The sequence below is a fragment of the Pan troglodytes genome, chromosome 5 (genome assembly GCF_028858775.2).
Source record: "Pan troglodytes isolate AG18354 chromosome 5, NHGRI_mPanTro3-v2.0_pri, whole genome shotgun sequence".
NCBI lineage: Eukaryota > Metazoa > Chordata > Mammalia > Primates > Hominidae > Pan > Pan troglodytes.
The window spans coordinates 152,774,333-152,846,421 of record NC_072403.2 but is presented as its reverse complement, the minus strand read 5'-3'; the positions used below and the strand labels follow the sequence as shown (position 1 = coordinate 152,846,421).

General features: G+C 34.8%; 1 pseudogene; it reads left to right on the top strand.

The window, feature by feature from the left end:
• Positions 1-50,986: 50,986 nt before the first annotated feature.
• On the top strand, positions 50,987-68,017 carry LOC100611713 (small ribosomal subunit protein uS13-like; annotated as a pseudogene).
• The last annotated feature ends 4,072 nt before the right edge of the window (positions 68,018-72,089 follow it).

Below are 72,089 nucleotides of genomic sequence, written 5' to 3'. Positions count from 1 at the left end.
CTCAGCGAACTATCACAAGGACAAAAAACCAAACACCGCATATTCTCACTCATAGGTGGGAATTGAACAATGAGAACACTTGGACACAGGAAGAGGAACATCACACACCAGGGCTTCTCATGGGGTGGGGGGACCAGGGAGGGATAGCATTAGGAGATATACCTAATGTAAATGACGAGTTAATGGGTGCAGCACACCAACATGGCACATGTATACATATGTAACAAACCTGCACATTGTGCACATGTACTCTAGAACTTAAAGTATAAAAAAAAAAGAAAGAAAGAAATATAATCATGATAGTGGTTATTTTAGAACTGGGTCGGAGGACATTTAATAAGATTCATGAAAATAAATATGCTTTTAACAAGGAAAGTCATTGGTCTGTTTCCAAAAATAGGGCAGGATATTTTACTTTCTCATTTTTTTAATTCTAAAAACATTTACTATGTTATTTGTCAGATAGGATACAGCAGAATAAAATGACACAATGTTTTTATTAATATTATTTGCTTTTTAAATTAGTTTCGGGAAACATGCTGCCATAAAAGTACTTTAAGCATTCCCAATTATTGACTGTTTTTTTACAGCTTATTTTTCTCATAAAGGAGCTCTGATTGCCTGAAAAAAAGTTGTTTTCCTTATACTATTTAGATAAATACGTTTCATAGGCATTAAAAAATGACAACTATGCTAGTTTGATTGGCATTTTCAAAATCAGCAGTTTCATGCATGTGCTCATATTCTTTGAAATATTTTATTGTGAAATTAAATGCCATTCAAGGCCAGAGACAGCTGCTGAAGGTAGTTTCAATATAGTGTAATCTAAACCTATTGTTTTTCCACAGCTCATTAAAATCTTATAAAGTTGGAAAGCAAATACAATAAAATATTTGTGTGGGTGTTGCCATGGTCAGTAATCTCCTTCCTCTGAGAGCCTTGTCTTTTTGATCTTCTGATTTTGGAAACAATTCCTTCTTTATTTGACAGCTTTGCCTTTGATTGACTGCTACTGTTACCATTTGTCAATCTTTCCACATGTTAAGCTTGCTGAGTGTAACTGAGCTGTTTGTATGGAGAACAACAGCTCAGTGATTATTGACTTGAAAACAACTCAAACAGAAGCTTAATTTGCTCAATATATTTTAAGTACTAACATGGCAGCCCTTAGCTGATTATAACTGTTTCACTGTATATTTTCTCTACTATCTCTAAAGTTAACTGACATTCTCATATACCCCTTCCTCCCTTAGCTGTCTCTTTATCTCTCTGAATTTGATAAAATCCATTCTGGATTCTTACTATAAATTCGTTCTGAATGGTATAGTGATGTTGAAGGGATATCAGACTCAACATGCTACTTACTTGCTTTGTGTTCATAATTAGGGCATTGATCTAATTAAGTCAAATTTCCCAGCTATACATTGATAACAATCATAGCAATAAAATAATATATATAAAATCACAGTCTATGTGTTGGGTAATGCAAGGTATTGCAAATTAGTTTGCATGTTCAATGTTCATTTCATTGGGATCTTTAACACATATTTTGATTGAAACAGTGGTTTCTGAAGTGTCAGTAAAATTTTACAAACTCATAATTTCACATATAATCATAATTCCCATATTTATAGAATAATAGGACTCAAATCTCCACAGTCACAATTTATAAGGAGGGAAGTTAGATGAAAAAAAATGTTAAGCTGCTTGTCTTCACATTTTAAAAGGCTTTTCTTTCTTTATAAACAAAATCCAAAAGCGTTCACCCAACTGGAATCTTATCTTTTGATATTTAATTCCAGAGGTCTGGCCTGTTGAAATTAAAGCTGATTTCATTTCCTGTTTTATCTTTTTTCCATATGCCCTACCACTCATCACAAACTACCATCAATATTTATAATAGAATATGAGAGAACCTCTCCTGTCCCCTTATTTCCTTGTTTATGCAACATCTCATTATAAAAGGCTGTAGAGGCTCTGAATAGTTTTGTTATGTTTTTGCCCCATTGCATTGCTTTCTTCCAATGTCACTGCCACAGCAGGCAGTGTCCCTGCCACAGCACTTGTCCTACATAAACAGTAGGACTCGCAGCTCTTTTTATTATAACAAATCATAAGCTATGTTTTATCATTCCATTTTGCTACACATACAATGGTTATATAAAACTATGTAAGCATTCATAGCAGGAAGAAAGGTCAACCAAATTTTCAGAATAGAAATAATGATTTAAAAATAGCTGTTCTTTCCTCCCTTTCTTGCCAGTAGATCTTTCCATTGGCATCTATCTAAGGGTGATTATAACATTTACAAATAGTGCACCACAAGCACATAAGGTGCCTTGAAATGGTAAAGAGGGCAAATCCTTGTTAAGGGATTTCAAGATTTCTTCAACGTCTCTCTTCCACCTCCCTCCTTCAAATTCAAATAGTAATATATTTCTTCCCTGATATACAATCTATCTGACTTGACAAACTTGCTTGTTTTGTTTTCCTGGTTCCTCTTTCTTTAATCTCTGTACCTTTGTCCATGCTATTCCACCTCTCCCTCCAAATTACTTGCATTTATCCTAGGCAATTATCAAACTTTCCTGAGTAAGTAGAGCCTTTCCTGATTAAGAACAGATTTTACTCACATAGTGACTCTGATACATCCTAAAGAATGGCCATTAATATGTATTTAGGTCTTAAGAGATTTCCACAACTATAATAAGGGTTCTGGAAGAGTCCAAGGAGCTGAATCTGAGAAAAGTCTAATGGTAACAAAAACAGCCCATTGGCCTTTGATGTAGGGTTATTAAAATTACGTCAGTGGATTCATACCCTGGAGATAGTTGTTAAAATGTAACTGCTATCTACCCAGTAAATTTAAACTTTGCAAGTCTTTATCTTTCTTTAAACATTTTGCATAATTTAGACTGAAACTGTTGAACACAGCATAATTGTTTCTCTTTGTGAGCAGGAGAGAAATAGAAATAGCTATATCTTGGGAATAGCTGTATGTGTATGTACATACATATATGTATATCTGTATATATACATATCTATTTGTATATACACACAGGTATATTTACATGTAAATACACATGTGTATTTACATGTAAATACACATGTGTATTTACATATACCTGTGTGTATATACAAATATATGTGTGTGCATGTGTGTGTATACATATATACACATATATGTACATACATACACACACAGCCATACCCAAGATATACCTATATCTGTCCTTCTGTTTCTAATTATGTTCATATGATTAATCACCTTACCCAGGTGTGCAAGATAGTGGCATAAATCTGGAAAGTGAAGTACTCATCAGGAAGACACAGGGTATTAAGGTGATGGAAAAGGTGAAGGGGTTCATAAGTAGCGATAATAAAATTATCATCACTCATTTTATCCAGGTCTGGAACAATTGTGTGTGCAAATTATTTTACATATGAATTTACTACTGAAGACATAATTCTGGCATAATCTGGAATAAAGGTATCACAGATGAACAGTGTATTAAAAGAATCTTAACATACTTGAGAGAAAAGCCTCCATTTCACATTGTAAATTTATTTGCTGTATAGAGAATTAATGCCTTCATTAACATTAGCAAGACTAAGTTTCTGAAAGAAGGTGGTCATTTATCCTTATGTTTGTTTCTTTTTTTAGGAAAGGATAAGCTCTAAGTTTGAATATTGATTTCCAAAAAGCTCAGCTTCTTCAATGTATAACCAGAGAGCACAACAGTCCTATTTCTAAACATAGTATCCAAATACTCCAGCACCAAAGATAATCTTTTTAAAAATAGCACGCATGATTCATGTTTTATACCAGTATTTAACTTAAAATTTTCCATTGTTAATACTGAGCTGGAAACTGGATATATTAAGCTTTTTGAAGAAATGTGGAGTTGGTGGTGGTGGTAAATTTGTTTATTGGCCAATGTTCAAGTCCCGACTTGTATTTACTTTAAATGGACAACAATCTTTATGTTAGTTAGATAAGCAAATGTTAAATCTTATCAAGAAGAGAGCTCATTATTTAGAGTATGTTAGAAGAACTCATCCCCACAAAGTAATGTTAGCAATGCTATAAATTAAATTTGCTATACAAAGTACTATATAAGCCAAATTTAAAAGAGGCAGGAGCAGCTGCTCTTTCCCCAGAGAGGCAACACAATTTGTCTTGTAAACTAGAGCTGGTATTTCTTCATCACATGTATTAAGTGATTCTCTCTTTCATTTTGCTTCCATCATTGACTCTTCTTCCCTCAAGGAACCCTCACCCACTCTGCTCATAACCTTCCGAGTTCACAAATCTATCCATGCATCCCTTAACTTAAAATACAGTCACATGCCACTTAACAGCAAGGATACATATAAGAAATGTATCATTAGGCAACTTCATCACTTTGCAAACATCATACAGTATACTTACACAAACCTACTAGGAGGTACGTACAGCCTACTACATACCTAGAATAGATGGTATTGCTTATTTTTATAACATGCGACAAACCTGTACAGCATGTTGCTGTACTGAACACTGCAGGCAATGGAACACAATAGTACATATTTGTGTATCATTTACATATAACTCATATCTAAACATAGGAAAGATAAAGTAAAAATACAGTATTGTAATCTTCTGGGACCACTGTGGTATATGTGGTTAGTCTTTGACTGCAATGTCCTTCTGCAGTGCATGACTGTATGCCAATTTTCAGAGGTAAAATCTGTCGTCTCCTCCTCTCATCTTCTCCATATTTTATGTTCTAACTCCTCACCTCAAATGTCTTTTAAAAATGACTTTTTTTGCCTAACTTAACTCTTATTTACCAATTTGTATCACTATATCAATTATTGCTGTCCATCCCCTATAATACTGAATATGTTTATTTATTTTTTTGTTATTATTCTATTCTTTTGTCACCTTATTTTTTTCCTATTTAGTTATTTTTCTTGACATTGATTGACAAAAAGTACTAAGGTGAAAACCTGGAAAAAAATAGGAAAACCTGGAAGGCTAGTCACTAAAAAGCTAAAAACAAATAAAATTCTAGTAAAAATTACTGATATTTAATGAATTTTATTCCTGATCAATGGAGAGACAAGTGAAATTTACAGCAGAAATCTCTTTCTCTGGCCCTAACAGGCAATTTAGATTATTTCATACAAGGCGAGTGAATCCTACTTGTCTCTATTTCTCAGCCCAATGTTCCCATTGCTAAGCATTATTTTTTTGAATGCTTTAATGGCCTTCAATACCACCACTGTGCTAAGATCCTAAATATATATAGTTTTAAAGACTTTTGACTGTTGAATGCAGCAATAGGGGAAACATAAAATACATGTTGGTTACTATGATATGAAAAAACAATAAAAGTTGAAATAAAATGCCTGAGCTATGAGTGAAGCTTCTGTCTCGTTTAGGCATATACCAAGCAACCTGCAGAACTGGATAGGGTCTATTTTCATAAAGGGAAAGACAGTTCCATTTTCTATAAGCAAATGTAACCCAGAAACAAAAATCAAATGCTTTCACAGGCTCAGAGAAATAATAAGAAAACGAATCAATGCTGGGGTTGAAGCCCTTTAGTTTCTAATTATTAGATACCCACTGATTTCTGTTTAGCCAAAGGTGCACAGGATTCAATGTGGGGCTTAACTATCTGTGAAATTAGACAGTAATCTATGGGGAGCTGTAATGCTGAAGGCAAAAGGTCTAAATTATCTGAAAATTATTTAAGTGTGTGTATGTGGATTGGTGATGATGCCATACAAATACATGATTTAAAAGAGACAATCTGGTTGAACTGTATTTAGTTTCCTACAATATTTCTGCCCAATGAAAATATCTAATACGTCTATAAAAATAACTAATTAGGAATTATTCATAAATGTGTTCTAAGATAGTCTAAAGGCAGAACAGAGTAACTAAATAATTATGTGGAGAGAATATCTAATATAGTTCCATGGCATGATTTATCAAACTACTTCTTGCGAAAAGCAGGGGAAGCCACAGAGTAGAAGAGAATGAGGAAGAGGTTGCAAGTTCACATTCTGTTGCCTTTAAATAAAACAAATACTCAAATAAGGTATAAAAGGGATCTCTTCCTCTATCAGTAATAAAATAAGAAAATTGGCAAAAATATTACGGAGTTTAAAGCTTGTATTAGAATTGTATTAAAAATAATGAGCTTTAAGGAGGTTAGTGGACAATTTAAAACAAATATTTGTAGTGAAATCTCAAGGTATGTTCCCAGGTATGTGGAGAATAGAAAAACTCATCAGGTTATTTGTGGACATGATGACCTATAAGGAATAGCGAGCCTAGCAAGAAACAAAGCTGGGTCTGCTGATGGAGAAGCTGCCTATTCATTACTAAGGTTTCCTCCTTTTTTTTTTCAGAGAAAATTTATTTCATAATTAAAAACAGATGTAAACTAATTTCAAAAGTACAACAAGGCAATCTATTGATTTAGGCAGCAGCTTATAATATAAAAGACAACAGAGCAATCTATTGATTTAGGCAACAACTTATAGCAGAAAGAGAAATACCCTTAAATCATGAAGCTTTAATTTTGTTAATTCCAAGCTAATTGAGGAACTTTTAGTTGAAAATCCATTTTTAGCTTCAAGATCTTCTTCAAAAAATTGAGGTAATAACACAAACTGTTCAATAAAATTATAAGAAGTCATTGTTGTGAACTGAGCTACTATGCTAGGCATCAGTAGACCAAATCAAAATCAAGTTTCTTAAGCTAAGTGCCATGCAATCAAACTATAACTTTACCATGGCACATGTATACCTACGTAACAAACATGCATGTTCTGCACATGTATCCCAGGACTTAAAGTATTAAAAAAAGAAAGAAAGAAAGAAAGCAGGAAAATCCCCAAAAAGACCTTTTTTTTTTCCCCTAAAATCAGGAGATTCCCAACAACCAATCAGAAAGGGCCTACTCAACCTGAACCAACATGAAAAGGAAGTCCCCTCTGCTTTATCCCTTGCGAGGAAAGTCACTGAAGCAAGCTAATGTTAACTAATCCATTTTTTTGGTATTATTCTGTTTCCTTGTTCCTCCTCAACCTACCTTCAAAAACCAACTTTTCTGACATGCCCAACAGACCACATTTTATTTAGGTGGGAAGATGCCTAATTCATGAATTATTAATAATGACAATCAGATGTTTATACTACATTTGTTGACATTTTTTGTTTTTAACTCTACTCAAAGTGTAATTGTAAAAATTACTTGCAAAGGCATCAGGCACAGTTAAGTGGCAGATTAACTTACCTATTTGTTCTTAAAATAAACATTTATTAAGTGTCTCCCTGAGGGAGAAATTATGCCAAGTCCAAGAAAAGCAAAGCCTAATAAAACATAGATGCTCCCTTCAAAGAGTTCATAGAAGAGGAAAGACATATGGGAAAAAAGGGTATGGAATGTCACAGAGACCATGATGAGAGTTATGGCACCCCAAGAGAAGAGTCAATTCTTACATGTAAGGATGAGGACATTACCTGGTATCCAATAATTCTGATTAATTTATTTATTAGTTCTAGTAGTTTTATGAAGATTCCTTATGAGTTTCTAGGTATCACATATGATATATCAGCTGTGAAAAAGACAGTTTGTTTTTGTCTTTTCAGTCTCTTAATTTCTTCCCCTTGCCCTATAGCGTGGGCTAGAACTTCCAGTACCCTGTTGAATAAACGTTGAGTGACTATACTTGCCTTCCTCCCAATCTTTGAAGGAAACCATACCATACTTTACCATTAAGTAAGATGTTAGCATTAGTTTTTTGTTTTGTTTTGTTTTGTTTTTTATAGATGCCCTTTATCGAATTCAGGGAGTACTCTTTTATTTGTACTTTTCATTAGGAAATGTTGAACTTTGCCAAGTGAATTTTCTGCACCTATTAAAAAGATTGTATGTTTTTGTTCTCCATCATTCCAGTCATGCAATGAATTATACTACCTGATCCTCTTACTTTATTTTATCTTCTTTTTATATATTGATGAATTCAATTTGCTGATATGTTATTAAAAGTTTCTGCATTTGTATCCATAATAATTATTGTTCTGTACCTTTATTGTAACGCTTCTATTTTGTTTTGTATCAGAATGATGCAGACCACATAAAATAAATTTTGAAGTTTATTCTATCATCTGCTTTCTGGAAGTGTTTGCATATGATTGATATTAGTTTTCCTAATGTTTGATAGAATTTACCAGGAAAACCACCAGGGTTTAGAATTTTTTGTGGGACATTTTATAATGACTTATAGTAAAGTCATTTCTTTAACAGATATACAGTTATATAGTTTTCTTAAAAAATTTCTTCTTGTGTCAGTTCCAGTAAGTTGTGTTTTTTGGGGAGTTCATACAACATCACAATTGTTGATTTTGTTGACATGATTTGTTGACATGTTAAAAAAATCTTGTGTTTATTAATACCTATAATATATTTTGTAGTAAATCTTTTATTTATGATATTGTTAATTTGTATTCTGTCTCTCTTTTTTCCAAATCAGTGTATCAAGGCACTTTTCTATTTTATTAATCTTTTCATTAAAATAACTTTTAGGTTTGTTCACTTAGACTATTGTTTTTCTGACCTATGTCATTGACTTCTGCTCTTAGATTCATTATTTGTACTTTTATGCTTATGTGAGTTTAATTTGCTTTTTTTCCTCTAGCTTCTTAAGGTGAAAACTTGATAGCTGATAGTAAACATTTCTTTCTCTCTACTAAAAGTCTTTAAGATTATAAATTTTTCTCTAAATATTTCATCAGTATTGCCCCAGTTTTTAAATGTTGTGATTTTATTATCATTCAGTTTAAAATATGCTTTACTTATGCTTGTGATCTCTTTGAGATATATTCATTATTTAAAATTTAGTTTTTAATACATTTTAAAGGCCAAGTTTTATGCTGCAAGAATTATATCTTAATAGATGTTATAAAATGAGGTGTTAAATTTCCAAACAGTGTGGCTTTTTTATTAATCTTACTTTTATCAATTAAATTTAATTGCATCATTGTCGAAGAAGGGACAATTAAATAAGTTACAATTATTTAAATTTTAGTTTAACTTAGTTTTGTTTTTAATGATTTGTTTGTTTTGGGATTCAGAGAAGATGACAGGAATAGGAAGGAATGTAGTGTGGACAAGTAGTTTGGAGTTTAATAAAACTAAATTGCACCTATATATTTGACTTCACCTTTAATTTGCTGTGTGATCTTGAGTGCAAGGGCCTGTTACAATAAGGTAGGAACTGACTGATGCAGAGATGTCAACTCGCAGGGTGAAATAATTTGTTTAAATTTTATTTAGTGACAGAAGATATAGAAACCTCCGTCAACCGAGACAGCTACAAGAAGAAACACTGTGGCATACTCCCAATCATGGGAGCCTACCAAATTCCCAAAGCCCTCAAGGAGGTACACAGCTCCAAATAATGCCTTCTTAGAATAAGTTTCCACCAGATCTGAGAAATAATATTTGCCAAGCTTAGAGAGTTTTCATACTCTCCTGGTTCTTTTTCATTATGCTGGATTTTTCTGCAACTGGCTATGTGCCTGCCTGCTCACCAAGTGAAATCACTGGTACAAAACAATCTCAACACATTCCTGAGTGTTTATTGCTCAAGTAGGGGAATTCAAGGTCAGCCTCCCATGAGTTCTGGTTTCCTGTTCCTTGGCAGAACCAGGTCTCAAGACTTGCCGTGTCTATTCCTTGACAACCTATTGGAATCTGTCTGAAACCAGTCAAACAAAAGACAGAGCTAGTCACGGCAGTGTGCCAGCATCTATTTTAGACATCAATTCAGAATGCTACACTATCAGTTTGCTCGGACAATGAATCAAGATCCGTTGAGGTTAATGCAAGTCAAAGATACTTCTCCATTATGACAAGCTTGGTGCATATCTGTGCAAGCTCTAGACAGGGCATGAGCTCATGATAACTTGTAGCATGCTCAGTGAATGAAGAATGTGTGACTTTTAGGCATCGAAGAATTCCTAATTTATAAACTCTAGAAAAATCATATTTTTTTTCTGATTAGATTTTCTAAGGGACTCATTGCTTATTTCTTTTTATTTCTCCTTTCCCACAAGTCTTGTCACTAACTCTACATAGTCACAAATTTAGCACTACAAGTACAGATTCTGTATAATTCTGGACCAGAACTTTCCCTTTATGCCAAGCCAAGGTACTATGTTTGGCTTTAATCCATCACTCTGACCTACTTTGTTCTCAGCTTTAAAGAAAGAAAAATTAAATTAGCCCTTGCCATTAGAATAAAAAAGTTGTTTCAGCTTCCCTCCACTAAGGTACTATTTAACCACTGAACTTATAATACATTAAATGGAACCAGAGTGGCTCTAAGGAATTAAGGCTGTTTCCTGACTTACTTCAAGGCTCATTAAGAGAAGAGTTTCCAAAAAGTGTGTTTCCAGTTTATTTCTAGTTTAAACTTCTCTTATACTACTTGTTTGAATTAATAGGGCTTCACAAATATCTTTTCAGGCATTGGTGAGATACTTAAGAACAATAGCATTTTATATAAATATATTAAACTGAGGTGGTAGTTTGGTCATCACATGGTTTAGCTGCTTCCCTACCCAAGTCTCATCTTGAATTGTAGCTCCCATAATCCCCGTGTGTCATGGGAGGGACCCAGTGGGAGGTAATTTAATCATGGAGGCGGTTACCCTCATGCTGTTGTCATGACAATGAGTGAGTTCTCATGAGATCTGATGGTTTTATAAAGGGCTTTCCCCCCTTTTGCTTGGCACGTCTTGCAGCTGCCATGTGAGGAAGGACCTGTTTGCTTCCCCCTCTGTCATGATTCTAAGTTTCCTGAGGCCTCCCCGCCATGCTGAATTGTGAGTCAATGAGACCTCTTTCCTTTATAAATTATCCAGTCTCGGGTATATCTTTAGTAGCAGCATGAGAATGGACTAATGCAGGCCACTTGTGAAAATATTGAATTTAGAGGACAAAAATAAGAAAAAGAGAATGTAGAGATGCAAAGGAAGAAGGAAAAGTTGGTAATAAGATTAATTATAAATTTCTGGGTATGTTTATATTTATTGAATTTCTTTTACATGTTAGGCTTCATTCTGGGTGTTTGAAGATACATCACTAAATAAAACCAATTAAAATCTTGGCATTCATGTAATTAAGAGTATAATTCAGGATATAGAATATTAAAAAATAAATAAATAAATGATTTTATACTTTAGGAAGAAAATTTGGAGGGGATAGGAGCATAGCAATATGTGTGTAGATGTTGTGATTACATATAAAGTGGTCAAGGGAAATGACACTGAAAAGTTATCATTCGAGTGAAGATGATGAAAATCTGGGAGTGAGCTATATAATGAGAAAACAAGAAATACTTCACTTTAATAGCAGGCAAAATAGGTGGTGACCATTTATATAATATCAGTATTGTGTTTTCAATTAAAAAGCAGCTTATTAAATGAGGAGTATATCTCTAGCTTTCAGCTATGTACTTTTTCAAGTCCTGCAAAAAAAAAGAGGCTTAAGATTCTCTCGCTGCTCAAAGGACAAATACTCTTCCATCCACAAATTGAAAACAAGACAATTAGGAAGAGTGACTACATATAACACATTTCTAATTACTTACTACAATAGAGTTGAATTTATTTAGAAATACTGCAGAACTTGCTGGCAAAAGAAGACAGGGATTTCAAGAAAGAGTGAAGGAAGAATATGAGAAGCAAAGATAAAGATATAAGGATGAAGAATAAAAAATAATAATGTAGGGATGCAGAAGGAAATAGTTGAAATAAATAAATTGGCTTGATTACAAAAGAAAGTTATTCACTGGAAGTTAGGTGGCTAAAGCAATGCAGGATTAGGAGGGCCCTGATTTCTGAAACAAAATTTCAGTGTCTGAAATTGTTGGAATAAATAATAATTGACATTGCAAGTAGGGTTTGCTTGCCAAGACACTTCCTCTTTTGCCAATTATGATGTCTGGATGTTCTACTATTCGTCATTGTTTGGGTTTAGACATTGTTCCAGAAGTTTCCTATAAACATGCACATATGCAATATGTTAGCAAATGCTAGTTTACTTGATTTAAGAAAATGCTTCTCCCTCTCATATCTTTGTTTAATGTCCTCTCAAATGGAATTGCGGATTCTCTTGTAATTCTTATAATATTACTAGTAGCAGCAGCAGTTGTAATATTCAAACACTCACCTTTCCGGCAAATTTTCTTCCATCCAGAAACATGTTCAAGTATGGCTAATATCAACAATTTCTCTCTCTTGATTTTTTATTCCCCTATAGCACTCTCCCAATTTCTTTACTCTATCAAATCTAAGCCTCTTGAAAGATCTCTGCCTCTACTTTTTTTACTTCCTAATCCCAGTAATCTGGCTTATGCTCCCTCTGCTCCACTAAAAATCATCCTGATGATCACATAAATAACCTCAGAATTGTCAGGTTCCATAAACGTACTTTAGCCCTTTACTTCTTCACCTCACTGATCCATAGGGTTCTGTTTTCCTGTCATCTCTCAGAAAATTCTCTTGTATCTGACTATCATGATTCTCTTTCTATTTCAGAGATCACTGCCTCAGGCTTCACTGTTCTTTCTACGCTAACCTCAGTCTGGACAATGTCTTCCATGACCAGAGCTTCACCTATTATAAATGTGGAATAAATGCCAAAATTTTATCTTTCACACATCTGCATTTTTGTTCGTAATATCCTCATCTCATGAAATATTATTCCTCTATTTTTCTGGCATTGTCTGTAAATACCTTACTAAATTTTATGCTGAAAGACACAGTAGAGTGTTCTTTCTTTGTTGCACATGCATTTCTTGCTAAAACCGCTAAAATAACACTCATCACATGTTTTCACTTTCTTTTGGAGAACAATCCTGGAGCATATTTTCAATTTTTGTATCACAAGCACCTACCATTATTTGGAACACCAGAATGAGGGATAGTGCTCAAGAATATTCATTGCATAGATGAAATTGTGTCATAAGGAACAAACAAAATATTTATATAAATATTGTAAATGACTGTCTATATTTTGGGGAACTTTCCAACAAATACAAAATAAAATCAGATAGAGATAAATCAAGGAGGAATCATCTTGTAAAGTCAGAGCTAGTGATAAGATATCAGAGAAGGGATGTCATGAGGAAATTATGAATACAAAACTAGCAAAACAGTTTAACAGATAGTGGGAGAAATAGAACAAGTATGGTAATTAAATCTCAAGCAAGACAAATAAAACAGAAAAAAATATTAACCCTATGTATAGGAACACAGAGATTAGAAATCATAAGGATAAAGCCCCGCAATCATTTCTAGAACCAATGACTTTAATGAAAATAGAAATTTTTTGTTTTAGATAGGGACTATCATAAACTGACTTACAAAAATTCAAGAGGAAAGTTAAAGAAAACCTTTACTTTAAAAAGAGTTTATTATTTTAGCATGGTCAATGCCATGTCCACACTTAAATACAGGAATGATGAAATATAGGAGATACAAGTAAAAAAAATTTCAACATGGTCTAATTTTCAAAAGTCAAAACTTTCAGCCAGGTGCTGTGGCTTATGCCTGTAGTCCTAGCACTTTAGGAGGCTGAGGAGGGTGGATCACGAGGTCAGGAGTTCGAGACCAGCCTGTCCAAAATGGTGAAACCCCATCTCTACCAAAAATACAAAAATTAGCCAGTTGTGGTGGCAGGCACCTGTAATCCCAGCTACTCAGGAGGCTGAGGCAGGAGAATCACGTGAACCTGGGAGGCAGAGGTTGCAGTGAGCTGAGATCTCACCACTGCACTCCAGCCTGGGCAACAGAGCGAGACTCTATCTCAAAAACAAAAAGTCAAACTTTCAAATAAAACCAGGTGGGGAGGCTGGGTGCAACGAGTCACGCCTGTAATCCCAGCACTTTGGGAGGCCAAGGCAGGCAGATCACCTGAGGTTAGGAGTATGAGACCAGCCTGGCCAACATGGTGAAACTCTGTCTCTGCTAAAAATAGAAAAATTAGCCGGGTGTGGTGGTGCACACCTGTAATCTCAGCTACTCAGGTGGCTGAGGCAAGAGAATCTCTTGAACCCGGAAGGCAGAGGGTGTAGTGAGCTGAGATTGTGCCACTGCCCTCCAGCCTGGGCAACAGAGCAAGACTCCATCCCCCACCAAAAAAAAAAAAAAAACAGGTGAAGAGAAAAAAAAATACGAAGTGTAAGGTTTGTAAAAGAGGGCTCATAAACCATGAATGAGATCAGATAGATTTTATTGCAGTTTTCACCTTTTCCACTGGTTATATAGCTAGACAGACTAGTGACTTGGGCAGATTTCAAATCCAGCAATTGAAGACAAGATTTTCAGATCAATATTATTAAATCATTGAACTAAGTTGAGGTAAACTTTACATATATATACTTTAAGTTCTGGGATACATGTGCAGAATGTGCAGGTTTGTTACATAGGTATACCCGTGCCTTGGTGGTTTGCTGCACCCATCAACCTGTCACCTACATTAGGTATTTCTCCTAATGTTATCCCTCCTCCAGCCCCCACCCCCCCGACAGGCCCCAGTGTGTGATGTTCCCCTCCCTGTGACCCTGTGTTCTCATTGTTCAACTCCCACTTATGAGTGAGAACATGCAGTGCTCAGTTTTCTGTTCCTGTGTTAGTTGGCTGAGAATGATGTTTCCAGCTTCATCCATGTGTCTGCAAAGGACATGAACTCATCCTTTTTAATGGCTGCATAGTGTTCCATGGTGTATATGTACCATATTTTCTTTATCTAGTCTATCATTGATGGGCATTTGGGTTGGTTCCAAGTCTTTGCTATTGCAAATAGTGCTGCAATAAACATACCTGTGCATATGTCTTTATAGTAGAATGATTTATAATCCTTTAGGTATATACCCAGTAATGGGATTGCTGGGTCATATGGTTTTTCTGGTTCTGGATCCTTGAGGAATCGCCACACTGTCTTCCACAATGGTTGAACTCATTTACACTCCCACCAACAGTGTTAAAGTGTTCCCATTTCTCCACATCCTCTCCAGCATCTGTTGTTTCCTGACTTTTTAATGATCGCCATTCTACTTGGTGTGAGATGGTATCTCATTGTAGTTTTTATTTGCATTTCTGTAATGATCCAGTGATGATGAGCTGTTTTTTGTATGTTTGTTGGCTGCATAAATGTCTTCTTTTGAGAAATGACTGTTCATATACTTCGCCCACTTTTTGATGGGGTTGTTCATTTTTTTCTTGTAAATTTGTTTAAGTTCCTTGTAGATTCTGGATATTAGCCATTTGTCAGATGGATAGATTGCAGAAATTTTCTCTCATTCTGTAGGTTGCCTGTTCACTCTGATGATAGTTTCTTTTGCTGTGCAGAAACTCTTTAGTTTAATTAGATCTCATTTGTCAATTTTGCCTTTAGTTGCCATTGCTTTTAGTGTTTTAGTCATGAAGTCTTCGCCCATGCCTATGTCCTGAATGGTATTGCCTAGGTTTTCTTCTGGGGTTTTTATGGTTTTTGGTCTTATGTTTAAGTCTTTAATCCGTCTTGAGTTAATTTTTGTATAAGGTGTAAGGAAGGGATCCAGTTTCAGTTTTCAGCATACGGCTAGCCAGTTTTCCCAACACCATTTATTAAATGCGGAATCCTTTCCCCATTGCTTGTTTTTTGTCAGGTCTGTCAAAGATCAGATGGTTCTAGATGTGTGGCGTTATTTCTGAGCCCTCCATTCTGTTCCATTGGCCTATATATCTGTTTTGGTGACTTTAGCCTTGTACTATAGTTTGAAGTCAGGTAGCATGATGCCTCCAGCTTTCTCCTTTTTGCTTAGGATTATCTTGGCTCTATGGGCTTTGTTTTGATTCTATATGAAATTTAAAGTAGTTTTTTCTACTTCTGTGAAAAAAGTCAGTGGTAGCTTGATGGGGACACCATTGAATCTATAAGTTACATTGGGCAGGATTGCCATTTTCACAATATTGATTCTTCCTATCCACAAGGATGGAATGTTTTCCCATTTGTTTGTGTCTTCTCTTATTTCCTTGAGCAGTGATCTGTAGTTCTCCTTGAAGAGGTCCTTCACATCCTTTGTAAGTTGTATTCCTAGGTATTTTATTCTCTTTGCAGCAATTGTGAATGGCAGCTCACTCATGATTTGGCTCTCCGTTTGTCTATTATTGGTGTACAGGAATGCTTGTGATTTTCGCACATTGATTTTGTATCCTGAGACTTTGTTGAAGTTGCCTGTCAGCTTAAGGATATTTTGGGCTGAGACAATGGGGTTTTCTAAATATACAATTATGTCATCTGCAAACAGAGGCAATTTGATTTTCTCTCTTCCTATTTGAATACCCTTTATTTCTTTCTCTTGCTGTTTGCCCTGGCCAGAACTTCTAATACCATGTTGAATAGGAGTGATGAGAGAGGGCATCCTTGTCTTGTGCCAGTTTTCAAAGGGAATGCTTCCAGTTTCACAAGTATCAATAGCTGAATCGATCAAGCAGAAGAAAGGATATCAGAGATTGAAGATTAACTTAATGAAATAAAGTGTGAAGACAAGATTAGAGAAAAAAGAATGAAAAGGAATGAACAAAGCCTCCAAGAAATATGGGACTATGTGAAAAGACCAAACCTATGTCTGATTGGTGTACCTGAAACTGACAGGGAGAACAGAACCAAGTTGGAAAACACTCTTCAGGATGTTATCCAGAATAACTTCCCCAACCTAGCAATACAGGCCAACATTCAAATTTAGGGAATACAGAGAACACCACAAAGAGACTCTTCAAGAAGAGCAAAAGAGACTCTTCAAGAAGAGCAACCCCAAAATACATAATTGTCAGATTCTCCAAGGTTGAAATGAAGGAAAAAATATTAAGGGCAGCCAGAGAGAAAGGTTGGGTTACCCACAAAGGCAAGCCCATCAGACTAACAGCGGATCTCTCTGCAGAAACCCTACAAGCCAGAAGACAGTGGGGGCCAATATTCAACATTCTTAAAGAAAAGAATTTTCAACCCAGAATTTCATATCCAGCCAAACTAAGTTTCATAAACGAAGGAGAAATAAAATTCTTTACAGACAAGCAAATTCTGAGAGATTTTGTCACCACCAGGCCTTCCTTAAAAGAGCTCCTGAAGGAAGCAATAAATATGGAAAGGAAAAACTGGTACCAGCCACTGCAAAAACAGCAAATTGTAAAGACCATTGACACTATGAAGAAACTGCATCAACTAACGAGCAAAATAACCAGCTAGCAGCATAATGACAGGCTCAGATTCACACATAACAATATTAATCTTAAATGTAAATGGCCTAAAAGCCCCAATTAAAATACACAGACTGGCAAATTGGATAAAGAGTCAAGACCCATTGGTGTGCTGTCTTCAGGAGACCCATCTCTCATGCAAAGACACACGTAGGTTCAAAATAAAGGGGTGGAGGAATATTTACCAAGCAAATGGAAAGCAAAAAAAAAAAAAAAAAAAAGGCAGGAGTTGCAATCCTAGTCTCTCATTAAACAGACTTTAAACCAACAAAGATTAAAAAAAAAAACAACACAAAAGAAGAGCATTACATAGTGGTAAAGGGATCAATGCAACAAGAAGAGCTAACTATCCTAAATATGTATGCGCCCAATACAGGAGCACCCAGATTCATAGAGCAAGTTCTTACAGACCTTCAAAGACACTTAAACTCCCATACAATAATAGTGGGAGACTTTGACACTCCACTGTCAATATTAGGCAGATCAACAAGACACAAAATTAACAAAGATATTAAGGACTTGCACTCAGCTCTGGACCAAGCAGACCTAATAGACATCTATGGAACTCTCCACCCCAAACCAACAGAATATATTTTCTTCTCACACCACATCACACTTATTCTAAAATTGACCACATAATTGGAAGTAAAACACTCCTCAGCAAATGCAAAAGAATGGAAATCGTATCAAACAGTCTCTCAGACAACAGTGCAATCAAAGTATAACTCAGGATTAAGAAACTCTCAAAATCACACAACTGCATAGAAAGAATGGCAATCATTAAAAAGTCAGGAAACAACAGGTGCTGGAGAGGATGTGGAGAAATAGGAACACTTTTACACTGTTGGTGGGACTGTAAACTAGTTCAACCATTGTGGAAGTCAGTGTGGCGATTCCTCAGGGATCTAGAACTAGAAATACCATTTGACCCAGCCATCCCATTACTGGGTATATACCCAAATGACTATAAATCAGGCTGCTATAAAGACACATGCACACGTATGTTTATTGCGGCATTATTCACAATAGCAAAGACTTGGAACCAACCCAAATGTCCAACAATGATAGACTGGATTAAGAAAATGTGGCACATATACACCATGGAATACTATGCAGCCATAAAAATGATGAGTTCATATCCTTTGTAGGGACATGGATGAAATTGGAAACCATCATTCTCAGTAAACTATCACAAGAACAAAAAACCAAACACCGCATATTCTCACTCATAGGTGGGAATTGAACAATGAGATCACATGGACACAGGAAGGGGAATATCATACTCTGGGGACTGTGGTGGGGAGAGGGGAGGGGGGAGGGATAGCATTGGGAGATATACCTAATGCTAGATGACGAGTTAGTGGGTGCAGCGCACCAGCATGGCACATGTATACATATGTAACTAACCTGCACAATGTGCACATGTACCCTAAAACTTAAAGTATAATTAAAAAAAAAAAAAAAAAAGAAACTGAACAATCTGCTCCTGAATGACTACTGAGTAAGTAACAAAATTAGGGCAGAAATAAATAAGTTCTTTGAAAGCAATGAGAATAAAGACACAATGTACCAGAATCTCTGGGACACAGCTAAAGCAGTGTTTAAAGGGAAATTTATAGCACTAAATACCCACAGAAGAAAGTGGGAAAGATCTAAAATTGACACCCTAACATCACAATTAAAAGAACTAGAGAAGTAAGAGCAAACAAATTCAAAAACTAGCAGAAGACAAGAAATAACTAAAATCAGAGCAGAACTGAAGGAGATAGAGACACGAAAAACCCTTCAAAAAGTCAATGAATCCAGGAGCTGGTTTTTTGAAAAGATTAACAAAATAGACCGCTAGCTGGAGTAATAAAGAAGAAAAAAGAGAAGAATCAAATAGTCACAACAAAAAATGACAAAAGGGATATTACCACTGATCCCATAGAAATACAAACTACCATCAGAGAGTACTATGAACACCTCTAAGCAAATAAACTAGAAAATCTAGAAGAAATGAATAAATTCCTTACACATACACCCTCCCAAGACTAAACCAGGAAGAAGTCGAATCCCTGAGTAGACCAATATCAAGTACTGAAATGGATGCAGTAATTAATAGCCTACCTACAAAACAAGCCCAAAACCAGACGGATTCACAGCTGAATTCTACCAGAGGTACAAAGAGGAGCTGGTACCATTCCTTCTGAAACTATTCCAAACAATAGAAAAAAAGAGGTAAACTTTTTCTAAGTATACTTTATGTTTTGTGTTAAATTAACAGAGACATATCTCCTGATGCCAAGAGAAGTTTGTAAGGAGGAAGCACACATGTTCCAACTGCCTCAGGGCTCTTAGAAGGGTGATTTCACAGAAGGAGAGGAGAAACAGAGCATTTTATAAAAAAGAATTGATTGAATGCAGATGTGCTGCCATCCACAGTGCTTGCTTCTTGCCCTAATCTCCTGGCTCTTGAAGATCAGCATACAGTCTTTGGGCACTTTCCCTAGAATCTTTCTAACCACTCCATACCTTTCCTATTTCTTCTTTCCCTTTCAAGTGATGAAGTTACAAAAGCATTCCTTTCATCTTTGCTTAAACTTTCCCATTTTTCAGCTAATGTTCCCGATGTTTCCTTTGAATGTTAGGCATCTATTTATCCATTTTATTGATTCCATATAAAAGCAACACAGAAATAGCATACAAATACACACACATACATGCATATATATGCTTCTAAACAACCACACAAAGTTTTTAAACATCCATAAACAAATTACATCCAGACTAAACACCTCCAAAACATACATAATAAACAATACAATACACAGATTTCATGCTTATCTTTCAGAACTTCTTTTTTAGCTGTTTTATGGTATTTTCAATATATATTGTGGTTTTATGTTCATGTGTTAACCTCCGAAAAAAATTCGTCTGTCTACTTGAATCTATCTTTCTCAGAACTCCATTCCTTAACTTTTCCTGTTAAAAGTATTGTCCAAATATCGATTGGTATTTAGATTTTATTCTAATCATAAAACTAAGGAATGCCAATTTTTAATTTGGATTACACTAATGGTGGGTCCTGATTCAACCAAGCCATCTTATGGCTCTTGGGTGGTATTACTTAATTTGTCTTAGTTCTCATTAGTTTTTTTTTTTCCTGTTTTTAAAATTAATGCAGCATGCACTATCTTGAAAAGGAATTCATTTCTCAACAAGATGTACTTTGGTTCCTATTTGGACCATATTGAAGATATATATTACATATAATAAATATTTTGTTCTTTGCTTCATGATAGATATCAAAATAAATAAATTTCATTTTATTTTGCAAGCATTTATACAGTATTCATTGTGTGCCAGCCTCTGTCTGAGAGTGACATATATGTACCTATTCAATTAATCTTCCTAATGGCCCCCATGTAAAACACTTCTATTTTAAACATAAAGAACCTGAGACAAAACCTTTGAAGTAACTTGCCCAAGATATTACAACAAATAAATGCTAGAGCTGGTATTGTATCTCTAGGTCAATTTGGCTCCAGAGTACTTACTTGCTCATAAGCTTTCAGCCATGTTGTCTATCCTTAAAGTTGTCTGTCAAGAGTTAAATATTTATATTTTATAACTTTCATATTTTCATTTTTTATAAATTTTTAATTTTAAATGATTTTACAGAAACCTTGCAAAAGTAACACATAAAACTCTTGTATACCTTTAACCCATATTCTCCAATTATTAACATACACCATATTTTCTCTTAGAATTTTCTTTTTATGCCTTTTTGGCTCTCTTTCTCTCTCTTTCTCTGTCTCTCTTTCCCTCTCCCTCCATCCTTCCCTCCCTCTCCCTCCCTCTCCCCCTCCCCCTTTCTCTCTCTCTCTCTGTGTCTCTCCATCTGTCTCTCTGTCTCTCTCGCAAGGAGCTGCTCTCCTCTCTCCTTTCTTCTGTTTGGACGTGTGTATGTCTGTCTGTCTTTCTGTCTCTCACTGTCCCTCTGTCTCTCTCTCTCTCTGTCTCTCTCTGTGTCTCTCGATCTGTCTCTCTCTCCCTCTATCTCTGTCCATCTATCTCTCTCTCTGTCTCTCTCTCTCTCTCGCAGGAATCTGCTCTCCTCTCCCCTTTCTTCTGTTCTGACGTGTGTGTGTGTCTGTCTGTCTGTCTGTCTCTCTGTCCCTCTGTCTCTCTCTCTCTCTATCTCTCTCTATGTCTCTCGGTCTGTCTCTCTCTCCCTCTCTGTCCATCTCTCTCTCTCTCTCTCTGTCTCTCTCTCTCTCTCACAAGGAGCTGCTCTCCTCTCTCCTTTCTTCTGAAAAAAAAATTTTCTTTTTGTACAGGGACATTTTATATTTTTCTAAACCATTTGAGAGTAAGCTGCAGATATGATGCCTGTGTATATTTTCTAACAGGATAAATACATACTTATTTAGCTATTATATTTGTATAATAGCTTAATTATAAGTACTCCAATTGTATAATTGATGCAATTTCATGATGTAATTTACAGACCTCAATGCTAATTGTCTCAATAATGTCTTTCACTGAAAAAGTCCATAATATAATCCCAAATTACATGTTGCCTTTAGTTTTAATCTATTTAGTATTTTTAAAATCTGTAACTGTTCTTTAGTCATTTTTCATCCATCTATGATCTTGAAAATTTTAAAGACTACAGGACAGTTATTTTGTAGAATTTCCCCCTATTTATATCTATCTGATGCTTCCTTTATATTAAGTTGAGGTTATGCAAGTGATTTTGCTTTGTTCGATTACTAGAAATAACTCTTATTACTTGATTAAGTGAAGTCAGCAGATTTCTGCAGGGTAAGGTTCCCTTGTATTAATGAATATTTGAGGAGACATATTTTGAAATAACATAAATACCCTCTCCCTTATTAAATTCTTACCCACGAATTTACTCCCATTTATTATCCGTATCAGAATCAATTATTCTGACAATATTTTTCAAATGGTGATTTTTTAATTCCATCATTCCTTTTGCATTTAGTAATTGGCATTATACTGTATATAAAGAACTTTTCCTTCTGCCCTAAGCCCTTGTATACTTAGTAACTGACATCACTAAAGACACATAGATTTCGTTTTCATTCAATGGGTTATAATTCATTGTCTTGATCCTTTCGGGCTTCTCTAGACTGAGTAACTGATAAACAACAGAAATTTATTTCCTACAGTTCTGGAGGCTGGAAAGTCCAAGATCAATGTGCCAGCAAATTTGAGGTCTAGAGGGCACTCACTTTCTAGTTCATAGATGACACCTTCTTCCTGTGTCCTCACATGTTGCAAGAGGTGAGGAGTCTCTCTAGATCCTCTATTATAAGCACATTAATGCCATTCATGACCTAATCATTTTCCAAAGGCCCACCACTTAATACCATCCCCTTGGGGCTAGTATTTCAAGGTAAATTTGGGTGGTACACAAACACTCAAACCATAGCATCCATTAATTTCATTATCTATTTTAAGGCTTACATTGTCTAAGATCAACCCAGTGGAAGCACCTTCAGCCTGGTTCCTTTGTCTTTTGCTCCTGCCCCATCTTCCTTGAACATTTATTTTCTGATAAAAGAAGGTATTTACTTATTTGAAATACATATGTATTTTTTTATTTGAAATACAATTTGCTTAACTTGTTTATATTATATTTTAGGCCCTTTTGCCCCCAATTTTTAATTTTTATTTATTTTTGTCTATGTCAAATATTAAAGTGGCTCCAAAAGTAAAACTGTACAAAAAAGGTATACTCAGAAAATCATATTGCCCCCTAATTCTTTCCAGCGTATTCCTATTCCAAATCTCATGAGTTTATAACTTCTCTTTCCTATGCTTTTTCTTTCAAAAGTAGGTTGATTCTTTTATATATTTTCTCTTTTTTCTTATATAGAAATAACAGTTTGTCAATATTATTTACACTTAGCTTTTTTCACTAAAAAATTCTGAGAAATCATTTTATATTTAGTCAAAGAGCTCTTTTATAAAACCTATCCAGTACTTCATTGTGTATGTACCACAATTAACCAGTATCCTATATATTTGCATTTATATTGTTTGCAATATTTTGCAATTACAAAACAGTGCAATGAATAATCTTGTGCAGAAGTATTTTCATACTTCATATTTTCATACTTTACTCATCAGAGTAAATTTCTAGTGGTGGAATTGTTGAGTCAAAGATAAAACATAAACACAACTTTGCTAGATATTTCTGATTTCTACTTCACAAGACCTGTTTGTATTCCCATTTGCATTCCCATTTGTAAAATATGCCTGATTCTCCACAGCTTCACCAACAGAAGATTTTGTCAAGCTTTTTAACTTTTGCCAACTTGATGACATCTAGTTGAGTGTGTGTGTGTGGTGTTTTGTTTGTTTGCTTGTTTGTTTTTTAGATAGGGTCTCTCTCTGTCACTCAGGTTGGAGTGCAGTGGCACAATTATAGCTCCCTGTAGCCTGGACCTCTGGGGGTCCTGCCTCAGGATCCCTGTCTAGAGTAATCATTTGTCTACACTAATTTGTATGGTGTTACCTAACTAAAGTGTTTTATTCTTTGAGTTAGTTTTACCATTGATATTTTATTCTCCAGTAGCTGGGACTACAGTGAGGTGCCATGCACCCAGATGATTCTTTAATTTTTAAAAATTTTTTATACAGACCTGGTCTCGCTATGTTGCCAAAGCTGGTCTCAAATTCCTGAGCTCAAGTGATTCTCCCACCTCAACCTCCCAAAGTGTTGGGATTGCAGGAGTGAGCCACTGCCCTCCAGCACAGAGTAATTTTAATTTGTATTTCTCTCATATGAGTAGAGCTAATATCTCTTCTGGTGTTGGAGGATCACTTTTATACTGATTTTCTTACAAATTGTCTATTCATTTTTTCTGTCAGATGTTTAGCCTTTTTACCCTAAAATTTTCCAATTTTCAGAATTTTTTCTCTGCAATATTTTCTCCTTGTCATTTGATTTTTATTGTTTATTTGCTAATTTTTTTGGCCATGGAAAAGTTTTTATTTGAATTTATCAATATTTTCTTTCATTACATCTAGAGTTTGTGTCTAATTTGAATGGAAGTTATCCTCTTAATAGTTCCTAAGTGTACTTTAGAATTTGGGGTACTATTTGGAGACTTTTAGGTAATATTTGACTTCAATATCCAAGAGATGCCTAAATCTGTGCCATATTACAAGTCACAGGCAAATGCCTCCCAATGTGTCTGAAAGATGGCTGAAATATATATATATATATATATTCCGAAAGAGAGAAATATTAAGATTTTTCTTAGCAAGGTTTGAGCCTAAGTTCCAAAGCTGAGGACTCTAGAAAATTGGATTAAACAAGAAAAAGCGGGGCCGGGCGCGGTGGCTCACGCCTGTAATCCCAGCACTTTGGGAGGCCAGGGCGGGTGGATCACGAGGTCAGGAGATCAAGACCATCCTAGCTAACATGGTGATACCCCGTCCCTACTAAAAATACAAAGAAAATAGCCAGGCATGGTGCCCGGTGTCTGTAGTCCTAGCTACTTGGGAGGCTGAGGCAGGAGAATGGCGTGAACCCGGGAGGCAGAGCTTTCAGTGAGCCGAGATTGCGCCACTGCACTCCAGCCTGTTGACAGAGCGAGACTCTGTCTCAAAAAAAAAAAGAAAGAAAGAAAGAAAAGAAAAGAAAAAGAAAAAGCACCATCTATTTATCTCAAGCTAGTTATCTCAAAAGAGGTTCCACCAGAATCTATTTGCCATTCTATTCTTCCCCACCTCCATACCACCTCCATTCCTCACACACTTGCATACATACATACATACACAAAAAGTCTACTTCATATCTAGAATCTCACCAATTTGAATCTAAATAAACAAATAAATTAATCTAAGACACCAGGCAATACAATATTCAACTCAGGAATGAGAGTGAGAGAGAGCATTTCCAGTAATCTTACCATTGTGGTCCTGCGTAGAGCAATGACCACCTGTGTTACTTTGGGCAAATTACTTCAGTCTCCCATACTTCAGTTCCTCCATTTGAGAAGTCCATTACATCCCTTGCATTCACATTAGGTATAATATTTATGCCTATCTCATAGTAAATTATGAGAATTGAATGAATATTTTATAACATTGAAAGTTGCATTTGTCAAAAAGAAGTATTATATCTGTGAGATAAAATTTTTTTTAATCAATTTACATATTATGATGCTATTCCAGAGTTCGAATGTTGGATTTACTTTTAATGAGGCTTATATTTAAAAAGAAAGGAAAGATAGCTATATGTAATGTTATCACGAAGACTATGTAAATGATTTTTTCAGAAACAAAGTTTCACAATTTTCACATCCCATTTGACATTTTTCTGTTATGATTTAAAAGCTTAAAAATGCATTAAGTCTCAAGCATGACTTCCAATTCTTATTTTAAAATATAGACTGTCAATTGAAAATTTTATAAATTTTGTGTCTCTCCTATATTCTTTTTTCATTTTTAATAGAAATTTGAACAACTGCCTTAAAAATACAGAATGTCTTTTACCTCTATCAGTGAAAAAATCCTCAATGGCAACGCTCACACAGAGAAAATATCTTGCGGAAAATTACAACATTAGAATTTTTCTGACTCTAAAGCAAATAGGTCTAGATGCTGTTGAGGATCTTCTTTATTTATTCTTTAAAAACGATGACTTCTTATTTTTAAACTTTTCATTCTAAAGAGGACAGAATAATATTAGCATAGGTTTGTTTTAGCATAGAATTATACTGAACAGGGGAAAGTTTAAAGCATTCCCCTTGAGAAGTGGAACAAGACAAGGATCTCCACTTTTACCACTTCTATTCAACATAGTACTGGAAGTCCTAACCAGAGCAATCAGACAAGAAAGCATCCAAAACAGTGAAGAGGAAGTCAAACTGTCTCTGTTTGCTGATGTTATAATCCAATTTTCTAGAGTCCTCAGGTTTGGAACTTAGGCTCAAACCTTGCTAACCCTAGAAAACCCTAAAGACTAATCCAAAAAGCTCCTAGAACTGGTAAATGAATTCAGCAAAGTTTTAGGACACAAAATTAATGCGCACAAATCAGTAGCTCTGCTATACACCAATAGCAGCCAAGCTGAGAATCAAAACAAGAACTCAATCCCTTTCACAATAGCTGCAAAAATAAAAAATAAAATAAAATACTTAGGAATATATCTAACCAAGGACGTGAAAGACCTCTGCAAGGAAAACTAAAAAACATTGCTGAAAAAAAAATCATAGATGACACAAAAAATAGAAACACATCCCATGCTCATGGATGGGTAGAATCAATATTGTGAAAACGACCATACTGCCAAAAGCAACCTACAAATTCAGTGCAATTCCCATCAAAATACCACCATTCTTCAAAAAACTAGAAAAAAATCCTAAAATTCATATGGAACCAAAAAGAGCCCACATAGCCAAAGCAATACTCAGCAAAAGAAACAAATCTGGAGCCATCAAGTTACTCGACTGCAAACTATACTATAAGGCCTTATTTACCAAAACAACACGATACTGGTATAAAAATAGGCACATAGACCAATGGAATAGAATAGAGAACCTAGAAATAAAGCCAAATACAGCCAACTGATCATCGACAAAGCCAACAAAAACATAAAGTGGGGAAGGGACACGCTATTCAACAAATAGTTCTGGGACAATTGGCAAGCCACATGTAGAAGAATGATTTTGGATTCTCATCTCTCACATTATACAAAAATCAACTGAAGATGGATTAAAGACCTAAATCTAAGACCGGAAACCATAAAGATTCCAGAAGATAATATCGGAAAAATCCTTCTAGACATTGTCTTAGGCAAAGACTTCATGACCAAGAACCCAAAAGCAAATGCAACAAAACAAAAATAAGTAGATGGGACTTAACAAAACTAAAAAGCTTCTGTGCAGCAAAAGAAATAATCAGCAGAGTTAACAGGTAACCCAGAGAGTGGGAGAAAATCTTCACAATCTGTATATCCGACAAAGGACTAATATCCGGAATCTACAAAGAACTGAAACAAATCAGCAAGAAAAAACATTCAATCCCATCGAAAAGTGGGCTGAGTGGGTGTGGTGGCATGCACCTGTAGTCCCAGCTACTAAGGAGACTAAGGCAGGAGAATGGCTTGAACCTTGGAGCAGAGGTTGCAGTGAGCCCAGATTGCGCCACTGCACTCCAGCCTGGGCGACAGAGCAAGGCTCTGTTTAAAAAGAAAGAAAGAAAGAAAGAAAGAAAATGCTAAGGACATGCATAGACAATTCTCAAAAAAAGATAAACAAATGGCCAATGAGCACAGGGAAAAATGCTCAATATTACTAATTACCAGGGAAATGCAAATCAAAACCACAATGCGATGCTACCTCACTCCTGCAAGAATGGCCATCATCAAAAAATCAAAAAATAATAGATGTTGACGTGGATGTGGTGAAAAGGGAATGCTTTTGCACTATTGATGGGAATGCAAACTAGCACAGATGCTATGGAAAACACTGTAGAGAGTCCTTAAAGAACTAAAAGTATATCTACAGTTTGATCCAGCAATCCTGCTACTAGGTATCTACCCAGAGGAAAAGAAGTCATTATACAAAAAAGATACTTGCACACACATGTTTATAGCAACACAATTTGCAATGCCAAAGATATGGAACCAGCCCAAATGTCCATCAATCAATGAGCGGATAAGAAAATGTGTGCATACATATATATATATATATATATATATATATATATATATATATGTATTCCATGGATATATATATACCATGGAATACTACTCAGCCATAAGAAGGAACAAAATAATGACATTCGCAGCAACCTGCATGGAACTGGAGACTATTAGTCTAAGTGAAGTAACTCAGGAACAGAAAATCAAACATCGTATATTCTCACTCATATGTGGGAGCTAAGCTATGAGGTTGCAAAGGCATAAAAATGATACATTGGACTTTGGGGACTCGAGGGAGAGGGTGGGGGTGGCAAGAGATAAAAGGCTGCACATTGGGTACAGTGTACACTGCTCAGGTGATGGGTGCACCAAAATCTCAGAAATCACCACCAAAGAACTTATGCATGTAACCAAACACCATCTGTTCCCCAAAAACCTAATGAAATAAAAGAATTAAAAATTTAAAAAGCATAGAAAAAATTCTAATGTTTTAGTTTTAGAAAATCCTTGGGTCAAAAAATAATAATAAAATTCTCACTGAAGTTTCATGTCTTGTCTAAGTGTTTTTAACTAAAAGGAATATTTTTGAAAGAAGCAAGTGCATTATGTTTTTCATGCTTTTCCCAGTAGCAGGTACACCTATGACTTTCAGAAATGAGGAAATAATCTACCATAATCTGAAATGACAGAGAAAGAGAGAAAACAGCTCATTTAAATCTGTGTCCATTGAGCCACTTGATAAATGCAACACAGTGCTAAAAGTGGAAGATCAGGCAAAGGTGTCAGAAGAGGAAGAAATAAGTGGTCACTTCATTTATAGGCCAACCCAAATACATGTGATTATATATTTTGTGCATATGAGTATGCACATGCATGCATGTAACATCCTTTATCTTTATATCATCTCCTCAACTTTATTATCTGTTTATTATAAATAAGGTCTTATTTTTGGCAAGGTCAACAACGGCCTCTAGTTTCTAAATCACATTAAATATTTATTAGCTTTTATCATATTTGATTTGATCACTGTATGGTCCTTAAAACTCCCTCCACTGCAGCTTTCATGACTTAGTCTCTATTTGTTTTTCCTCTAACCAGCTGGCTTGTCTTTTTCAATCTGTTTTATGGACTCTGTCTGTCCTTTAGATAATTAGTTTTCATCATATCCCTCTATTCATTTTTCTTGACTTTTCTACTCTAAAAATGTTTCCTGGAATAGTTCATCTATTGTCATGGCTTCTACCATCTGTATTTAGGTAAATTTCAAATCTATATTTCTAATGCTGACTTTTACAAAGAGCCTTAGACACTACAAATTTAATTGTCTACCAAACAACTCAACTTACAGTTTTCTTAGCACCCTAATTTTAAACTAATAAAAACTAAACTTATCATCTTTACACCACAATATATTCCTTCTGTATTCTATATTTTCACAAATGGAAACTCTTTTTATTTAACCAAATAAGTATGGAAAAGCTTTTCGTCAAGTCTTCTAATCTTTATACTCTGTTGCTCCTGAAATACAATTGTTCCTGTCTCACTGAAATACGTATTCTTCTCTCCATAGTTATTACCACTGCCTAAAATAGTGTCAATCTCATATGTGATCCACAGCAATATTTATATTACTGGTATCCTAGTAGATAAGGCTGACTCACTCTCACACAACAATACTCATTTTCCTTAAAGGCCCACTTGATCATGTACTTCTCTGGTTGAATTGTTTCAGTGCTTGCAGTGCCTTCTCCTTAACATATATAAAGCCCTCTGTGATCTAGGGCTTTGATTTCAGCTTCAGCTTCATTGATCACCACTGACCTCTCCACAGTGTATATGCCCGTATCTAATTACTATTATCTTTAAGAAACCTACTTGTGACTTTGCCTTTGCTCATGCTGTTCTCTCTTAGTGAATCTCCTGCCCAAGCCCACTGTTACTCTCCACAACTTATTCTAGATAGTCCCACCTTCTGATAGTATTTCTTTCAACATTCCATCTTTCAGAATGAGTAAGGTGTCTTCCAATGTCATCACATGACTTCTAGCCCTAATTGTCCATAATTTAATTGTCAGCTTCTCTGTCAGTCTCTTCCACTGAGATTCTTTAGGGCACAAATTCTATGTATTATCTATGTCTCTTTATAAGCAAGTCCATTGTCTGAAAAATCCTTGGTGTTTAGTAACTATAAATGAAATGAATAACTGGTATTTTGACTGAATCTGTGAATAAATGCCTGTGATATGTAGAATAATGGCCCTCCAAGATTACTATATCCTGATTTCCAAAGCCAGTTAATATGTTACCTTCTACAGCAAAAGAGACTTTGAAGATGTGATTAAGAGTTTTGAAATGGGAAAATTATCCTGGATTAGCCAGGTAGGCCTAATGTAATCACGGGGTCCCTGTATGAGAAAGGCAGGGGAATCAAGAGTCAGAGAGAGATTTGAAAATGCCACCCAGCCAGATTTGATGATGAAGGGAGCAGTCATGAGTCAAGGGATGCAGGTAGCAACTAAACGCCAGAAAAGGCAAGGGAATAGACTTTTCCCTAGAACCTCCAGAAGGAACTAAGCTCTTCAAAAGCCTTGATTTTAGCCCAGTGAAAGCCATTTCAAAATTCTGACTTCTGGAAGTATAAGATAATAAATGTGTGTTGTCTCAAGTCACTAAATTTGTGGTACAATTGTCCCTTGATATCCATGGGGGATTGATTCCAGGATCCTTGTGGATGCCAAAATCAATAAATGCTTATGTCTTTATGTAAAATGCTTAGCAGTTGCATATAACCTACTCACATTCTCTGGTATACTTTAAATCTTCTCTAGATTACTGGTAATATCTAATGCCATTTCAATGCTATTTAAATAGTCGTTATACTGTATTACTTTTTACATTGTTTTTAAAAACAATTTAAACAATAAAACTTTGGTTTTATTGTTGAATTGTTGTTTTTTTGGTGTTTTTTTTTCAAATATTTTTGATCCATAGTTGGTTGAATCTGTGGATGGGAAACCTTCAGATACACAGGGCCCACTGTACTTTGTTATTACAGAAATGGAAAAAGAACACAATGGCTTATATTATCAGTTCCATAGCATATAACAGGAAAAAATGTACAATAATTTTTTTATTATCTGATTTAAACAATTCGAGATGAGGCAACCAGCTTATGTTTTACTGCCATCTTTAAGGCCAAATGGGACAAAATATCTTTTGGGTGGATTTACTATAATTAAAAAATACTATTTTAAAATCAATAAAATCTTAAAATGTTTTAAATTAACCTTTTTTATTTTATTTTATTTTATTTTATTTTATTTTATTTTATTTTATTTTATTAACAAGAAAGATGGTTCTCAGAGAAGTTCATTGATTTGTCCAAGGACGCACAATAAATGAGTATGATGGCATCAGAACTTATGATTCACCTCCCAATATTCATTCTTCTGTATCTTCAGCAAACTAGGCTTCATTTTTGACATTGTCCCCACAAAGAAATTTTCTTGTTCATTTTGTTTTTATCTTCTCCAATTGAGGAATTGCTAATAATCAGCTCAAATTAAGAAAATATGGTGAGTTAAGTAGAGTAATCTAGAAACGTATAAAATCCCAAAATAAATGACTGATTCTAAACAATTAAGGAATAATGATATTTCTCTTTAATTCTAGGTGATGCTAACACTAAAAATTAGATAACCAACCTGAAAAAGGAAACATACTCTTTTTATTCTGGGTAAGGTTCCCAGATAAAGTACGGGCCACTAAATTAAATATGAATTTCAGATACAAAGTTGGTATATGTATGTCCAAAATTTTGCATGAAACACACTTATACTAAAAATTATTTGTACCTGAAATTCAAATGTAACTGAGTGTTCTGTATTTATATTTGATAAATGTCAATCCTAAATCTGAGGAACATAAGATGTAGCATGTCATTAATATTCAAGACCACAAAATTTCATCCCAGGGCTTCAAATACTCAAAGCTTTAGATTTGAGCTTGAATTTAACACAGGCAAACCAAGCCATTTCCTAAATTGATGTATTATCTAGAGTGTCTAAAATAGGCCCATAAATCTGATTTGCTTAGGTATATGAGGAATGTTCATTAATAGATACATGTTTATAGAACCCTCTATCCTTTGGATATTTAGGATAAGCATGTGACCCAGGTTTCATAACACCCCTCTTTGAATACTATGGAAATGACCCAATTCTCTTGGCCTACTGACAGGGTAATTATGATATCTTGTCAGGAAAAGATTTTAGACCTGTTTTAAAAAATTGTAAGTGCATTATGAATAATTTCTAATGATAACTGTACTTGATTATAACTCTGGCTGAATTAAAGGATCAGTTAGCTTCTAACATATGCACTGAAGCATGCACGAAATGTCCCCACCTTGAGCACAATGCTTTTAGTTACATTTTTCCCCTTCCTTCTCTTGTAAAACATAGAGAATGAAAGGATCTTTCTGACATTTGTCCCTTAACAAACAAATGACATGTTTACTAAGATCTCTCCTCACTTATAGGAGATGAATTTAGAATCCAGTGCAACAATTCCGCCCATACTAGATGTCTTATTCTGCAGCATTCAGAAGCATTTGTTGCTTCCCAACCAGAACAGAGGCAGTTAATGATGTCCATAATGCTCCATCAACATGACTTAAATTCAAAGATGTTTGCATGTGTAATATTCACACTGGAAAAAAAAGTGATAATTAAGAGTCTGAAGTACAAAAGGGTAATGCACTGTCCTCTTCCTCAGTAGGGAAGTTCATTAGCAGTGGAATCATGTCATTTGCCCATCTGTTCGTAATTGCATTCACCCCAGGAACTAAGTGAAGGAAGTGACATCACATGGTCCTTATATACACAAGTTCATAAATCACATGTATGTTCTTATCTGCATGGATGACTGGAGGAAAAAAAAAAAGCAAAACAGTGACAACAAAACCCCACCAGCAACAATAACAACTAATTGAGCCTTTTTCAAGCTTAGCATAGGCAGATGACCTCATTAGTTTTGTACTCTTGACAAGATATTCTATCTCTAGGAAATGTTGCAGAAAAATAAGATGGCACTGCTGCTTGTGTGTGCCATCAAGGCCATATTGTGGGGGTAATTATCTTTCAACTAGTTGGAGACACACCTCTTGTTTGTATGTCCTAAACATCGGGTGCTTAGCAGCTGCTGTAATATCAATGGGGGAATGAAACAGGCCCTCATTAGATTAGCACTGAGCTTATTGCTGGTGCCAGTCTCATTATTATTGGTGACTAAACTGGCAGATTGTCAGGATGCCTCATGGCGAGATGAGCTTTTGCAGCTCTTTGTTTGTAGTTATTGTAAACAACGAAGTGAAAGCAATCCCTTGGGCATAGTCATGTCTCAGAGGTTTTTCTGTGAGCAGCAATCAGCTTGCAGAGGCAGCATTGGTAAACAACCCCTTATTTTAAGGAATGATATTAATTAAAGCATGGTGTGTGGTTAGGAAAGAGAACTTGTTAATGATTTAATGTCACCTGCTCTGATCAGGCCCACCAGTTGAAAGTCATATATATACTTTTGCCTCAAATGTGCTTTGCCTGTCATGAATACCACTGAAAATATAAGCTTCCAAGTGGTGAAAACCTGTTTTTCATTTTAAATAATCTGCAAATGTGAGACATTACATCATAGTCTTAAATGCAAAGCAGATTTTCTTACTTCCCTTGAAAAATGGTATTGAATCCAAAGCCTGTACTCTACTACACTGCAAAATAGTTAGAATTGCTTAGGTCACCGGAATAAAATTATCATGTATCTAGAACGTGATTCAAAACCATTTGGCACATAGTGCCATTGTATATTTAAAACATAAAGACAGGAATCGAGATTGTAATGTTCACTTGAGTAAATGAGAAAATTTGTCTAATTAAATGAACTGAAGCTCAAAACAATATCTATAACCTTTTTAAATGATTATATAAGGAATGCTTCACCTTACTTTACCAGTATTAATGTATGCACAAAGGTAGAAGACAAATCCTAAGGAATAAACTTATATCTTGCACATTTAAGTGTTCTTATGCCTTCTGGATAACAGCGACCATGGTATATGAATATTTACCCCAAATTTTAATATCTGCATAGCAAAAGTGGTTTCTGAAGCCTCAACCACCCAATTGGTTTATTATTGTTATCATTTTCTAAATGTAAGTTAACTCAATAAGGCGGAATATTTTCTCCAGCAAAATAACTATAATTTTCCCAGGGCCAAATCCGATCTTCTTATGTGTGTGAGGACATTATGTGAATTACTGTCTTCTAGTAAGACATAACTTTTCCAGGAGAATATCTCTGTGACAAAAGGAAGCCATTCAAAAGAGGAGGCTGGGATTTCAACCATTTCCCTAGAGAACAGTAATGAATATGGATTATAATTTGCACAATTTGGCTTTGCCCTTAAATAAAAGAGATAATTGGCAGTTCAAATCATGAATCCATAGAGCTTTGATGATGTTGGAACCTTCCTTGATTTTCTCTGTATTCTCACTGCAGTCAGCGAATACCATATCTAAACTCATTACTATTCATGTTAGAATTATCTTCACAAACTCCCAGAAGCTCATCTACCACAAGCCAATTCTTCAAGACTAGCTATTTCTTCTTAAGTAATGAAACTCTATGACTCTCAGGAACATTCGTAGTGCATGGGGGATTTGTTTGAGAGACAAAGCAAAATCTTTTTTTCTTTTGTGTGGGGTGACAGAAAATTTACTTTACTTGGGATATCAACATGAGAATTCAATCTCTGCTTAATTTTTTACTAAAATTATTTTAAATTATCAAAATATCTTCAAAAATTTTGATTTAAGTTCATTTTGATTTCATTTTGAATTTTAAGTTCCTTTTGTCTCAGTAAAAATAATCATTTTAAAAAATGCATTTTAGGCCCTATGTTAATATCAAATTTTTACAATTACAGAGATACTTCAGTATATTTTTAAGAGTCAATGTTGTTTGGGGAGGTTGAAAAAAATATGTTAAAAATTCCATGACTCAGTTCCATGACAGACAATAAATATTTGTTTTAAACGACTGAGAGAGACCAAGAATAATTTTTTAAATCTATAAAAATGTCACTTGGAAAATTATAAAAGCTTGTAGACCTATGTTAACAAGCAAGAAATGTTCTTTTCATCTAGGAATTTTTTGGTGTCTTTTGAACATACTAATTTTTGGTTACATTTTGGTTGAGTTTTTAGATAAGATAAACATATATATTCATGTATAATATTTATGATTTTCTTAAGCAATCTTTCACTAATTAGCAAAAACTACCATTGGGAATATTTGAACACAAATGACTTTTTCTAAATACCACTAATGATGGAGATATATAGATATTCAAACATTAGTATGATTCTATTTTTTCCCCCAATGTTGGAAAATTTGTATTCTTCAAACCTAATGGAGGAAATCATTTGTACAGAATATTCACATGTGTTCTTTCTAAGGATGTATTAATTATTAGGAATAATTTTTTCAGGTTTAGAGTATTTTCCATGAAATTGTAGTAAATACGGTAATGCCAATTTACTAATCACATAAATTCAACATAATTTATATTCATGAGCTAATGTTATTCTCACTTTAACTCACTATTAGAATATGTATTAGTTTGTCACTTCTTTGTGCATGTGTATGCATGTGTGTATATATGTGTCTGCGTGTGTGTTTTAGAGGGAGAATTTTCCGAATACTTTAAAATTGCATATTTTGTTAAACGTGCAAGTTATAATTGGTGTATTTACCTCTCTACCTTAATTCCTCCAAACTGGAAGTAAAAAGGATTTTAGCCTCTTGACTATACCCCTTTCAATTCCTAAACAAATGAAAACTAAGTCTACAAATACAGTTTGGCCCCAATCTCTGACCAGAGATCATCTAGAATAAGAGTCAACAATTTTTTTCTGGAAAAGGCCACATAGCAAATATTTGCAGTTTTGAGGGCCATCAGATTTCTCAAAACTACTCAATACAGTGATTGTAGCAGGAAAACAGCCATACGCAGTGGATAAACAAATTAAGTGTGGTTGTGTTCCAACAAAATTTTATTTGTGGACACTGAAATTTGAATGTAATATAATTTTCATGTCATAAAATAGTATTCTTTTTTATTATAAAAAACCATTTAAAATATTTGCCAGTTGCCATGGTCCATGCCTGTAATTCCAGCACCTTAGGAGGCCGAGGACGGAGTATCACTTGAGTCCAGGAGTTCGAGACCAGCCAAGGCAATATCATGATCATGAAACCCCGTTTTTACAAAAAATTAAAAAATTAACCAGGCATGCTTGTATATGCCTGTAGTTTCAGCTACTCGGGAAGCTGAGGTGGGAGGATTGCTTGAGCCAGGGTGGTTGAGACTGCAGTAAGCCATGATCATGCCACTGCACTGTAGCCTGGTTGACAGAGTGTATTAGTTTATTTTCACACTGCTATAAAGAATTACCTGGGATTGGGTAATTTATGAAGAAAAAAGATTTAATTGACTCACAGATCTGCATGGCTGGGGAAGCCTCAAGAAACTCACAATCATGGCGGAAGATGAAGGGGAAGCAAGACCTTCTTCACATGGCAGCAGGAGAGACAGAGAGAGAGCACAAGGGGGGAGGTGCCACACTTTAAAACCATCAGCTCTGGTGAGAACTCACTATCACAAGAACAGCAAGGGAGAAATCCACTCCCATGATCCAGTCATTTCCCACCAGGACCCCCCTCCAATAAGTGGGGATTACAATTTGAGATGAGGTTTGGGTGGGGACACACAGCCAAACCATATCACAGAGTCTCAGAAAAAAAAAATACGAAAAATAATTTAAAAATAGTCTTAACTCATGAGCCATCCAAAAACAGGTGTTGAGTGAGATTTGGTCCATGGATCAGAGTTTATTACGTAGAGTACCTAAACGACCTGTATGTAGGGTTGAGGGTAGAGGGTGATTTTGAGCCAAGGGGCCCTACAAGTCTGCAACCTGCAAGTCCCTAAGTCTCATTCAGGTATTTCCAAAATGAGAACTTACTCTGCATGACTTCCAGGCTAGCACTTGTCAGCCTACAGAGCTTGGCAAGATGTTTGGGGGCCAGTAGATCCCAATCTATCTGCTGAGTTTCTACCTTACTCAGACAGGTTCGCCTTATTGGAACTAAGACATGGGCCTAGAAAATAATTACCAGCTCAGCTAGTATCCATTGCTGTTTTACCTGATGTACATACTCTGCATTTTGCAAGAGCCTGGATTTACTCCTACACAGCGTTGATCTCAACACAGATTAGAAAAGCCACTTATAGTTGCTTGCCTACCAGCAAGTTGATGACAGACATAGATGTTAATTTCTCATTGTAATATGTATTTGTCCTAATTTAAATCTACAAATACATGCTTCATTGGCCTGCTGATACAGAAGCATAAAATTTTTAGAATTTTTAGGAAGGATATTAGTGATTTTAGGAAATCTTCACCCATAAGTGTCTCATATTCTATTGATCTTTTATTGAATTGATCTATAATTCATATATTTTATATATATGAATGTATAATTCATATTATATTGATCTCCTAATGGTCTTATATGAGAATGGGTCCTAGACTTATGCACTTTTGGATCAAACATTACTAAATATTACTTCTCCTACTTGTTGGCTATATGACCATGGATATAATATTTTATTTAAAAATTATTTTTCCTCCACAGTAAAGTATAGATATTAAATGTCTCTACATTATAGGAGTATTGTATTCAATGTGATAACATATGTGGTTAGCTATACGTGTTTCTATTCATTTTCTATGTTTGCATTTTTAAGCATATTTAGTGGCTTAACACAATGCACATTTATCATGTCACAGTTTTTACCATTCAAAAGTCAGGCATGGCTTATCTGGGCTTAACTATCCTCTATTTTAGAATGTCACTAGGGTGCAATCTAGGTGTCAGCAGAAGCCTCATTAGATGTTGATGGAGTAAAGGTCCACTTCCAAGCCCCATCAGTTTGTTGGCAAAATCCATTTACTTGTGGCTGCAGAACTGAAGGTTTTAGTTTCTTAAGTAGAGGCTACTCAGCTCTGAGAACTTGCTTACAGTCCCTTGCCATGTGGCTTCTCCAACATGACCACTTACATAACAGCTTACTTCTTCAGAGAAGTTTCTGACTTCAGGAAGGGTCAGTACCTTAAGGGTCTTTTACCAGATTATTTGCTCTAAGCTTTTGGGTACAGAATAATTCCTCCATGTCATTTTAAAACTGCAGACTTGTGTTCTGCTCCGACTTATTCTAATTCAGTCAGTCTAGGATAGGAGCGAGAAGTGTCCATTTTTAACAAGCCCTTTAGGTTTTCTGATGAAAGTTGTCCAAAAATCATATTTTAAAAAACCAGAAATCTGTCAAGTAAAATAAGACTGCTTGAATTATATCCAGGGGTTTGGTCATTTTTGTTATCAAGAAGAATGTGTAACATGAAGTTTGTGTCCATAAATATGCATAGCATAATGAATTCATGATTATCAGAAGATATAGAAATGTATAACTAATGTTAATATTTCTTAATCATAAGCAATATATGACAATTTATACAAAAATCTATTATACTATCTGTCTAAAACGATTAAGAGAAACGACACAAATGGGAAACGGGGTAAAGAATATTGAAAAAGGGAAACTGGGATGCATCCAATAGAATATAATTAAAAATGTATTTCTTGTGCTGTGTAAACTGTTAATAAATTGCCTATGGTCTTACTATAAAGGAGCTTAATATTTAATCAGAGGAAATTAGAGTGTATTTAAAATCACTACTAAGAAACCAAGCAAAGAACTATGTAGCAAGGAAACTATTAGCACTAAATTAAAGATGCATAAACATATTACTAAATATGGGAGTACATTCTGCATCTGATTATTCAGAGACATATTCATAGTTATTATTATGTGCTCTGTGATCTGAGTTACATAAATGGCTATGATCCAGTTAGAGTCGATTTTATAATTAAGCAAGCAGTCTGATATATTTTAAAGCAGTCAAACTTTAGAAAGATATAAATGCATTTTAAAATTGAACTGTATTTTTTTGTCACCCATGTGATGAAATACTTAATATCTTCTTCAGGACACTCATATGTAATATGGTGGTAATATGCACTGTGGCTTTTGTGAGAAACAGTTGAGATAATTGTGTATTTATGGCTCATAAAAAGCATATAATAAATATTGGCCTCTTTACCCATTTTTCTCTTCCTTGAGCATTGCTTAGGAAGAAAAAGTAATCCTGCCATACTCTCACATATGATTTTCTTACCCAGAATAGAAATATTCTAGCTTTGCTTCTATTTCTTTTTATTATTTAGTTATTTTATAAAATGCAGAGGTTTTTCATGGATATTTCCATTCATGAGAACAATGTGATTCTTGCATATGTGACATTCCAATAATTTCAAATATGGCACTGAGAATTTCAGTTAATAGAGCATATTTTATACAAGATCAGAACCCTAGATCTGTACAGAGTTTCATTAATTCAAACTGAATCTGGGAATAATTGAGCATGGGGATACCAGAGATACCTTTTATCTTGGTTAGGACTATGCACATAATGGACAGATTAAACTCTTGTCTCAGCAGTATTTGTGCTTCAAGATTGTCACAATTAATTTTTTCTTAAAAATTTAGAAATTATTGGACCTGACTCCTAAGGATTGTCTCTCTTTTAGCCAGATGATATATGATTTGGGGTCACTTAATCAACAGGGTATCAGTTGACTGCTAGCCCCCCTTAGATCTTGAGTCCCCAAGTCTTGTGTCCTTGCCTTATTCCAAAATATTCTTGAAACTGAGTTTCTACCACATACCTTCGATTCATTGAAATGAGATCCACATATCCTGTGGCACTTCTCCAGTTTCTGGACCTTTTGTTGTGCATCCTCTTCTTCTCAGTGCCAGAGTTTCTGACTTCACTCCCATTCTCCAAATGGCCTCTCGTTACTTCAGTCCAGTATCTAAGCCCTATTGTCAGACTTCACTAATGTTCATCTTTCTTCTACTTTGATTTCCAAGGATTGCTAATCCCTCACATTCTTAGATAGAAAGTCTGATCCTTGGTTTGAAACACTTGCTTATGATACTTGATTCTAACAAGGCTTAATCTTAAGGAAAGAATTCTGTTTTGTACCTTTCTTTATATCCTTTTATCCATATCACATCCTTAGTTGTGACGAAAAGGTCTCTAGGGTTCTCTTCTTGGCTTTTCTAAACAGGCTTGATCAAATTTACTTTAATGTGACCAAACCTATCATTCTAAAAGGCAAATACACTATCCCAGATAGACAGCTATAACTCCCATTTTGTGTACTTCCTAGGGAATAAAGTATCTGCGAACAACATATAACAAAAAGTATAAGAATAAACTGTAAAACAAAACAAGACTCAATGCATACATTCACACTTTTGTTATTCTTCCAATAATTGCATAATATTTCACACTCCTAAATAGGAAATTTATCTGAAATGTAACATATTGCTGGGAGAAATATATACGAGAAACACATCTATTATGGTCACATTAATATCTGCAGCCTGAAATCATTGGAAATGTTTATATAGAAACATGCAAAATCTTAGTTTCTTCTAAGACTGCCTTTTGCCTTTATTCATCTACTCTCACACAGTGACAATGTAAACTTCTTTTTGTCATTTTTGTTTTATTCACCCCAAATATGCCATTAATGTTGCGCCTAAATGATGGTACTTCATGATATATTTATTTGGTACAGTTTCTTGCACTTTAAAATTTAATTTAAACCATAATGCTGACATATTTTGCATTCTATATTTAATAACTGGAATCTTGGGAGCTGTGAAAAATTAATCTGTCTCAGAAGTTAAGAATAACCATGGTTGAAACTATGTCCTTCTGTTCCCAGCAGTATCATGACCTGACTAAACATTTCACATTATAAGGTACATTTGATAATTTCTTTTCACTGGTTCAATGAAGATGAATAGTAAAGGATGTTTCTTGAAGTTAGACATGATTTTGAATCACTATTCCTTCTTTATTAATTGAATAGTTTTAGTTAACCGATAGATGAAGAATTAACCTGTTACATATGTAAGACTCAATTCCTCATCTATAAATTACAGGTATAAAAATAAAAAAAAATAGGCCGGGTGCAGTGGCTCACGCCTGTAGTCCCAACACTTTGGGAGGCCGAGGTGGGTGGATCACCTGAAGTCAGGAGCTCGAGACCAGCCTGGTCAACAGGGTGAAACCCTGTCTCTACTAAAAATACAAAAATCAGCTGGGCGTGGCAGCGGGTGCCTGTAATCTCAGCTACTCAGGAGGATGAGGCAGGAAAATTGCTAGAACCCGGGAGGCAGAGGTTGCAGTGAGCCAAGATCACGCCATTGCACTCCAGCCCGGGCTACAACAGCGAGACTCCATCTCAAAAATAATAATAATAAATAAATAAATAAACAAAAACCCTTATAGGGTAATTGTGTAAAACACTTATCCATAGAAACTTTATTCATAAAAGCTCCAAACTGGAGACAACTCAAAATGACTATCTGTGAATGTAAGACAAAACCAAACCGAATTGTAGTATATCCTCACATTTAGGACACTACTCAGAAATAGAATCAAATAACTGTTGATACAGGCTACAACATGGATGAATATCAGAATAATGATCTAGAATTGAAGTTAGACCCCCAAAAGAGTACTTACTGCATAATTCTATTTACTTAAAATTCCATGAAATACAAACAAATCTGTATTGACAGAAAACAGATCAATACTTGCAGAAAGAATCTAGGAAAGAGATGCAAGAAAGAATTACACAATGACAGCAGAAACTTGTGGTGAGATGAATTTGCTCAATATCTTGATTATAGTGACTGTTTCAGGGTATAAACAAATGTCACAATTTATTAAATTGTATGATTTAAATCGGTGTGGCTTATTGCATGTCACTTCAATAAGATTGTTAAAAATGATAAGGGGGAATTTCTCTCTTTTTCTGTTCTCTGAAGCATTTTGTGTACAATTCAGAAGAAATATCTTAAAGGTCTAGTAATGCTAACCTGAAACACATCTATCTTGTTCAGAAATCTTTGAGGTAAGGAGAAGAAGGAAGTGGGCATTTGGATTAGCAATTCATTTATTTTCAGGGATGTTGATTTATTATTCTATTTCAGCATTGGTTCAATTTTGCATGCAATATTTTTATGGATAAATACTAATTTCCTATGTGTTAAAATTATTGCCTTATATTTTTCAAACAGATGGACTAATATTTTAAGTAATATATTTTTGAAAAAATTGCTTATATAATATTACTTAGAAGACAGCTTTAACTCTGAGTCATTCTTTTATGGAAAGCATGGGACATCTTTCTTCCTTTCTTTTGGAGTTATGCGTCAAAGGGAAATAAAATATACAGAATTCAGTTGAGTGCTCTGTAAATGTAAAGAAAAAAATGTTTTTCCTTGGTTTGAAGGAGAATTAAGCCTACAGTATTTCAGATCTTAGTCTTAATAAGGACTGTCGTGGGTGGAAGAACTATTATAAGAAAGCTGTAGTGGAACAGCTCAAGTTAATATATATACTCTAAGGAGAAGAAATCTCTAGGGTTATGATTTTTGTGTTGTACAAGTATTCTAGAAAATTTCAAGAGCTGAATTGAGTTATAATTGATTTTACTCTGTTTACTACATTATTTCTTTCTCCTGGTAAAAGCTTAATGAATACAATCCATGATACAAAAAAAGAGAGAAAAAAAATCTTGTGATCAAAAGGTCATCCCAGCTAATCAAAAAATAAAACACTACTTTAAATAGATGTACTTCTGAACTTGGAAATAAGATAAATCTGGCATATAACATGTTAGGACATACCAAGTAATAAGAATTGACATATACACTACAAAAATATAGAGTACATTTCTCTTCAGTGAACATTTGAGCAAATGTAAATTTCGATTAACATGCTTCAAATAAATTTATTTACTTTATCTACTGATACTTAGAGAAACATTACACAATGAATCACCTTGACATTAAAGCTGATCCACAGTATGATCCTACCCTACAATTTTAACTTTATTCCTTACTCCTTTCCAACCAATGCTCCAGCCAAACTGTAAATATTTCACAAATGTATTGTGCTTTCCTACTTCTGAACTTTTTCTTATCATATTCTTTACTTTGTTGTCTTTTCTCACATTAACACTCTGAAATCTTTCTTTCAACATTCAGATAACATACCATCTCCTTTATTTTATCACTTTAGACTAAAAACTTTTATCATGTTTTTCATAGCATTTATCATATTCTTCCTAGTATTATGATCACTATGGACTAAGTTTGTCTCTCAATTAGAAAGTAAGCTGGTTGGGATAATGGCTATCAATGCTATTTCTGTTCCCTATTTGCTGTCACAATACCTTCTCTTGATCAAAATACAGATTAAATATGTATGGAACTGGAATTAATACCTATGAACTTGTGTAAGATAATGTATGCAAGCTGTAAAATGCCTCTTAAGATTTAGTTGATATAATCAGCAATGTAATTGTATGTTGTATAATAGGATTACAATTATATACTTATATATATGTGTGTATATGTATTTATATCAAATATATACCTTAATCCCTCAGTTTTTGTGGGAGATTGATTTTAGGACTCCTTGTAGGTACCCAGATTCTCAGATGCTGAAGTCCCTGATATGAAAATGGTATGATATTTGCATATAACCTGTGGACAATCTCATGTATACTTTAAGTCTTCTATAGATTACATGTAACTAATACAATGCTAATGCTATGTTTAGTTGTTGAATCCACAGATGCAGAACTCATGAATACAGAAGATCAACTATATATATGTGTGTGTTTGTGTGTGTGTGTGTGTGTGTGTATACATATATATATGAGATACGTAATTATCTAAGAAAGCATGTTAAAATATGGTAGGAGGCAGTGTAAACATTGCAGGCGAGACTTGAAGTCCTGTAGTAATGCCATCAAAGTTTGAATCTTCTGTAAATATAGCATATATCACACAGAATGCTGCATTTTTGGTGTGATCTACTGATCCCCAAGTTGTCTCATTTCTTAGAGATTTTTCTTCCTTTCTTTTTCTTTTGCTGTAGCTCACTATCAACTGGTGCCACAACACTCCTCCTTTAGATTTTTATTAGTTACAACATAACAGTAAATGATACTCCTAATAATTCAGTTTATCATTTTCTGGAATTCCTCTTTTCTACTGAGCTCTTCCCACACCCTACCTCAAACACTCATGCTATAATCATATCTGAGACAGGTACTCAAAGCTAGAATCCATCTAACCTCCTAGAAGACTTCTGGAATTTCTAGATTTTCAGATTACATTTTCTGGTACCCTGACCTGAACAATAATTTAATTCCACTGGGAAGGCAACTTCAAAGTTACACAAGCACAGTAGTGTATCAGTCCATTCTCATGCTGATATAAAGACAACTGAGACTGGGTAATTTATAAAGAAAAGTAGTTTAATTGATTCACAATTCTGCATGTCTGGGGAGGCCTCAGGAGACTTATAATCTTGGCAGAAGGTGAAGAGTCATGGCTTATGTGATAGCAGTTAAGAGGGAGTGAGCAAGAGCCCTATAAAACCATCAGATCTTGTGAGACTTACTGTTATGAGAACAGCAAGGGGGAAAATGCCCCAATGATCCAATCACTTCCCACCTGCTCCCTCCCTTGAAAAGTGGGGATTATGAAAATTACATTGTAGATGAGATTTGGATGGAGACACAGAGTCAAACTATAAAATTATGCACCTGGCCCCTGCCAAATCTCATGTCCTCACATTTTGAAACAAAATCATGCATTCCCAACAGTCCCCTAAAGTCTTAACTCATTTCAGCATTAACTCAAAAGTCTGACATCCAAAGTCTCATCTGAGACAAGACAAGTCCCTTCTGGCTATGAGCCTGTAAAATCAAAAGCAAGTTAGTTACTTCCAAGATATAACAGAGGTATAGGTATCAGTTAAATACACCCATTCCAAATAAGAGAGATTGGCCAAAACAAAGAGGATTCAGGCCCCATGCAAGTCCAAAATCCAGTGGGGAAGTCAAATCTTAAAGCTCCAAAATGATCTCCTTTGACTCTACGTCTCACATCCACATCACAATGATGTAAGAAGTGGTTTCTTATGGTCTTGGGCAGCTCCACCCCTGTGACTTTACAGGATACAGCCTTCCTCCTGCTGCTTTCACAGGCTAATGTTGAGTGTCTGTAGCTTTTCTAGGGACACAGTTCGAGCAGTTGGTGGATCTACAATTCTGCAGTCTGGAAGACGGTGGACCTCTTCTTACAGCTCCATTAAGCAGTGCCCCACTGGGAACTCTTGGTGGGAGCTCTGACCCCACATATCCCTTCTGCACTGCCCTAGCAGATGTATTCAATGAGGGCTCCGCCCCAGCAGCAGAATTTTGCCTGGACATCCAGGCATTTCCATTCAACCTCTGAAATCTAGGCTGAGCTTTCCAAACCTCAATTCTTGACTTCTGGGCACCCACAGGCCCAACACTATGTGTAAGCCACCAAGGCTTGGGGCCTGCACCCTCTGAAGCAATGTTTAGATAAAAAATTAAAAAAAATACTTTTTATTATAAATAGTTTTTCTAAAATTATTTATCTTTATTTGAGCAAAGTCAATTATGATGTTGATTCAATCAAGACTTTTTACATAGTTTTTCTCCTGACAGTGTTGTAAAAAACTAAAATGTAAAATGCACTTGCACTTAAAGTACGTAAAATTGGAGGGCTGGACACAGTGTTTCATGTCTGTAATCCTGGTATTTTGGGAGTCCAAGAGAGAGGGATCACTTTAGCCCAGGATTTCAAGACCAGTCAGAGCAACACAGTGAGATCCCATATCTACAAAAAATTAAAAAATAGCTGAGCCTGGTGGTGCACAACTATAGTCCCAAATACTTGGGAGGGTGAGGTAGTAGGATCACTTGAGCCCAGAAGGTCAAGGCTGCAATAAGCCATGATTGTTCTGCTCGCACCCTAGCCTGAGCAACATAGAGACCCTGCCTCAAAGTATAAAATAAAATAAAGTACATAAAATTGGAAATATTTTACTAAAAATATAAACAATATAAAAATTAAAAATCAACATAGCTTTTAACGTAGTATTTTTCTAATACATTTTAAATTATTAATTTATTTAGTAAAACAAAGTTTCTTCATCATGCCTTTTCCATACACTGGCCAATTATTCTGCAGTATCTTACAAGAAAAATTCCAGGGTCTTGCCTGTACTTAACTATATCCTATTCATCCCCCTTTGTCCATTCTCTCATAACTTTTCTCTATTATGGTTTTCAAATCTACCCTACAACTGAAACTGTCAGAGTCACCAATGAGCTCCATGTAGCGCAATACAATGGCTCTTGCTTGGTCTTTATATTATTCACTATGTTGATGACATTTGAAATATTGACCACATCTCACTCTTTGATCTATTTTTCTCTTGACTTCCAGGATGCCCTACTATCTTGTTTTGCTGTAAGCTTTTTGCTGGTCCCTTTTGGTGGAAAAACAAATTTTAAGTTACACTGCTAACTCTAGATGTGGAAATATTTTATATATTAATATAATTCATTTCTTAATTATATTTTATTTCTAGCATATCAACAACTGGTTCATAAGGTTTTACACACACATAAGAAATCTACACAGATTTTTTAAAAGGTTCATTAAGTTCATTAAAAATAAGTGTTTACACTTTTATCTTAATACATATAAAAGTAATAAACTGAATTGATGAGAATATTTGTTATGTACACTCATTAATGTTTATTTATTGAGAACTTGTAATGTCTTAATTGAAATTATACAAAATGGATTTATATCACTGGGATTTAAAATGCCTTAAACACAGTAATGAGATTATTTTATTTTTCAGGATTTTAGGAAATGCATCATAATTTGTTTACCATAAATGACACCAGGTAATATTTTCTCTATACTTTGCTAATCAGTTGATTAGAATTGATTGCATAAAACAGCTTGCTTTACTATAAAAACTTTAGCATTTTATTGGAAAAGGATAATTTAATTTGCTTATTTAAGACTCTCCTATGAGACATATACCTACTCATAGATGAAAAGGCATATATTCTGAAATAAGATGATTCTGGATTCAAATATGAGTTCCACCACTGATTAATTAAGGGTCTTTGACAAATTTCTAAATTTTACAAAACTTTTATCTGAAGCAAAGAGGGCTGTAATACCTATTATACAATACTGTTATGAGCATAAAACCTAGCAGAATGAAAAGAGCACAGTACTTGACTTGTGGTGATCAACTACATGAGAAAAGAACATGGAAACACTCACACAATACACACAGTGCAATCCCCTACTTTAATATACATGGATAGGACTGAAGGATCTAAAATATTCAATAGATGACATAACTTACCCAGTATTTTCTTTAAACCTCTTCTAGAATAGAATGAGAAAGGAAATGAAAAGAAAAATTGTCTTAATTCATGATCTATGATATTTTTTCTGCAGGAAATAAACTGATTTATCAATTTCAGTTTAATGCCTATTTTTTCCATGTATGTGTAAAGTTTTTTTCGACACAATTCTGAAGCAAAATAAAATACAAATGGAGTGGATTGTGTGTTGCATGTGTTTGTGAGGAGCAGAAAGAGACAGATAAATAAACACCTATCTTTGGAAATTCAGGACATATATACATTTTAGCCACATGTATTCTAAAATAGAATGATTTTGTCAATAGATTTCTTTTAATATTTAGTTCTTCTGGATTCACATTTCCCATTATTTTCACATATCTTTTAACTAAACTATTTTCTTCTATCTGATATCATTTGATTATAATGTCTGTAACTACTACTGATAGCATTGATATGGAGTTATATCATTATAAGGCCTCTAGACATTAACCTCATAGCGTGCTGAGTAAAATTAACTTATGATTGTCTTTCTTTCCTTTTTATCTGTCAATTGAGTTTCTTTATGAGATTTTTTTATGGTGAATATTTCTGTTCTCATTTGTAGAAACAGAATCAATACAGAGTCACTGTGGAAAACTATATAACTTGGGTACCACAGTCTGAAGAACAAGTAATTTTTCTGGCATTATTGAGTATTCCACACAGTTCAAATAACCACATCATTGAAATGTGACTGTCTTTTAAAAAAATGTAAATGTGTAATGGCTTATATTTGTTCTGCTGCTATGACAGATTACCACACATTTAGTGACTTAAGACAATCGACATTCATTTTTCTCATAGCTCTGTAGGTCAGAAGTTGAGATGCATTCAGCTAGTTTCTCTGTTTTGGGTCTCACAAGGCCAAAATCAGTGTCAGCTGGGCGGGGCTCTTACCTAAAGGCTCTGGGAGAGTCTGCTTCCAAGCTCCTTAGGTTGTTGGCAGTATTCATTTTCTTGGAGTTGCAGGGCTGAGGTCCTGCTGTCCACCAGGAGCCTTTGTCAGCAAATTAATGCCACTTGTGTTCTTCATCATGCTGTCCCTGCATCTTCAAACCAGCAAGTCTTTCTCGTGGTTTGAATCTCTCTGAATTCTAATGCCATTCCTCTCTTATAACAGCCAGGGAATGTTCTCTCCTTTTTAGGGCTTATGTGGTTATATGGTGCCCACAGAGCAATCCAGGATAATCTCCCTATTTAAGGTTCATAAACTTAATTATATTTGCACATCTCTTTTGTCATGTAACCTAATATATTCACAGATTCAAGGGATCATGGTGAGGACAGTTTGGGGAAGGCATTCAGTTTACCACATGACTTGTTAAACATCCTTCAAAATTGACAGAAGTGTCCATATATTCCTGATATTTTAAATAATGTTCCATAAAACACATATATATTTAATGACAAAATGTATTTTAATGAAAGTGAATAAATGGTGTAGTGAATGAGCCTAGACCATTCTCCAGCATCATTCTTTTTGTCAAGTTTTGTTCTTTCGTCTTGATCTTTAAATGCCAAAACAAAAGTAAAAAGCATTGAACATGAAACATATAGGAACCTTTCTTAGTTCCTATCATGAGAGACATAAGAACTGAATGCAAGTCAAAAACAACATCCCCGTATACTTAGATTCTCATAGCACATTTGACTCAAAAAATATATGGTTCTCAAGAATTAGAGAAGTATGTAAGCTATTTAATTCAAATTTGGAGATTTATATGTCATTTTCCTGGAAATGTCAAATTTTTCTAAAATTTTCTACATGACGAGTTAGAGTTATTAAGGTAATTTATTTCTGCTTGATTACAAGGTAAGATGTTAATGTATGCTACTGCAGAGTGTGAAATTATTTCCTTAAACTTTAAATTACAAATGTTGCTGTGCATTTGTAGTTCTGTATCAGTGCTTTTTCTTTGTTCTCATCCTTCATGTCTGTTTTTCAGTTATGACTCTTCATTGCTGGCTATTGTTAGAATGCATGCTTCTAGCAAAAAGCCAGCTACCTCTACTTTTCTAAGTTGTTTCATCTGCTGTAATTATAAACTCAATCCTGAAAAAGAAAAAGAAGTATGAGCGATGTTTTAAATGTAAGTCAGTAAAATTCATAAACTAAGGACTCTTCTAAAAGTCAAGGTCTTTGTGCCAGACATTTCAGTTCTGAGTTCATTGGTGTGTTAAAAGCTGAGGCTTCTGGAGTATTTATAATATGGAGAATTCTTTCAGTATAATTTTCACTAAAACTTCAGCAGAGAAAGCTTATGATAACTCATTTTCATTTCATATTTCTGTTATTTCAAAAACTGAATACCAACATTACTACATGATGAAAAATATTGTCTATTTCCCATAATTTTTAGCATTATTCAAAAATACCGATAGGTTCTATGTGCCAAATATTCTGTTTTCTGTTAATATTTTGGCAGCAGTACCAAGTTTGACACTAGAACATTTTAACTTGGAATCATAATTGTGTTTATGTATTCATGGGCTTAAAATTATGCAGAATACTTTAGATAAACCATATCTTAGCACAATTTCATTAAATTTTGTTCTAAAAGCATAATTCACATGATTTTCTCTAAATTACTAGCAGGAACCACTTTCCTTGTCTACTCTTTTTTATATATATAAACTTCTTCATGAACCTGTACTCAATTACTTTTTAAATCTTTGCTGAATGTAAATTATATAAAATGCATGAAAACATGTGTCTTTTTTTCCAAAAAGCTGCAGGCAGTGTCTGAAACAGACTGAATTCACTGAGTTTAATAAAAGACATGAAAAAAATAGTGCAACAATTCTATCCATGATGCCAATTTACTGTTTCTAACAAGCTTTTTTTTTGTAATGTTATATGAATATCAAGTGAGTCTTGCTTTATTTAAATAAAATTAGGAGAAGACAAATGAATATATAACATCTTTGAAAAAAAATGAAATACTTATTAGAAGACCAAATAGAAGACCGTGATTCAGCAAAATAAACATAATTCTAAGTATACACACATAATTCTAGGTGCACATACTCACGTGTGCAAGAAGTGTTAAATTTTCTTTCTTTCTCTCTCTCTCTCTTATTTCTTTCGAGACAGGGTCTCACTCTATCCCCAGGTATGAGCAGCTCACTTCAACCTCAAGCTCCGGGGTTCAAGGGATCCTCCTGTCTCAGCCTTCCAAGTAGCTGGGACTATAACTTGTGTTAGCATGCTTGGCTTATTTTTAATTTTTTTGTAGAGACAGGGTCTCTCTTTGTTGTCCAGGCTAGTTTGAACCCCTGGCCTCAAGTAATCTTCCCCACTCTACCTCCCAAAGTGTTGAGATTACAGGAGTAAGCCACTGTGCCTGGCCCATTATATTTCAAAAATAGTATTCAACTTGAATTAAAGACTCTATTTTCCCATTAGTTTGGCAGGAATGTCCCACACTACCCAAGAGTTTGATGTACTGAGTGGGCAAGTCTCCAAATCAAAGGAGGGCATTCCAGGAGGCTTGGTCTTTGGCCCAGGTGGGTAACTGCAAATAGGCATGTTAACCTAACTCAGATTGGCCCAGGAAGGCAGGAAAGGCTTAGCCTTTGTAATCTTTTCCCTGATTGGAAGTCTTGGTGCCCAAGAGCCTGTCTTCCTATTTGATAGTGTTATCTAATCATTCTCGTACGAAATCTTGTCTCCAATTCCAGTGATCAGGCAGGGAATGGAGCATGGATCACAGTCTTTATTTAATTTGAAACCAAAACTTCCTTGCTGGTTTTGTGGAAATCTCAATTACTGCTTTAAAACCACAACACCAAAGTCACTAATCTACCTGTATGTCTTTTTCTTAGCCAACTCTGCCCCATAAATCTCACGTATCTAAAACAAAAGCCAGAAGGGGGGTTGTCCTCTGGAAACTTCTACTTTCAACTAACTTAATGGGGAGGGGGGTGGTTAAATATCAAGAAAAAACACAAATTAATTGCTTGGAATATTATCGTGACACAATTTTTTGATTTGGCTCTTTACATGTAGCCTGTATAAGTTTAGTTTCTATGATTTATGTATTTATATTTCGTTCTCTCTGAAAGGAATTATGAAAGCATACATTGTTTCTAAAAGATATTCTTACACTAAAACATAGTCTGGAAAGCTTTCACATTTTCAAATGTGCAAACTAATAAAGAAGCACACAGGAGAATTTAAATTTATGAGAGTAAAATTGAATCTAAAATTTGAACACCAATCCTAATTTTTGTTACATTACCTTTTTCTTTTACTAAAATAGAAACAATAATTCAAATAAAAGTTTTACCAAATGAAATAGAAATGTAATACAGGGGATAAAGAGATAAAGACTACTATGAGGGAACAAAAAGCATTGTGTTTCTGTCTGGCTCTTACATCACACAGAACCAAAAGAAAAGTTCACAAACCAGAAGCTTATGAATAAACATTTTTCATAATCTAATTCTAATTATATTACTCACTCTTTGGATATCTCTGATTAGAGATAAGATTTCTCAGTGTCAAACTCAGCTTTCCTCAGTGTCAAATTATAACCTCATCCTGGAAAATGAGCATTCCCGTCTCACACTCCTAGAACTTGAGATAACTAGTTGTCCCTTTCTCTGTGGTAGTAATAAATGAGCATACTAAACATGTTTATTCTGTTAGAAATGATAGCAAAAATGATGTGCAGCTTTCATTCAAAATATTATTTCTTCTGTAGTATATAGAAAAAAGTGTAAAATCACAAATGTTATTATGGGGTCCAAATTGTACCTTCAATTTTACTCCCCAAAATCCCCAGTTACTTCCTTATAAGCTTTTTATGCTTTGTAACAAAGCAACTTGCTTCATTCTTAAAAACAAAGTTTTGTTCTAAAATATTTAATACCATACATAATACTCATGTATTCTTCTAATAATCATAATCATTTTCATCATCATCATACACCAGTGGACCTACCAGCAAGCTTGTGAAATGTAATTTCAAAGACTTGTGTGTCCCTTTCTTCAGTGGTAGCCATCTGCCTTGCTGTGATGAGTAACAACTATCTCAGTTGTCATGTTTGTTATCCCTTTGCATTATCTTTCTTGTATTAATTGTGAAGAATAAAACATGCATATAACAATATAAAGCATAAATGCAAATTTTATCAATGTTGGAAAGGAAGCATTCATGTACCCCAATTAGAGTCCAGTGTGCTCTTGCCTGATAGCATTCTCCTCCCCAGCTCCCAGAGACAACCATTATAAAGGCAATTTGGGGGCTACACCAGGTAAGGGTGTGCAGTAGGAGCAAACCTCCAACGAACATATGGTTCAGATTTTGAGACTGATGATCCCATATGGCAAAAAGAGGAGTTTATTACTCATACTGAGGCTTTCCTGGGAGAGCAGAGGAGGCTCTCAAACAGGTCTGCAAAGTTAGAGAGAGAAAGGACAAGTGACTGCTTTGTCTTTTACTGTAGTTAGGTGATGGGGCTAGGATGAGGTTCCTCACACTGTACAGAGCTTCAGCCTTGTGTGGTTGGAACTTCTCTGGCACTAAGGGAGTGAGCACGTGAACTTTATTATAGGCTTGCTCAGATACAGGGCAAGATGGAAAGACAGAGAGGCGGGAGTTTCAATGCTGTCAGCAATCAAACCTGAAAAATGGAATCGGGCTTTATTACAAAGGTTTGTGTTATCATTATTTTCTTGTATTTCTTTATAGTTTTATTAAATGATTATCCTCTGTTAAAAATTAAATGTGCACATTTATGTAGATTGGCTTCTTTTGCTCAATGTTATCATTGAAAAATATATTAGACATCTTGCCTGTTTTTCATTTTAGTGACTGTATGTTAATGTATATTTGAATATGCCATGCTTTTTCACTTTTTTCAGTTTTGACTCTTTCAAACAATGCAGCCATTTAAAAAGATTGTAAATTTTATCCTCTATACAAATACATGATTTTTTTTCTGTGTGTATGTATATACATACAGGGTGGACATACATATATATGTAGACACTACATATATAGCTTTCTTTTTGTGTGTTGTTTAATAAATCCTTACTATGTGTTCATTAACATTTGGTCTTATTTTAATGTGTATATTATATTAGGGTTCTTTAGAGGGGCAAAACTAATAGGACAGATGTATATATGAAAGAGAATTTATTAAGGAGTATTCATTCACATGATCACAAAGTGAAGTCCCACAATAAGCTGTCTGCAAGTTGTGGAGCAAGAAAGCCAGCTCGAGTCCCAAAACCTCAAAAGTAGGGAAGGAAGCTGACAGCGCAGCCTTCAGTCTGTGGTTGAAGGCCTGAGAGCCCCTGGCAAATCACTGGTGTATGTCCAAGGGTCCAGAAGCTGAAGAACTTGGAGTTCCATATTCAGGGTCAGGAAGCATCCAGCACAAGAGAAAGATGATGATCGGAAGACTCGGCAAGTCGGCTTTAACCTAGCCGCACTGGCAGTTGATTCGAGGGTGCCCACCCACACTGAGGGTGGGTCTGCCTCTCCCAGTCCACTGACTCCAATATTTATCTCCTTTGGCAACACCCTCACAGACACACCCAGCAACAATACTTTGCATCCTTCAATCCAATCAGGTTGACACTTAATATTAACCATCACATATACCATTGATTGCTTTGCCTTTTACATTTGAATCTGTACTTCTGTGATTTTGTGTGTGATGTATAGTAAAGGACTTGGTCTTTTCTTTTTCCAATATGTAGCCATTTTTTTTTCCACATTAGTAGCCATTTTCTTCCCAGCAACATTCATTGAAAGCAGTGTCTTTCTCCCCATTCATATTCAGTCTCATTTTGTGTTCTTATATCTTTTTATATTCCATTCATGTATTTGTCTATTCCTGTACCTGTATAAACCATCTTAATTATTATACATATTTAGCAAATATTGGCACCCACTAGAGTAAACTTTTTCCATTTTCTTCTCCTTTGAGCCTGTCAGCAGTTCTTGGAGGTTTACATTTCTTAACTTTCAAAGCAGCTTTATAAGAATGACCATCACATATACCTATTTGTTAGAATTTTAACTGGATTTATATTGACTCTACAAAGGCCTTGGAGAGAATTCACGTACATAAACACACACACACACACAAAACTGTTTCTTCAATACACACACACACACACACACACACACATATATATATATGCATTATGGTCTAAATGTTTTTGTTACCTCAAAATTCATATGTTGAAATTCTAATCCCCAAGGTGATGGTAGTAGAATGTAGGGCTTTGGGGCAGTGATTAGACTATGAGGCCAGAATACTCCTGAGTGAGATTAACGTTTTTATGAAAGAAGACCCAGAGAGGCCCTCATCCCTACCACCATAAGAGGACATGTGAGCAAAGTCACCATGTATGAGGAACTAGGCCCTCAGCAGACACTGAATCCACTGGTGCCTTGAGCTTGGACTTCTTAGCCTCCAGATCTGTTAAGAAGTAAATTTCTGCCAGGTGCAGTGGCTCTCGCCTGTAATCCCAGCACTTTGGGAGGTTGAGGTGGGGGGATCACCTGAGGTCAGGAGTTTGAGACCAGCCTGGCCAACATGGTGAAACCCCATCTCTACTAAAAATACACACACACACACACACACACACACACACACACACAAATTAGCCAGGCATGGTGGTGCACTTCTGTAATCCAAGCTACTCAGGAGGCTGAGGGAGGAGAATTGCTTGGACCCAGGAGGTGGAGGTTGCACTGAGCTGAGATGGCACCCACTGCACTCCAGCCTGGGTGACAGAGCCAGACCCCATCTCGTGAAAAACAAACAAACAAAAAAGAAGTACATTTCTGTTGTTTACAAGCCATCTAGTTTATGGTGTTTTGTTAGACAAACTACCTTTATTTTCATCTTTTATTCCCTATAAGTATTGTTGTTGATTTATTAGAATGTCTAATATTCTCGGTATAATACTGAACAAGCATAGTTTGTCTGTCTTCTGCTCAGCTCAGCTCATGATATCTGTCCATATCATTGTGTATATCACTAAGTAATAGGCATCTTTGTTTTGTTTCTGTTTTAAGAATTTATCAATTGGGATAAATTAGTAACACTACTAATTGTTGCTTTTAACATTCTATAACCTTTCTGATTTTTTATGTTTTTCAGTTCCCACGGTATTTTTCTTAATTTTTCCATTATTGTAGCAAACTTGTTCTCTTTTTAGGTCCTTCAGCTTGTGCTTTATCTAGTTTGAGGTTATGTTATTAAGAGTATATGAGCCAGGAACAGTGGCTAATGGCTGTAATCCCAGCACTTTGGGAGGCCAAGCTGGGAGGATCACTTGACCCCAGGAGTTCATGACCAAGTCTGGCAAAATAGCAAGACTCCATCTCTACAAAAAGTCAAAAAATTAGCCAGGCGCGATTGCACATGCCTGTAGTTCCAGCTACTTGGGAGGATAAGGTGGGAGGATCACTTGAGGCTGGGAGGTCAAAACTGCAGTCAACCGTGGTCATGCCACTGACTTCAATCTGGGCAACAGAGCAAGAGCCTATCTGAAAACAAAAAAGGAGGTTATAAGTCTATATTTCTCCCTGATAGACTGAAAAAAATCTTATTACAAAGGGCTTTTTTAATCAATAATGATTTGTGATTTTAAGTATAATTACAATCGATTTATTTAGATTAGTATTTACTTACATATCTTCCTCCATCATCTACTTTAATGTTATTGCTAATCTTATATTTTATAGTGTCTCTTGCTGAAATAATATCATTGGCATTTGTTCTGCTTTCTTTTGCCTTTCAATTGGATTAGTTAATAACTTCATATTTGTTGAACTTATTGATAATCTTTGAATTTAAGTTTCAAAAATTAGTCTGCTTTTTCTATTTGCTTCTGTACTCTTTTTTCCTTTTACTCTTTTTTGTTGTAATATTTTGAATTAAGTGTATACTATTTAATCATTCCTCTTTTTTTCTATCAGTAATATACTCTATTTCAGTTATTTTATTGGTTAGCCTAGAACTTATAACTTCTGACATCAAGTGATAAAAAAGCTATTGCTCAGTCACCGTACCAAAGAAGGCATATGGGGTAAATAAGCACTTGAAGATACTCAACATCATTGTCATTAGAAAATTTAAAATTAAAACAATGAGATATCACTACCTACCTATTAGAATGGCCAAAATTCAAAACACTCAAAAGACCAAATGCTGCTGAAGATGTGAAGCAACAGGATATCTCCTTCCTTGCTAGTGGGATTGAAAAATGGCACAGCTACTTTGGGAAACAGTTTGCAGTTTCTTACAAAACTAAACATACTTTTATTATATAATCAAGCAATCGTTCTCCTCAGTATTAACCCAAATGAATTGCATATTATGTCTTCACAAAAATTCGCACATAACAGGGAATAGCAGTTTCATTCATAATTGTCAAAATTTGAAGCCATCAGGATATCTTTCAACAGGTGAGTGAATAAAAAAAAGTGGCACACCAATGCAATGGAATATAGTTTAGCACTAAAAAGAAATGAGTTAATAAGCTATAAAGTCATGAAGATACATGGAGAAACTTCTAATGCATATTTTTAAATAGAAGAAGCCAATCTGAAAAGTACCTGCTGTATAACTCCAACTTTGTGACATTGTGGAGAAGACAAAATTTTAGAGACCTGTGGTTGCCAGGGATTTGCAGGAAGGGACAGAGGAAAACATTAGCGGAGTACAGGTAAATTTTAGGGTAGTGAAACTATCCCGTATACTACTGTAACCATAGACACATGACACTGTATGTTTATCAAAACCCCTCGAACTGTACAACACAAAGAGTGAAACTCTCATGCAAACTATGACCTTTAGTTCATATAATGGATCAACATTTGTTCATTGATTATACAAATGCCTGCTAATTAGAGATATTAATAATTAGGAAAATTGTGGAGAAGGTGTAAGGAGAACTCCGTACTTTCTATTCAATTTTTCTGTAAATTTAAAACTGCTCTAAAAATAAAATCTATTAATCAAAACCAAATAAAAGCTACTGTGAAGCAATAACTTTCTTCCAGAATAGTAAGGACCTTAGCACACGTCTACCCTATGACAACCCTTACAGAATTTTAAAGTCAACTATATTGAGGTAGAATTTACATGCAATACATGAGCCATTTTACATGTACACTTCAATGAATTTTGCCCCATGTATATGTCCATGTAACCACCAAAAGAGTAAAGATATCAAAAACTTCCTTCACCTGTATGTTTTCTTGTTCCTCTTCCCAGTAAATCCTCACCTTCCACTCCTAATTCCAGGTAATTGCTGATGTGTTTCTCAGATTAGATTTCTGCAGATTAGATTTAAAAAAAAAAAAGCTTTACATAAAAGTAGTTACCCAGAACATACTCTATAGGATCTGTCTTCTGCTCAGCTCAATGTTCATGATATCTATCCATACCATTGTGTATATCACTGATTTATTCCTTTTTATTTCTGGGTATTCCATCATACAGATATACCATAATTTGCTTATACATTCACCTGTGTTGGCATTTGGTTTGTTAGAAGTTTTTGGCTATTTTGAACATAGCTGCTGTGAACATTTATTCAGAAGTCCTTGTAGAACACAAGTTTTCATTTATTTTGGAAAAGCAGCTATGAATAGAATTCTTGAGTTATATGATTATTGGGTTTTTAATACTCATCTTTATTAATTTCATCCTCAATGGGCACACAAAGTGTTCTGAATCAGAAAAACATCTCTTATTAATTTCTTCACAGTGATTAATAAGTATATTGTCCTTCCTTGCCTTTCTATAGGCTTATCCCTGAGGCAACACAATAAGAGCCCATGGAAATTTTTCCTATACAAGTGGCTAGATGCTTCATAGGTGTGGAATAAGAATAAAATGACTTTTCTCTGTTTACACAGGAGAAGTTATCCCTCTGGTCTCTGCAAAAGTCTTCTCATTACTGCAATGCTTTAGTATGTAAATGCAATCTCTCTTAGGGCCAGATAGACCAAAACATCTTAACTTTTAAGAACTGGAAATGTGTTCAATGTCTGAAGCCAAATTCCTTCTTGAAATACAAATATCTAGGAAGATTACTTACCAGTCTCTGTGGTGTGCTAACAGTTAAGCTAGGGGCCTATCCCTGGATGTAAACATTTGACTTTAAGGAAGATATGTCTTTATCTTTTTGAATCAGACAAACTATCTCTGTCATAAGGGGAACAAATAAATCTAATCCTTACAGTATGTAAAAATATTTCTAGGGGAAGTCAAAGCAAACTATCTTAACTTTCTACCATGTAAGTTTCTGTTTCTATGTTTCGGGAGGCTAGGTTTCTTTTCAGAAACACCGAGAAATCCAAGTAAGTTTTATGTTCGAGAAATTATATGTAAGTTTAACTTTACAAGAAACTGTTAAACTGTTTTCAAAGTACCATTTTATATTCCCATGAACTGTGTATGAGAGTTCTAGTTGCTTTATATCCTCACTGATATTTGGTTCCTTCCATCTTTTAAAATTTAATTATGTAATGGATAGGTAGTGATATCTCATTATGTTTTGTGATGATTTTCTGCCCAGTTGAAAACATTATTTCCTGGTCTTTGGCTTCCATTGTTGCTGTCAAGAAGTTAACTATTGAACTAACTGCTCTTTACAAAATACGTTTTCCTTTCACTATAGCTACATTAAGATTTTTTCTGTGTGTCTGCTATGCAGTGTAGTCGTGTATAATAATTTTTGTCCTATTTCGGATTTGACGGCTTCCTTGAATCTGATGTCCTATTGGTTTTAGAAAATTCTTAGCTACTATTCCTAATATAGTGTCTTTGGTTTCCTCTCTCCTTTCACTCCTACTGTGATTTGTATTAAATTGTATGCCAGTCTTCCTCCCTGTATCTTAAAGATATTATATACTTTCTTCTGTATTTTCATCTATTTTTTCATTTAATATTTCATTTTAGATAATTATTTCTGTCTGACCTTCCAGGTACCAATTACTTATTTAATTTTGTTTAATCTACTCTTAAATATGTTCATTGTGTTCTAAATTATTTTTCAGTTCTAACATGTCTTAGTTTTTCCAAATATATCGTCTCCCTTTTCATTATAAAATGTTTACATTGGGCTTTTGTGTGTTTAAAAATAGTAAGCATAGTTGTTCTCAGGCATCTCTGTAGATATGCTTCTGCAGTCTTTTTATTTTTCAAATTAGTTCTCATTTATCTCCTACTGCACCTTGTCTTTGTATTTACAAAGTTATTTGTTGCAGTAATGTCAGATATAGAATTATGTTTTCTACTACCAGAGAGAATGTTGTGTGTCTCTACTTGGTTCCTGGGTTATAGTGGTTTGAGACACTTCCATGCTAGTGCTACTGTGGCATCCAGAGGATGCAACCCAGATGGTAGTGTTTGCAGGGACATTTTATTCTTGCTTACCTTACATGAGGGCACCCTTTGGGAGTCTCAACTCAAGGCAGAGGATGATTTCCAAAATCTCCATCCCCAGTGGATCCCTATTCCTAGGAAGCTGTTGAAAGCACTCAGTATTTTACCCCCAAAATAGCCAACTTCTTCAGTAAAAAGATACCCCAAATAATAGCCTCTGGAATTTCTCTTTGTCCTCTATTTCAAACCAAAGAAAATTCACCATTTTGGTGTGTCTTAGATGCTCAGGCAATAGCTGTTTAAAACAATAATATCTAGCTTTATAATTATGTGTATCAAGAAATCTTGTACCAGGTATTGGGCAAGCAATTAACAAACATGAAATTCACCTCAATTCTAGTAAAAATAACATACATATTTTCTTTACATACTACATATTTTTACAAAGATTAAAAATAGCAAGAAAACATACATATTACCTGTCCATCTATATTATCTCTAAATAATATATGAATAACCTTTTTAAAATTATATATATGAAATCATAGCATGAATACTTCTCTAGACATGTTTTTTCACCCATTCTTTTTTTGAAGTGTATCTATGGTGATATATGTAACCGAAGTTCATTTATTTTCATATATAATATACCATTGTATATATATCAACATATGTTTGTCTATTACACTGTGGATATTCAGATCGTCTTAAGTACACAGTTAAAAATAAAATTATTTTATCTTACTATATACATGTATTCAACTTTATTATATATTGTCAAATGGTTTTACAGAGTATTTATAATAATTTTAAAAACCACCAGCAATTTATTAAAGTTCCTGCTATTTTGTATCCATGACAACATTTGTATTATTAGTTTATTTTAATTTTTGCCAACCCAGTCCTTTACAATGACATCTCATTATAGGTTTAATTTATATTTTCTTATGAAGAAATAAGATAAAAATATATCTATGTTTCCTCTTTCCATTTACATATTTGCCAATTGTTTTTTTCTATGTGGTTTCTATATGGTTTTTCTTATTGGCATGAAGGAATTATTTATGTCGTTTGAATAATAATTATTTTCCTGTGCTATATGTTGCAAACATCTTCTGCTAGGGTGTAGCTTGTCCTTTACTTTATAGTTATTTTGATGACTATGTCTTATTTTTGTTATAGTTGAAAAATTCATTAAACTTCTCCTTTGAAGACATGATTTTTGTGCTTTGAGAAATTAATTCCTATCTTAGAGAATAAGAATTTTGTTCTAAAATTCTTCTGGGTTTGATTTTAGGCATAGGTATAATATTTCATTTTTTCATGTGGATAACTAATATTCAGAGCTTATTTTTTGAGATGTTCCAAATATTCTGACTAATAAACATTATCACATCAGTAATCTATCAGAACTCTGTATGAGGGTGAATAGACAACCTACAGAATGGGAGAAAATATTTGCAAACTATGCATCTGACAAAGATCTAATATCCAGCAATTATGAAGAACTTAAACACATTTATGAGAAAAAAATTAAACAACCCCCTGAAAAAGTGATCAAAGGACAAGAACAGACATTTTCCTAAAAAGACATGTATGCAATCAAAAAGCTCAATATCACTGATAATTAGAGTAATGCAAATCAAAATCACAATGACATACCATCTCACACCAGTCAGAATAACTATTAATAAGAAGTCAAAAAATAACAGATCCTGGCGATGTTGGGGAGAAAAGGAAACACTTACGCACTGTTGGTGGGAGTGTAAATTAGTTCAACCATTGTGGAAAGCAGTGTGACAATTCCTCAAAGAGCTAAAAACAAAAATACCATTTAACCCAGCAATACCATTACTGGGTATATACCCAAAGGAATATAAATCATTCTACCATGAAGACACACGCACAAGCATATTTATTGCAGCACCATTCTCAATAACAAAGACATGGAATCAGCCTAAATGTCCATCAATGGCAGCTTGAATAATGCAAATGTGGTACGTATACACCATGGAATACTATGCAGCCATTACAAAGAATAAGATCATGTCCTTTACAGAAACATGGATGGAGCTGGACTTCATTTTCCTTAAAAACTAATGCAGGAACAGAAAACCACATGTTCTCACCTCTAAGTGGGAACTAAGTGATGAGAGAATACGGACACATAGAGGGTAACAACACACACTGGGGCCGATCAGAGGTTGGAGGATGGGAGGAGAAAGAATCAGAAAAAAAAGAACTATTAGGTGCTACACTTAGTAACTACTTGATGAAATAATCGGTACAACAAACCCCTGTAACACAAGTTTACCTATATGACAAAACCGCACATGTACCCCTGAATCTAAAAGTTTTGGTTTTTAATCTCTGTATGGTTAGGTCTGTTTCTCCTCTCTCCATCCTTTTCATTGCTATATTTGTTTATTGCTGAGGCAAAACAGATACTCTTAACTATTAAGATTTTGTAATATATCTTTCCACATAGAAAATGCTCCCCTCCCCAGCCAATCTTATTCTTTTTCAGTATGCCTTAACTATTCTTGTAGCTTCTCTCCTCCATTTTGTAATGTGTGTCCTTGTTTGTACAAGTTTTTTGCTTTTTTTATTGGAATCCTGTTGACTGTAAAGTAGTTTAGGACAATATATATCTTTATGGGAGAAGACTATCTATGAGCATAGCATTTTATTTCACATATTTGGAACTTTCTAAATATCTTTCAACATTTTTAAATACTTTTTCATAAAACTTATATTTCATAAAACTTATAAATATTTTTCATAAAACTTTTTCATAAAACTCATAACTATCCCATAATATTATTTCTATCATAAATGAAACTTCCAAAAATAGATGTTCTTGTTGAACAGAAATCCTGGCGACTATTTGTATTGAACTTAATAATCATATTACATATTATTTGTGAATAATAATAGCGGTTTTTCTTCCTTTCTAACCCTTGCACCTCTTTTTTCTTGTTCTTTATTCCCTTCTTCTTTTTGTACAGATGGGGTCCCACTATGTGCCCAGGCTGGTCTTGAACTCTAGGCCTCAAGTGATCCTCCCACCTCACCCTCCCAAACTGCTAGGATTATAGGCATGAGCCATTATGCCCTGCCTGCGCCCCTCTTTTTTCTTTGTGAAAATATAAATGCTAAGACCTCTCATAATACGTAGAATAAATGTTATAAAACTGAACATTAGGGCCGGGCGCGGTGGCTCACGTCTGTAATCCCAGCACTTTGGGAGATAGAGACCACCCTGGCTAACACGGTGAAACCCCATCTCTACTAGAAATACAAAAAATTAGCCGGGTGTGGTGGCAGGAGCCTGTAGTCCCAGCTACTCAGGAGGCTGAGGCAGGAGAATGGCATGAACCCGGGAGGTGGATCTTGCAATGAGCCGAGATTCGGCCACTGCACTCCAGCCTGGGTGACAGAGCGAGACTGCATCTCAAAAAAAAAAAAAAAAAAAAAAAAAACGGAACAATAATGTATTGTTTCTGATTTAACATCAAATAAGTTATTTACTGAGATATTTTTGTAGCTACTTTTATCTGACGATTGAAGAAGTTCCTTTTTATTCAAAGTTATGGCTTTCTATCACTAATTGTTTTAATTTTTTCTCATCAATATATTTTTGTTCTTTCTAATCTCCTAGTATTATATGTTAAATTTTTTTATTCAGTGACACAGTGGTAAGCCTTTCCACTTCATTAACATTTCACCTAAAATATATTTAAATGGTAATATAACATGATCATAACAGAAATATGCATGCGCGAGTAACAATTATTTCACTAAAATTTGAGTGCAGATATAGATCTTTTTGATGAACCAAAGACAGAAGATGATAACTAAAAAGCAATCAAAATCCAATTAGCCAGAGGCAGAAGTTTGATGTATTTTGTTCAATAATATTTAACTAAATTAAAATTCTATCTCTTGAAATAAATATTTTATGAATTACGTTTTCCTTGAAAGTCAAATTTGAATCCTAATATGGCAAAAGTTTAGGCTTCAATATTATTTGATTTGTTACTGTATGTAACATTTTTTCTTACAATAAATATTCATTAATCTAAATATGATTAACATTCAGTAATCATCCAGAGCTCTTTCATAGCATCTGTAAACATTTTGTGTAATTCAAACCACAGCAGAAGTAGTAAAGACCATCATTAGTATACTACCTCTCCTTTCTTGTAAAGGGATTTAAAAAAGAAAAATGAAGAAATTCTAAACTGTGCCCTTAATGAATGCTGAAGAACAACAAATTCACCTTCTTCTTTCAACTAAGAAAAATTAATCATCTCTTGAGAATTATGGTATTTATGAGGCACATAAAGAGATCTATATAATGCTCTAAAAAGACACTCAGAAATATTTTTATTCCTCTTGAATTTGAAATTATTGTGACCACCTATCCTTATCTTGTCTTACTTTTCTAGTCCAACCAAAAGAACTTTCTGTGATGATGGAAAGTTTCTGTAATCCATACTGTGCAATATAGTAGACTTCTGAGCTCTTGAAAGTTGGCTAGTGTGCCTGGGGAACTGAAGTTTTTAAATTGAATTTACAACTAAATTTTATTTAAATTTAAATAGCTATATGTGTCCAGTGGCTACCATAAAGGACCAAATGGCCAGACATATCACTTACATATTTGTTGTTTTTTTATATGTACATTTTCTCTTTCTCACCACTAAAAGTAAAATTTGATGACAGCAGGATCTTTGCCCTTTTTTGCTCACTATTATAACTCAAGTGGTTAGAAAAGTAGTTGGGACATGGTAATTTTTTTAATACTCTGAAAACAACAGAAATATGAAAACCTTTTTTTTCAAATTTAAATATGCTATGTAGTGTACTCTTTAAAGCAAGGGTTAAATACATGCTAAAAGTTCTAAGATTTTTTTTAATGGCCCCTTAGGTCAGGTTGCCATAATAAAAATCAAAATTTTCTATCCCAAATGTATCAGTGGTTGTCTCTACTTAACTCGCAGTTAGACTTCTGGGATCAAGAGGTCAGTTTACATGTACAAGAGCCAGCCTTTGGCATATACAGAAAGTGTAAAACAAAACACAAATTTTAAGTCTGGGTTTAACCTGGAATGAATAATTAAGCAGATACTCTAAGCAAAGTATCCATTGAAAGAGATCAGCCAGGCATTACAAACCATATATGAGCCAACTGAAGGAACTCCAAAATTTGAAGGGTGGATAGAAAACAGTTAATAGGGAGCTTTCCCCCAAATTGTTTAAGAATGAAGGCGTACACTTTGAGTATGCAGTTATTAACGACTGCTGTAAAATATAACACACTGAAATCTAAATTTTGCATAGAACAGCAATCATTTTCTTATTTTTTCAATTTTGGGCTCAGAAATTTGAGTGGGGCTCAGCAAAGATAGTTCATCTCTGATCCACAAAAACATCCCAACTGGGATACTGCAATGACTTGCGTGTCTGGAGTAAACAGAAAGAGCTGAGAGCTAGCAAGGTATCTCTCTCTGTCTCTCTCTCTCTCTCCCCCCCCCACCCCCCTCCCTCTCTCTGTCTCTCTCCCTCTCTCTTCACCTTGTTCTATATGACCTTAACATTAGCTAGGGCTTCCTCACAGCATGGAAGACTCAGGTCAGTCAGACCTTGACATGGTTGGTCAATGCACCAAGAGGAATGAGCTGCTCATCCTCTTAAAGTCTACAGTCAAAACCGCTATAGCATCATTTTTACTATACTACATTATTTAAAACAGTCAGAGCCTAGCCCCAACTCAAGGGAGGACTCACAGACCTCACCTCTCATTAGAAGAAGCGTCAAAATATTTGTGGCTATTTTTATGCCATCACAGATTAAAGCAGCCTTCAGCTACGGATGAATAAATATCTAACCATGAAGGGTACTGAATTATTTTTATCTAAAATGTACATGGAAATAATTGAGTTACACTTCTTAGAAATGTCCTTGGCAATGTGCTAGAAATCAGCTATTAGTTTTAAAAGTCATATGTTTAGAAGGATTCCATTGTACCGTATTACTTGTTTGTCCACTACCACTGTCTACACTGCCACATCTACAGGCAACTCTTCCTCTGTTTAGTCACTCCAAAGAAATTCACCAAGCTGTCTTTAAGCAATGACTCTATGAAGTTGTCTAATTTATTAGGACGTCACAGAATTAGTAAGGCAGAAAACCAATAACGTAATGTTGAGACCTTGAAACTCTCAAGAAACTCTGTTTGGAAATTTTATGATTTTGCCACATAAACTCACCTGCTTTTGCTTGGTCCATATTGCAATGTTACGACAGGGGAGTGTAGCTAATAAACACAGTCATAAATTTATGCTATTTGCCTTCTCACAGCATTTTATCACCAAAAGTTATCATACATTGTTATAATTTATCTTTTTATATCTGAACAGCAGATGAATGATAAAAATGCACGGAGGGGTAATGAGTTACATTTAAATGCATTCTCAGAGTTAAGTCTTATACCCAAAACCCACAAGCTTCATGGCTCAAAACTGATTTTTTTTAACTTTTACTTGCTCTTTGTTACTACAGTGTATGGTGATCAGAATAATGATACTCCAAAGATTTCCACACCCTAATACCTCAAACCTGTAAATATCTTACTTTGCATGACTGCCACAGCCAATAGAAGGGAGAAAAGGCAAGCGAATGGGTTCTCCACAGAGTCTCCTGATGTCCTGCATATATCAGGATTTCAGCCTGTTAAACCTGACTTTTACCTTCTGATCTCCAAACTGTACAATAAAAAAAACAGTGTTCTGTCATTGTATTTGTGACAATTTGTTACAGCAGCAGTAGGAAATAAATCCATGATGAAATGTAGTATATAACCTACAACATTTTAAGTTAAGAGCAGAGGCTATTAAAAATGACAATGGGACAACCGCTAGAATTTGAAAATGTCCCTGTCAAATTGGGTTGAATGTGCATCCTATCAGTAAAGCCACTTTATCTTTGTAGGGTATTGGGTTAACTTTCTTGGTGATTGTCCTTCCATATACATAATATTAAATAGCCTCCTAGGAACTAGGAACTAATACAATATTGATGTGGGTCCAGAAACTTCCTGAAAATGTACATGTTCTAAAGCACCCTTGAGCACTTAGAAACTCTGAACTTCCTGATCAGCTTTTGCTAAGCGTATTCTACTTGAAGACCATCTCTTGGGAAACTTGGCCATGAGCCAGGAACTCTGACGTGCTTACTATGCTGAGGCCAAATAAAACTCTATAGTACTGCCCAGAACATATAGTGCATTCTAACCACAAGAGAGAGTTCAGGTAAATCTCTACTAAGGGATATTCTACCAAATATCCAAATATCTGAGCAGTAACCCTGAAAACTGTCAGTCATCAAAAACAAGGAACATCTGAGAAACTATCACAAACAAGACACAGGACACAGGACAACTAATTGTAATGTGGTATGCTGGATGGGATTTTAGGACAGAAAAAGGACGTTAAGGAAAATTGAGCTGTTCCACAGGTGGCCTCCACACCTCCACTTGTGTTGCTGCCATATCCATAGTGATCCCTGAGAAGTTCCAGCATATTTTGCAAATACTCAACACCAACATCAGTGGGTGGTGGAAAACAGCCTTTGCCATCACTGCCATTAAGGGTGTGGGTTGAAGATATGCTCACATGGTGTTGAGGAAAGCAGACATTGACATCACCAAGAGGGCAGGAGAACTCACTGAGGATGAGGTGGAACCTGTGATCACCATTATACAAAATCTACACCAGTACAAAATCCCAGACTGGTCCTTAAACAGACAGAAGTATGTAAAGGATGGAAAATATAGCCAGGTCCTGGCCAATGGTCTGGAAAATAAGGTCCGTGAAGATCTGGAGTGACTGAAGAAGATTCAGGCCCATAGAGGGCTATGCCACTTCTGGGGCCTTCATGTCTGAGGCAAGGACACCAAAACCACTGGCTGCAGTGGCCCTTCTGTGGGTGTGTCCAAGAAGAAATTGGCATGTGGGCCTTGTCTGTTAATAAATAATTTATATTTAAAAAAAAACAGGAAAACCAAGGGAATCTAAAAAAGTAATCTAAAATGAACTTTACTTAATAATAGTGTATCAATATTGGTTCAATAACTATGACAAATGTACTATTTTAATTTGTTGTTAATAGGGGAAATTGAGCATAGGATATACTGGAATTCTCTATACTGTCTTTGTAAGAATTCTTTAAATCTAAATTTATTTATTAAATATCTCTGTCATAAGTTCTAGTTAAGAAACTTCAATTTAAAATTTTTGACCACTGAAAATGGAAAGGTGGAACATTGTGCTTGGGGGATATATGTCCAAGATTTCAAAAATTCTGATAGCCAATAGATTTCAAATGATTGTTATTATTTTTCTTACTTATAAAGTGGCACAGTTGATCAAGATGACTTTTATTTACTGTGACTTTCTTACAGACCCCAAATGTTTGAAGACACAACTTCTGAAGACAAAATTTTTACACACACATAGAAAAAAAATTTGGTTTCCTATATATACATCTATACTAACAGAGCATATGCACGCTTGACATTGTATTTAGTTTCTTAAAACAATTATAACTTCACATACTGGGAGATGCATTCCCTAACCTCTAGGAGGAGCTCCTTGCCAGCAGTCTCCCCATAAAACACACACACAAACACTCACTCACTCACTTACTTACTCATTCTCTCCAGCCTTCACTCAAACGTAGATGGTCACAGAGTTAACATGAGTCAAAGCTAAGGAAATAAATCACCTTTTTTACTATGGGAAGAAGCTTCCACTGAGGGAGTAAATAGGTTCATAGTTGTTAGGTACTCTTCAAAAAGAAGTGGCAAGTTTTGTAAGTTGAACACATGTAAGGGAGCCAGAACCATCTAATTTATGAATGTATGTCTGAGGAGAGGCCACAAAGAGTTTGCAACACAGGTCCTGTTGTAATGCATAGCGTGTATGTGCTTGTGATGGGACAACTTTATATTTCTCTCAGAACGTTTTGATGACAACAGGTAGTTCATCAAATATTTGGAGTCTTAGTCATCTCTATTTTCTTTCCATAACAGTCAAGGCTAATTATTTTCTATCCAGGAACAATTGTAATACAGAATACACCTTTACATTTTAAAACAAAGTTAATGTAGGTGTATGAACAGAAAAGGAGTTGTTATTCATCTGTCATTTTTATAAAACTTTCCATAGCCCCATTCAACACCTAAGTATAGCATATAGTCTTATTATGCATTAATTTACTCAATATTTTTCAAAATGTAGTATGTTTACATGTAATACATTTATTATTTCTGTTTTAAATGTGAACAAATCTTTTCAAAGTTTCTTAGTTTTCATATCTAATATGATCAATATTCAGAGATATTGCCCTCAAAAATAAAAGTATTTTGGTCCTGAATAACAAGAATATAAAGGGATTTGAACCAAATGTTTGAGAAACACTGTTTGAGAAATACAAGATCTTGGTAACCTGGAGGCTTTAGGGGACAATCTGGAAAGCCTTGGAGCAGAGTCTGAATTGAGTCTGCTTATTGTTTACTCTTCAGAGATCTGAGGGTTAATGGACACCTTGGAGAAAGATTTATATTGGCCCCATAAATGTGTTCCATCTTGGTATGGCCCCAAGGATCTGAGGAGAAGCTATATATTTGAACTGAGTCTTTTCAATCATCATTCGAAGCCTTACTGTTGATTTTTTTAAAGGTAATATGCAGAAAAGAGTGTTTGGAGTTATCAATTGCTCTATTTTATACACTCATGCAGGTGTGTGAGTGAAAGAGGGAAAAAATGTATGGAAGATTATGTGAAAAAAGAAAAGATTTATATACCTGAGGGTTTTTTTTTTTTTTTTTTTTTTTTTTGGCACAGGCTGCCTGAGAGAAGAGAGGGAAGGAAACGGGTGTGCCCATGAAAAAAACCTAATTTAAATAAAATTTTATTTGTCTACACGTATCTGTATTTATAGACAATTGTATTGGAAAGCTGTTAAATCTTTCTCTTCAAACTGATGGGGAGTCACTTTTTCAGGGGAAAAGAAAGTTGCAAAGGTGTGTGTATATCATATGATTCTACTTTCATAACAAAGAAAATAGTGGATATAATATACGTAAATATATATGCCTGTGTATATATATATATTCATGAACAACAAAAAAGGATTGAAAGTGAGCATTTTAGGCTATTAGCATTGGTTATCTCAATGAGATGAGAAAGAGAAGTAGAGAAAGATAACTAGCATGGCTTTTTTGCATTTTGCAATACAGATGGTCCCTGACTTACTATGGTTCGACATACAATTGTTTAACTTTATGATGATGTGAAAACAATACATACTTAGTAGAAACCATACTTTGAATGTTGCTCTCTTCTCTGGCTAGCTGCAGGATACAGTCCCAGGATGCCAGGCAGCAGCAGTGAGCTACAGCTCCCAGTCAGCTGCGCAATCACAAGGGTAAACAACCGAAACGACCATTCAGTTTATCACTTCCAGTGCAGTATTCAATAAATTACAAGAGATATTATAAAAGGGATTTTGTGTTAGATGACTTTGCCCACCTGTAGGCTAATGTAAGTGTTCTGGGCACATTTAAGGTAGGCTAGGCTCACCTATGATATTTTAAAGGTTAAGTGCATTAAATGCATTTTTGACTTAACAATATTTTCAACATACAACCGGTTTATCTAGATATAACCTCATTGTAAATCAAGGAATATTTGTATGTCATTTCAATTGTTAAGAGAAGTATGTGTTATCATTGTAATGTAGAAAAGATGAAAGTTTTATTAATGATACTCAATATAGAACAATGTTATGATATAATACGTGTTAAAAATAGTTACAAAGAATTTGTATAGTAAGTCCCATTTTTATAAAAAATTAAGGCTATGTTTGTGTATGTATAGCTTTGCAAAATGTGTCCTATTGTTTCAGAATTGTGCCTGAAGCACACAGCTAAGTTCAAAAATTGCTAAGTACCATGTATTCTAAATCCACATAGCCAACAATGAACTGACAATTGGGACCTGACACCTTTATCACTCAATGGTGACAAACCCTGAGGAACAAATAGAAAAGGAAAAATGAAGAAGCTTTTCAGTACAAGACTGACCTTTCTCTACACTAAGGGACTGGAGTCATTGATCTGCCTCTGTTGAAAGACAAATACCAAAGCTTTGGATCAATACTGAATTCAAATTATAATTTCTCAGTTATAACAGTCTAGTAACTAAAGGTACCTGAAAAGTATAAAATCAGTCCAAAATGCTAATGATGGAAGTGCTATTCAGCAAGAAGGAAGTATGTGAGTTGTATGTAAGTAGGGACGAGAGTTGGGTTTGTTTAAATTATCTACTTACTGCATTATTGGGGAAAAATATAAAATGTTATGGATCCCAATAATTTGAGATTCCAGCGACATATGTTCAGAAAAAAGATTGGAAGGATACATGCTACTGTGATAATAAGGGTTATATCTGGTTGGTAGAATCATGGAAGGTTCTTATAATTCTTATTTTTGTATGACTATGTTAAATTAGCTACTAGAATAAAAATTTTAATGTAAAAACATTTTTAAACATTTCTGCACACAACATAAACATCACTTCTAAAAACATACAGTATCTGTTATCAATTTGCTACCTAATGTTATCTAATTCTGAGCTTAATCTTTCCACAGCATTTCTGGAAGTTTGAAAGCAATATAAACATTGACTTCACACGCTAATTATTGGCTTAGCAGAGAGAGGTGTTACTTTTTTATTTTCTAAAAATGTGGTACATAGCTTCTTCATTCTGTGTTCATCTAAGAGACTCACTGGGGACTACTTTGTGCTAAGTCATTAAAAAAGGTTTCTCCCTGCAGTACATAACTGCCATCTATTATCTCCACCTTCTTGGGCTCATCTTGTTAGGACAGAAAAGTATTCAATATTGGAAACACTTTCCTCATGACACCTTGTATTGTCTTCCAGGAAGGATATAATAAATAAGTCAATAGCTTTCTAGCACAAACCACACTATCCACTCTGGTAATCGGTAGTCCGTCACAATGAAGAATTTGTGTCTTTGCTTTAGAGGGCTTGCCAATCCTTTCCCAAGCTGTTTATTGAC